The sequence below is a fragment of the Micrasema longulum genome, unplaced genomic scaffold (genome assembly GCF_059751315.1).
Source record: "Micrasema longulum isolate JH-2025_06_02 unplaced genomic scaffold, ASM5975131v1 h1tg002779l, whole genome shotgun sequence".
NCBI classification, from domain to species: domain Eukaryota; kingdom Metazoa; phylum Arthropoda; class Insecta; order Trichoptera; family Brachycentridae; genus Micrasema; species Micrasema longulum.
The window spans coordinates 17,771-79,863 of record NW_028279905.1 but is presented as its reverse complement, the minus strand read 5'-3'; the positions used below and the strand labels follow the sequence as shown (position 1 = coordinate 79,863).

At 40.3% G+C, this 62,093-nt stretch overlaps 6 protein-coding genes across 8 annotated transcripts; 2 read left to right on the top strand and 4 right to left on the bottom strand.

Moving 5' to 3' along the window:
• Window positions 1-1,490: 1,490 nt before the first annotated feature.
• On the bottom strand, window positions 1,491-12,447 carry LOC148271591 (dynein heavy chain, cytoplasmic-like; the record flags this gene model as incomplete). Its single annotated transcript, XM_088241196.1, has 5 exons — window positions 12,085-12,447; window positions 8,742-8,997; window positions 4,984-5,239; window positions 2,346-2,459; window positions 1,491-1,663 (listed from the first exon to the last, which is right to left on the bottom strand). Coding segments are annotated over exons 1-5 (1,040 nt in total), but the record flags the coding sequence as incomplete, so codon positions are not given.
• Window positions 12,448-14,853: 2,406 nt separating this feature from the next.
• On the top strand, window positions 14,854-21,780 carry BORCS6 (BLOC-1 related complex subunit 6). The gene is made up of 4 exons (XM_088241199.1): window positions 14,854-15,361; window positions 17,760-17,857; window positions 19,221-19,423; window positions 21,627-21,780. The coding sequence occupies exons 1-4, from the start codon at window positions 15,072-15,074 to the stop codon at window positions 21,714-21,716; spliced, it is 681 nt and encodes a 226-aa protein (XP_088097325.1). The 5' UTR covers window positions 14,854-15,071; the 3' UTR covers window positions 21,717-21,780.
• A 2,639-nt stretch (window positions 21,781-24,419) lies between these two features.
• LOC148271589 (cyclin-dependent kinase 9-like) lies at window positions 24,420-35,364 on the bottom strand. Of its 2 annotated transcripts, XR_015825062.1 has the most exons (5): window positions 34,287-35,364; window positions 31,518-31,755; window positions 30,194-30,371; window positions 25,815-26,006; window positions 24,420-25,625 (listed from the first exon to the last, which is right to left on the bottom strand). XR_015825062.1 is itself a non-coding variant. In XM_088241198.1 (4 exons), the coding sequence occupies exons 1-4, from the start codon at window positions 34,952-34,954 to the stop codon at window positions 25,876-25,878; spliced, it is 1,215 nt and encodes a 404-aa protein (XP_088097324.1). In that variant the 5' UTR covers window positions 34,955-35,099; the 3' UTR covers window positions 24,420-25,875. The 2 variants fall into 2 exon arrangements, 1 of the variants encoding a protein (XP_088097324.1); XM_088241198.1 differs by having other exon boundaries at window positions 24,420-26,006; window positions 34,287-35,099.
• On the top strand, window positions 35,273-40,877 carry LOC148271588 (zinc finger BED domain-containing protein 4-like). The gene is made up of 2 exons (XM_088241197.1): window positions 35,273-38,707; window positions 40,808-40,877. Exon 1 carries the CDS (start codon window positions 35,950-35,952, stop codon window positions 38,491-38,493), a length of 2,544 nt encoding a protein of 847 aa, XP_088097323.1. The 5' UTR covers window positions 35,273-35,949; the 3' UTR covers window positions 38,494-38,707; window positions 40,808-40,877.
• A 4,578-nt stretch (window positions 40,878-45,455) lies between these two features.
• RpL32 (Ribosomal protein L32) lies at window positions 45,456-51,944 on the bottom strand. 2 transcript variants are annotated; one of them, XM_088241203.1, is made up of 3 exons: window positions 51,763-51,944; window positions 47,203-47,312; window positions 45,456-45,671 (listed from the first exon to the last, which is right to left on the bottom strand). In XM_088241203.1, exons 1-3 carry the CDS (start codon window positions 51,875-51,877, stop codon window positions 45,492-45,494), a joined length of 405 nt encoding a protein of 134 aa, XP_088097329.1. In that variant the 5' UTR covers window positions 51,878-51,944; the 3' UTR covers window positions 45,456-45,491. The 2 variants fall into 2 exon arrangements, with proteins under 2 accessions (XP_088097329.1, XP_088097330.1); XM_088241204.1 differs by lacking the exon at window positions 51,763-51,944 and adding an exon at window positions 49,703-50,054 and having other exon boundaries at window positions 47,203-48,819.
• Window positions 51,945-55,799: 3,855 nt separating this feature from the next.
• Window positions 55,800-61,045, bottom strand: LOC148271586 (zinc finger BED domain-containing protein 4-like). The gene has a single exon (XM_088241201.1). It carries the CDS (start codon window positions 60,588-60,590, stop codon window positions 58,047-58,049), a length of 2,544 nt encoding a protein of 847 aa, XP_088097327.1. The 5' UTR covers window positions 60,591-61,045; the 3' UTR covers window positions 55,800-58,046.
• Between the last annotated feature and the right edge of the window lie 1,048 nt (window positions 61,046-62,093).

The window sequence follows — 62,093 nt, the reverse complement described above, 5'->3', positions numbered from 1 at the left end:
TAGAACATTTAAAAGAAGGTAATATAGAAGTCTAGGCATCTACAGGGCTTATGGCCTGTCAATGGCTGGTTTAAGTGGCCACATTACACACTGTGTAACATTCACCATTCTGCCTATATTTAAACATCTATATTCCTTCAATTCTTTCATCTGTTGATGTTTGTGAAGTTAAAGAGCTGAAACCTTTATTTATGCGGGTGAGATTCGTCTAATTGAATTATTTCACCTACATACTAGGCAACGCCTGAAAATGTTATTTTTTCAATATTGACAGGCCATAAGCCCTGTAGATGCCTAGACTTCTATATTACCTTCTCTTAAATGTTCTTCATCTCTGTTGTAATATGTTATAAGCATTACTTGTTATGCTCAAGTAAGCATCTTCAAGACTGGTGAAATATAAACAAAAAACATCAAGGTTTTTTAAGTCCAATCACCTTGGCATATTTTCACCATTGAAAATTATAATAAATGCTTACAGACATACCACTTTCTAAAATTCAATTGCCGTCAAATATACATTTGTATTTGTTCACAACGTTGACGCTGTGGCTAAGGATAGAAAAAACTGTATAATAAATTAATCCCCCATTTGGATTTTATTATTCAAATGGTGTTTTTAATCAATTTATTCATTTTTGCTCAACTGTTGACGATATTTTCGGTCGGTGCATACCGACTTCTGTGAAGTAAACGAGCTACGGGCGCGCGCGCAGTCACGCTGCATTTTTACCGCTCATAACACCGCGTAAGGCACACCGGAACTGCTCGACGTCGACGCGTTCGAAACCCGCCAGAATCTCCGTGTCCCTTGTCGGCTTCAGTTCAGTTAGCTTTTTGCTCTCTCTCTCTAAGACTTTCTGGTACCCACATGATATGAATTTGTGCCCGTCATAAAAGTGAATAAATGTATGCAGAAAAGCACAGACTTTTAACCAAGTACTTGAGTTCTTATTGTTTACACAAATATTTTAATTTTAAGACCATTTTTCAATGTTCGTAAAGAACTTGTGATGGAAAAATGGAAATCGAGTTGTGGTAGAAATAAATCCGACCGTCTAGTCCTGTTTAAAATTCTCAACTCAGTCTTTGATGCGCCTGAACTACCGAGCTCGACAAAATTATATATCCCAACTGGAAACCTCAGACAAAACTGACTCTTTCATACCGATAACCATAGAACTAACTATGGTTTCCATTCCCCTGTGCCCAGAATTCTCCGGTCTGCCGACAAACATACCAGTCTTAATTGCTTTGATAACAAGTTGTCTTCTTTCAAACGATCACTGAATGTCTAAACACAAAAATTAAAAATGTGATTGTTCTCGAGCATAGGTAATTAATTGGGTGGCCTTTTTCTCACCTACTCGGCAATCAATTAATATCTAAATAACTTCCTAAGGAGAAAAGTCCAGCCGGTCATCAAACATTAGGACATACTCAAAACATTTTTTTATATTCGCGGGAATCAATTCGGAGTGAATGCTCACCGAATTCTGTCTAGCTCCGTGGCGCTGAGGAGGTCGTTGATGGGGAAATCCTTCATGAGAGGGTTGTAGTCGGAGACCAGGGCCAGCGCCTGCTTCAGGCCCGTGTCGGTGTCGAAGGACACGGTGGCGTGGAACCTCTTGCCGTACTTCAGTATCTCGAGAGTCAGCGCCACCTGGAACAAACGTATCGTACATATCGTCGGAATGCTAGCTGGCCCACCACATACCGCGCACCGCGTCCGAGGACACGAGGCTCCTCGGCGGCGCCCACATACACAGAAAAATAGGATCGTTGCCGAATGAGACGAGCTGCCCGAAAGAGCTCCCTGTAATCTGGTAGCAAGAAGATAATCCAGAAGTACAAGATTAATTGATGGATGCATCAAGAAAATAGGAAACTGGATGGCTGAAAACAGACATTGAACCCATCAAAAACTGAACAACTGTGGGTGGCTTCAGCCAGACGACAGAATGTGATCCAGGATACGGCCCTACCCGATGTAGGGAGTACCGCTTTACCCACCGTTAAACTACTGGGAGTTTTACTCAATTCTGACCTTTCTCTTGACGCTCAAATTAGTAGGACGATAAGTTCATGCTTCTACCAGCTGAGACAAATTAAAGGTTGATGCCGCCCGTCAATTAATAAATGCGTTCGTAGTGTCTAGAGTCGATTGTTGTAATGGTATCTACGCAGGTCTACCAATGAACAAAATGACTCGCCTACAATCTGTATCGAACGCCGCAGCGAGACTTATTTTCGGAATCTCTAAGTTCAGTCATTTCACTCCACTACTTCGGGAACTACACTGGCTACGTTTTCCACAGAGGGTCGAATATTGTTAATTAATATACCTCTACACTTTCTCTCTTCTCCTGGATGCGATGGAGGGCTCGCTCCAAGTTCAGCCAGAAGGAAATTTCTTGAAGAGCCGTCCCGTTGGAAGGGTCTCTGTCCAACTTGGTCACCTGCAACAGAAGACATTCTATCAAATCATATCAAAAAAACGAGCAATCGAGATCCTTCTGTATTTATTTATACATACGCCCAATGGGCATTTTTAAGGACATATTTATGCATAGAAAATTGTTATAAAGGAGAAGCGGGAGAGAGGTGTTTATAATTGAATTTGTTCAGTGATTGTTTGAAAGAAGACAACTTGTTATTTATTTATTTATTATACAATATGGACGGGCATGACATACCGATATTTAGGGGGAGTATTTTTCTGGTATTTTTATCGACAAATCCACTCCCCTACAATGACCTACCTCACCCCCCTTTAAATGGCCGCCATTTTTATTTTTACGTTACGATTACGCTAGTGCATGTACAAACATATCAATAACTGAGTACGCAAATATCGCAGAACAATAAATTTGGTGTTGTTCGCGATAGAGCCTTCGAAACAACAGACCGAGAAATAATTATTAAAAAATTGAAAAAAATAGGAATAAAAGGAAAAACTACAAAATGGTTTGAAGAGTACCTTGGCGATAGATACCAAATAACGAAGGTGAATGATGAAATTTCCGAGCCCCTCAAAATTTCATCGGGAGTACCGCAAGGATCGGTTCTCGGACCGGCTTTGTTTATTGATATTGTCGAAACATTAAAATATTCAAAAATAAGACTCTTTGCAGACGATGCCTTAATATATATATCGGGAGAAAATTATAAAACAATTATGGACAGACTAAATCATGATCTTAATAGTGTATCACTGTGGCTAAAAATTAATAAATTAAAATTAAATGTTAACAAAACTAAATATATGAATATCGGAAACAAAAGAATAGAAATTACACCATCAATTGCTTTAATACTTAACCTCAATATCAAATACATAGATGGCGCTCCAAACGCGCTAGCGAAAGCTTTCCTTGTTTCATGACATATATACAAAAACCAAAAATGTCACCGATATGGATATTCGCTAATAAGCGGAATGGGGAATGTTGTAGTATCTACATAAAAGTGGCCACTTGAACCCAACCTATGACAGGTCATAAGCCCTGTAAACGCTCGAATATCCATAATCTTGAAACAAAAATTCTACCCATCTCTGTAGTGATATAAATAAAAAAAACCATCAGTTGTAATAGAAAATGACAAACTTAATGAAGTCACTGAAATTAAATATTTAGCTGTAATGTTGGATTCAAAATTTACATTTCACCAAAACGCTAAGATGGTAATAAATAAGATTGCAAAAAAATATCAATTTTGGGAAGGATCAGAAGATTTATTGATAAGGACTCCTGCAAAACTATTTACAAAGCAATTATTGAACCACACGTTAACTACTGTAGTAGCATTTTATTTTTATCAAACAAAGAAAACATAGATAAACTAACTGTATTACAAAATAAAGCCTTTAGAATCATTTTGAAATAAAACAGATACACGAGGGTAAAGTCGATGGTAAATGAAATGAAATTATTAACATATAAACAAAGAATATTTTACAATACAATGATATTTGTTCATGAAATTATAAACTCTAATAAAAAAACAGAATTTTGGAAAAAAATTGATCGGAACCAGCGTGAACACGATCGCAATACTAGAGAAAAGAGCAAAATTAGACTTATATTTAGGAAAAAGGCAAAAAAAGCAATTAAAAAGTATTACGAAATGGAAAAAAATATTTATGAAGAAAAAAACATATCAAAATTTAAAATAATGGTCAAGACATATGTGATAAACAATTTATAACTAACTAACTAACTAACCATCACGCCATTTCCCCGGAGGGGTAGGCAGAGAGGATAGAACGCCACACCACTCTGTCCTGGCACACTTCCTTTGCTTCCTTCACATTCATACATCTTCTCATGCACGCACATCGACTATTCCGACTTTTCACATGACCACTTTCAAGAATTTGTTGTACTTGATCGTGCCACGTCTTTCTCGGCCTTCCTCGACTTCTACAACCGGACACATTCGCATCATAAATCTTTTTAGCCGTTCTTTCATCATTCATTCGCTCCACATGACCGAACCATCGCAAAAGACCTTTCTTAATTTTGTCGATAATGCTTAACTCAGCCTTGCATTCTGCTCTAATTTCGACATTGGGGCACCTATCATACATTGTTTTTCCGCACATTCGCCTGAGGGATCGCATTTCAACAGCATTCAGTCTACTTTCGTCCCTTTTTTTCCAACTCCGTGCTTCGCTTCCATACATTATTAGGGTTGGTACCAGAACGCAGACATGGAATGATGATGTTGATGCAGCTATCAAATTGGAAACACTTGTCCAGGGTTCTGGATCTATTTCACACAACAGTTTTCTTCATCCGCCTGGACGCAGATAATTCATACAGTTTTATACAGCTGTGTGAAATAGAAACTGAACCCTGGACGAGCGTTTTCACTCAAAAACACCACCCTTTTGTTTTCCGCTACTCTGGTAAAAATCCCGAATAAGGTAATTGAGCGGAAATAGGTCGGTGATAGCGCGACCCTCGCGCGGCAGGTTACCTTCTGTATCTCCTTGATCCAGCGGTTGACCCCGTTCTGCAGCTGGTTGAGGAAGCTCGAGTCCTCGGCGCGCTCGCCGAAGTCGGCCACGCGCGGCTTGCGGCCCTCGTCGGCGCAGCGCCGGATGGTGGCCGCCACGGTGTGGTGCACGGCCAGCGAGATCTCCGGGATGTCGATGTTCTGCTGCAGGTGCAGCAGCCCCATCTCCAGCTCCGCCATCTTCTTCTCCACGCTCGGGGCCATCTTGTCGCCGTCCCTGTTGACAATAATATAATCGGCTGATTCACCTCAAGGGCCCTTTACAATGAGGAATTCCACTGTTTTCTAAATGATTTATTTTCTATTAGCGCACTATTTAACTAAGCAAAAATATATATATATTTTTGTGTGTTATTTACACAGATATGATTTTTTTAGGGTACATTTATCAAATACCACGCCAAATGACTGTAATCAGTGTGTCACTTTTCAGTAGTGACGTCATGAAACGGTTGGCGTTCTTACTTTCACTGACCGTGGTAAGTTGTATTTCTCCAGCCAATAACAAAACTGACAAGAATCTATGGAATATTGCTTTGATAACTTCATTTAGTTGATCGTAATTTGCTCATTTCTATGTTATGGTTGTTTTTACGAACGTTTCGATTTAGAAACACCTAGAAAGTTGACATAATCTCTGGTTGAAATGTCAAATTATACAAATTATACTATTTTTTATCTATGGTCAAAACGTTCCTTACAAGGTGCGGGGGCTTTAGAGCGTAAACCGGAAATGCTACACGTAGATATAAGGAGTGACGTCATTATTTACGATTTCAAAATGAATACTATTTTTAACATTTTTTATTTATTTTTGCGTGCGTTTTTGAGATATTTCATCCTACTTCGAAATCCAACTAGACTTGACTTAAGAGCTGAGGAAATGTGGATGTTCAAACATGGGCGGAATGGTGAATGTTACACAGTGTGTAAAGTGGCCACTTAAACCAGCCAACGACAGGTCACAAGCCCTGTAAGTGCCTAGACTTACATATTCCCTATTCAAAAATGTTTTCCCTCTCTGTTGAAATAAATTCAAATATGAACAACTCCCAGCCAGTCTGCAAGCATTTGGACATACTCAAACATGGTTGGATACTAAATTTATTAATTTCCTTAGAATTTCTTAATTTTTAAATAATAACTTATTTTTAATAGATTTTTAGAAATGCTTAAATAATTTTAACTGACATTTGACACTTTTTTGAAAAGCGGATTCTTACACAAAATGCACCACTGTTGGTAAAAAGCGCAGAAATTGACATTTGCAAAAAAAATACTATATTTGATATTTGACTAACTAACTAACTAACCATCACGCCATTTCCCCGGAGGGGTAGGCAGAGAGGATAGAACGCCACACCACTCTGTCCTGGCACACTTCCTTTGCTTCCTTCACATTCATACATCTTCTCATGCACGCACGTCGATTATTCCGACTTTTCACATGACCACTTTCAAGAATTTGTTGTACTTGATCACGCCGTGTCTTTCTCGGCCTTCCTCGACTTCTACAACCAGACGCATTCGCATCATAAATCTTTTTAGCCGTTCTTTCATCATTCATTCGCTCCACATGACCGAACCATCGCAAAAGACCTTTCTTAATTTTGTCGATAATGCTTAACTCAGCCTTGCATTCTGCTCTAATTTCGACATTAGGGCACCTATCACACATTGTTTTTCCGCACATTCGCCCGAGGGATCGCATTTCAACAGCATTCGGTCTACTTTCGTCCCTTTTTTTCCAACTCCGTGCTTCGCTTCCATACATTAGGGTCGGCACCAGAACTCCATTATGAACTGCTAATTTAGCCTCTTGCGATAGACACTTATCTGCTACGACAGACTTTAAGGCACCATTAACTCTGTTACCGGCACTAACCCTCCTTTCAATATCCTCGTCCATATTTCCATCTCTAGTAAACATACTACCCAGATATACAAATTCTTCGACCTGTTTCAAACTATCTCCATTTACTACAATCTTACATTAAAAACGATTATTTTATGTTTTGAAATTCAACCATAAACAAGTTCAATATTTGAATATTAATAATTTTTAGTTTTGGAATTCAATCATAAACAAGTACCTTGTACTTTTTTATATTTTTTATTTGAATTTTTTGGTTTTTATACAATATACGTAATAATAAAACAGAGTATTAAAAAAATAAAGCATAATTACATAGCAATGAAATACATATTAATAGAAAATAGTCAACAAAAAATCCCACAAAGGCACGGCCTGTTCGTGGGTATACAAGAAAATATTCTTGAATTTTTGCTCCTATAATAAATAATGGACAGTTATAATATTTTTGTGTAACATAAGGAAGAGAAAATAAAATATTCTGTAAAAGATAATATGGTATTTTTTTTTATAGTAATTAAAAAAGGAAATAAAAAATACTTTAAAAAACACAAAAATGGAGAGCAAATTGGCGATGAACGAAAGTAAGTCAAAAGTGATGGTATTTGAAAGGGACAGTGAGGTTACTGACTGCATAATAAATGTAAACAACGAATGTCTCGAGCAAGTAGAAGAATTTGTGTATCTGGGAAGCATGTTTTCAAGAGATGGAAGAGTAGAAAAAGATGTTGAAAGAAGAGTGAATGCGGGCAACAAAATGAACGGAGCACTAAGCGGCGTAATTTCTAATAAAAATATGTCAATCGAAGCTAAACTGGCAGTGCACAACGGAGTTTTAGTACCGACACTTATGTATGGAAGTGAAACATGATGAAAGCCGAGTGAACGCGGTTGAAATGCGATCTCTTAGACGAATGTGTGGGGAATCAATGTATGACAGGGTTACGAATGATGAAATCAGGCGAGAGTGTAAATCTGAGACAAGCATAATTGATAAGATCAAGAAAGGGTCTCCGAGATGGTTCGGTCACGTGGAACGAATGGACGACGAGAGAATGGTAAAACAAGTATATGTGGCAAAAATGAACGGCGACGTGAGACGAGGACACCGAGGAAGACGTGGCATGATCAGATAAACCAAAATCTTAAGTCTGGTCATGTCAAAAGCAGACAGAACCGAAGGGCATGTATGACAAGATGTATGAATGTGGAAGAGGCTAGGATTGTATGCCAGGATAGACGTGTGTGGCGGTCCATTCTCTCTGCCTACCCCGACGGAGAAATGGCGTGATGGTGGTAGTAGTAGTAGTAGCAAAAATATTCCTTATTATTAAAGGGCAACAAAATAAATCATAGAAAAAAAGAGTCAATATCTTTAGTTTGAATCCAGGAGAGTGCGTGTTTTTTAAAAGAAGGAAAATTTTGAAAGTTTGGAATCAATGAAATATTATCAGTAAAAAAAGATAAAAAATTTTTGGGCCTATAAAATATGCATGTCTCTGTGCGAACTTATAAATGAAAAGTCTTTTTCCTTTTTTAAAAAAAAAAAAATTAAATGTCAAGCTCACGTCAAAACACGGCTGGCGGTTAAAGAATGACTAAATTCACGTTGGGCGTGAATTGAGTGAAAACGCTGAGACTTTTCTTCATTAACACGTATGTGCGTGATTTCTCCGTGGATTTAAGGCACTGGAATAGTGATTTTTGCATGATTTAGCCTCTAAGATAAAACTAAAAACTAACTAAAAAAAAAGCACCCTGACTTCGGTGCCGAGCGAGCAAGACTCGATCCACCGAACCAAACTCTTTCGGGGAATATTGATGAGCCGGAAGAAGTCGAGATTACCTGTCCGCCCTGCCGCTCTCCTTGACGTAGCTCTTGAAGTAGGGCGCCATGGCCTTGCTGACGAGCGCGTGCAGCGTCTCGTAGGGCGAGCCCTCCCCGAAGGTCAGCAGGCGCAGCTGCGCGTGCACGGGCTTGTCCGCCTCCAGCGCCGGCCCGCGCTTGACGCACGCGAGCGCCGACATGCGCGCGCTCACGAACTGCACCTCGTTGGAGATGTGGTACACGGGCGCGCCCGACTCCTCGTCCGGCTCGTCCTCTGCCGAAAATGGGGGCATGCATATTATTAAAGAATAAGCGGCGTGATGACAATTTCTCACTATGGCTGTTCATCGTATTCGCGATCGCAATGCAACATCCTTGAACACCTAATATTAAATGTCCAAATATTTACGTTTCGCGACGTACAATCCTGCTGCGCAATCTTATATTTGAATTTCACCGGTGTAAATATGGAAAATATTCCAAAATTGCTGTATTTATTTATTTAATATTTATCACGTTATTTATTCAAATTCAAATTATTTATTCACAACGTAACATAACAAATAACAATGGATTAAGACAAAAAAAAAAAAGCAAAATAATGTCATTTCATAAAACAAAACAACCAATTTCCTTCGAGTACCTATTAGAAAACTCCAAAATTGATGTAGTCAAGTCCATTTTTTCCGAGATTTAGGAGTTGTTTTGGACTATAAACTGACATACAACGAGCATATAGATAATACAGTCAATAAATCACTGAAATTACTCGGCTTCATTAACAGAATATCCTCTGATTTTACTCATGTCCGTACAATCAAAACTCTTTATTGCTCAACTGTTCGCCCTCTTCTTGAATATGCCTCATAGAATAGTGGTCTGGTCTCCGTTTGATGTCAATCGTATTGCATCAGTCCAACATCGCTCGCTTCGAAAATAGCGTGGATGCTCGGACTAGAGAGAGATAATCATTCTTATGCTGAAATAGAGTCAATGTTAAATATTTCTAGTCTACAAAAACGTAGAACTAATATTGACTCCATATATATGTTCGGCATACTAAATGGTATAATCGATGTTCCATCATTACTGGCACAATTCAAATTCAATATTCCGACTCGTAGATTGAGAAACAATGAAATACTGTTCATCGATCAGCATAGAACAAACTATGGTCTAAATTCTCCAATGACCCGCCTTTGTCGTATTGTTAACTCGAGACAAGATCATCTGGACTTGTTTGGTTTAAGTTTACGAGGATTTAAACGAGCACTAAATAAATAGTCCAGATCTTGTCTCGATGTCCCTTATGTTTGTCAATGCTTCTTTTCTTTATTTTTTTAATGTTTTAAACTATTCTTTTATTGTAATATTTAAACCTTATAAATTGTATACATGGACAATGTCCGTTAATAAATAAATAAATAAATAAGACGTTAAATTGGATGTTTATATCAAACCAAGAACCCTTGAGCAATGGTTCGACATTTTTAAGGTATAATACTCTCTAATAGCAAGAGTATTTGCCTCTTGAACATAGTTTCACTAATGTGAAAGGTGTCGATCTCCAAAGTGATAATGTTCAGCTGCTTGACTGCTCTTCCCGAGGCAGGTTGGTTCTGGAAACCGGGGGTAAAACAGTCTGCGCTGACGCTGTCGGAGATAGCCATCAGGAACATCAAAATTGATACTCTCTAAAATGGCCGAGTTATCGATGAAACCCCTTAACAGTCTGAAAAAATGGGTCAGTGTAGACCCATCCCTTCAAAGTTGCAAACCATCGGTCCCAAGCATACCCGCGAGGAACCCAGTGGGATAGAGCCACGGATAACTACCATACTCCCTCATGTAGAGATACCCTCTCCAACATGAGGGAGTATCTCGCTTCGTGCGGACTCCATATCGCCGAAGCACTCTCAAGCCTCGAGCGAACCAACGAGTTGTACGAAATTCTGCAAGGTCACATGTTCTTTCGATGCGAGCATGAAAAGCCAATCCGCTTTCAGCCAGCGATCGGCGAGCCAAATGTCAAGAGAAGCAGTCGCCATAGCAAATGTAATTTAATTTTCACTTTTTTGTATTGGATACTCCTTACTATTTTGCAAATGCAATATATTGTATTATTGTTTATAGTAAACGCCGATTTTTCACCAGTGAACTGTGTTTATTTACGAGGAAAACGAAAAACACACCGACACGAGCGTTGACTTAGAGATCACACACGCGTTGACTTATGACTGCGATAACTTAAGCATGTTGTGATCGCTCAAATGCTTAGCATGTTTTTAAGAACGTTGATAGTTATTTGTGATTGAGCCACAGGCAGGAGAATTTGTGTATCTGGGAAGTATGTCAACATATACATCGATAACTGTATGAAAGAACTGAAAGATTTAAAAATGGTAGCAAAATTGAGTGGCATAATTTTAACTGTCTTCTGTATGCTGATGATGCCGTGCTTCTTGCTGGCAGCAAAGGAGACCAGCAATTCTTGGTAACAAAAGTCTACGATGTATGCCAATGAATGTTGATAAATCCAAATGGATGAAAATATAACTAAATGTGAGATCAGCGTGAACGGAGATATTCTGAATCAGGTAGGAGAATTTGTGTATCTGGGAAGTATGTTTACAAGGGATGGAAAGGAGGGTTAATGCCGGGAACAGGGTGAACGGTGCACTGAAATCTACCTTGGCAAACAAATGTTTGTCGCGGGAGGCAAAACTAGCCGTTCACAATGGAGTTCTGGTGGTATGGAAAATAATTATGAAAGTAGATTAAATGCTGTCGAGATGCGATCCCTCGGGCGAATGTGTGGTATAACGATGTGCGATGGTTGCACAAATGTCGAGATCCATGAACTGTGTGAGGCTGAGACACGCATCATCGACAGAATCAAGAAAGGGGCGCTGCGTCGGCGTTCGGACACGTGGAGCGAATGGACAGCGATGGATACGAATGATTTTTCGTGTGCCAATAAGAATAACTCCCTAGGGAGGAAATCCAGCCAGTCTGCAAGCATTTGGACATACTCGTAGGTTTATTTTAGTTTTAAATCTGATTTTATATAATTATGTTGATTTAAGTGTCATGCATTGTATTAAAAAAATAAATGAACACGCCAGATACAAATGATTTTTCGTGTGTCAATTTAAATCATTCCTTAGACGTTACTACAAAGTTATGTCATCACTTTTGCTGACACATGTCATTCTAATCAAGTTATATTTTAAGGACTATGTGGCTTTTGCCTGAACGCGAAGATTAAATATTAAACTGTGGCAATTATCATGTGACATTATCTCTCCAAACAGCGTCCGCGACGTGTAGGTAGGACGCGAGGTCGGCCGGGCGCGCTCACCTTTGGAGGACGACCGCTGGATGTACAGGCAGCTGACGGCGGGGTCCGCCAGGAACTTGCGCACGCACTCCTGGTTGGCCTTGTCCTCCAGCGCGGCGTCCAGCGCGGGCGGCACGCGGTCGTCCTCGGGCAGCAGCACCGTGGCGGCGCGCCGCAGGTAGGCGGCGAAGTCGCTGAACTCCACCACGGCGGGCGGCTCGCCCTCGGGCGCCGCCTCCGTGCCGTCCAGGGAGTCGCCCATGGTCGCGAAGTCAAAATAAACAAATAAATATACCGGATCTGGGATTTGCGCAAATTTTACAAAGTAGCGGAATCGCGCGGACGTCAATTTCGGGTTTGTCGAATCGAACTGATGAATGACGGATGACGTATGCGCGGTGTTGCAAGTTGTAAATTTGGGATTTTTTCATATAGTGTTTCCGCTAAAGCTGCGTTCACGAACCGCGATCGTTTCTTACATTCGACAATGTTTGAGTATGTCCAGATGCTTGCAGACTGGCTGGCTTTCCTCCCTAGGGAGTTATTCATATTTGAATTTATTTCAACAGAGGGAAAACATTGTTGAAAAATTTTAATATGAATAACCCCTCGAGAGGAAATTCAGCCAGTCTTCAAGCGTTTGGACATACTCAAACATTGTTGAAAAACTACCTGGTAAAAGAAGAAGTATTAAAATTGGAAAATTGTTTTCAGGCGTTGCCTAGTAGGTGATTTGGTTCAGCGCCGGATGAATCTCACCCGCATAATAAAGGTTTCAGTTCCTTTTTTTATTTTTTCAAAAATATATTTTTTAATTTTTTTGTTTTTTTACAATAAAAAACAGAGTATTAAAATAAATAAAGCATAGTTACATAGCAATGAAATACATATTAATTGAAAAATAGTAAACAAAAAAATCCACAAAGGCATGGCCTGTTCGTGGGTATACAAGAAAAAGTTAATGAATTTTTGCTCCTATAATAAATAATGGACAGTTATAATATTTTTGTGTAACATAAGAAAGAAAAAATATAATATTCTTTAAAAGATAATATGGTATTTTTTTTATAGTATTTAAAAAAGGAAATAAACAATATTTAAAAAAACACAAAAATATTCCTTATTATTAAAGGGCAACAAAATAAATCATAGAAAAAAAGAGTTCATATCTTTAGTTTGAGTCCAGGATAGTGCGTGTTTTTTAAAAGAGTTGAGGAAATGTGGATGTTTAAACATGGGCGGAATGGTGAATGTTACACAGTGTGTAAAGTGGCCACTTAAATCAGCCGATGACAGGTCGTACGCCCTGTAAATGCCTAGACTTCCATATTCCCTTTTCAACAATGTTTTTTTTCTGTTGAAATAAATATGTTTCGCAAAAAAAAATCATTCTCATTTTTAGGTAATAAATATAATCAAATATAAATAAAATATTCTCAACGAGTTTTGCAAGCAAAGTATTCCAACTGAAGCCAAGCGTAACAGAAAAATCTTGGTTTTCCAAAGTGATTCTGAACAAGTATTTTGTTATTTTTAAAACTTTTGATTTGTAGTGCACCGAAAAAACAAAAACATGTACCTTCTATGAAATTTGTTCAAATATTTTTTAAATCGGTCCATGGGGGATTTGAATCTCCCCTTCGGTCCGGCTAGGTTAATATTAACAAATTACAACAGGGATGAATTATACCTTAAAGAAGGGAATATGGAAGTCTAGGCATTTACAGGGCTTATGACCTGTCAATGGCTGTTTTTAGTGGCCGCTTTACACACTGTGTAACATTAACCATTTTTCCTGTGTTTGAACATCCATATTTCTTCAATTTTTCCATTTGAAGATTTTAGAGAAGTTGAAAAACTGAAATTTTTATTTTTGCGAACAGATTCCTCTGACAGGTCATAAGTTTTGCAAATACCGAGACTTCCATATTCCCTTCTTTAAGGTATTCTGCATCCTTGTGTAATTTTGTGTAAAAGATACGCATGCTTTTAGTTCATTGTATTGTTTTGTTTTTCTAATGTTTTTCTTTGTAAAGAAGCCGGTTTCGTGGTTTGGTTGGTTTCATTATTTTTCTTTTTATGAGTTTCTGTTCATGTTTACCTTCTTAAATAAAAATAAATACAAGAAAATGACTCCCGAGGGCGAGGGGGTGAAATCAAAACCACTTCTACAAAGGCCCGGGTACTAAAATCAAGATGGCGGCAAAATACCAATCTTCGCCGCCATCTCGGTTTTTAAATGTGCAATAAACAACTGTCAAAAATGACAAATTGATAAGCATAATTTGTGAAATTGATGCTCCGTACTGAAATAGGTTATGTATTGCAATATTGTCAATTCTTTATGGAATTCTATTGTAATTAACATATTACAATCTGAGTGTTCCATCTTTCGGAAAAGAAAAAACACTTACTTTTGACAAATTATCGTAATTTCCTCTGCATTTGGGGACACAACATTTAAACACCATTGTATCTTACGTTTTAAAAGGTTTTTGGGGAGTTTTGAGTACTGTAAATACTATAAAAAACTGTAAATTGTATTCGAGCGTCATCCGCTGTCTGATGAAAACTGATACAATGATGTACTGCGTTTACACCGTAAATGTACACAGATTTACGGTCATAGATCGCCTATGCATCGTCGCCATATTTGATTTTTCTATGCGAGTACCATGGCATTTGTAGAGGGGGTTTTGGTGAAATCCAGTCTGTTGTCTACTAACATTTGGACAAACTCAAATATTGTAAGAGATCAGAATGATCTCTTTTAACTTCGGAACGATGCTTAGTATTGATCGAAAATCGTTTGAATTCTGACATTTGACACTGACAGATAAATTAAAATATATTTTATTATTATTGTGGGCTAGGATAACGCAATTTCACAATTGTAACATTCACGCGTGCTTTAAAATAGTTGAAAAGGCGTAAAAAATTCAAAATTGTCGAAATGCGCCGGTAAATTGTGTTGATTCAATTATTTCGGCGCATCTTCGCGTTTCAAAATGTCGTCGGAGGACGAGGCTCCGACGCCGACGGCCCCCGCGGACAAGCCGATAGCCGACGAGAGGCCGGTTCCCGAGCTGGAGCGCGAGCCCGGCCGCGGGGCGGAGGCCCCCTGCGCCTCCTCGCAGATGACGGCCTCGTACAGCGAGATCTGCGGCCGCGGCGAGGGCGAAGTCGGGCTGGAGATCGAGGCGACGTACCCCCGCAGGCCGAAGCCCCTGGACCTGGGGGGCATGGTGGAAAGAGACGGAGACATGACGCACTTTGTCGCCGACGATCTTGAATACAGGTACTTATTATTACTAATATTACGTACTTTAAACTATTCTGAAAGGTGATAACTTCTGACGATTTTCGTCTTCTTTGGAGAAGTCTTCGTCTCCGCTTGGGCGGATATATCTAATATATCTACTTACGCACCCATACACACGCACCCTCTCCCTCATTCATTCCCACACGCACATGTATCCTCTCCCTCATTCATTCACGCATACACACATTCACATACACATGAATACAAACGTCACACAAATACAATTACTAAAGTTCTTTTCTTATATATTATGTGTCATTATATTTACAGTGGATTTTTTTAATTGGCTTTAGTATTGTTAAGATTTTTCTAATTATTTTTTTTATGTAATAGCTGTAAAAATCCCAAATAAAATAAAATAAAATAAAAATATATCTGAATGGGGAAGGCGAAATAAAACTTAGGTTTGATGTTTCCAAGTGTTCGGTCACGTCCTTCACTAGGGCCCAAAAACTATATTTTTTTGCTACAAAATGAATGACCAGCATCTGATACGACCATCGAATGTTAAGGATCTGGGCGTTAGATTTGTGAGCACCCAGACATTTCAAGAACACATAGAGACAATCAGTGCTAATGCATTGAAGATGTTAGGATTTGTTCTGCGTACTGCCAGAATTTTCGAAAATACCCGCGTACCGAGAACTCTTTACAACTCCTCGGTGTGAAGTAGACTCGAGGGTGGCTCGATGATTTGTGGGCCACATGAACTGAAGTACTCTCTTATGATAGAGAAAATCCAAAAGAAGTTTCTGAGATACCTCTACATGAGAGTGGGGGTATTATCCTCGTCTCTGCCCTACCGAGTTTCTCCAGGGTATGCTCGGCTACAGCAATTTAGAGGCTAGAAGGAATGTGTATTTAACTACACATTTTTATCCATTGCTGCGCGGTATGGTCGATAATCCTGAGATTATGACGAGCATTGGTTTGTATGTTACCTAAGACAGCGTCAGCGTAGATTGTTTCATATTCCGATAACCAGGAGCACCCTGCCGTTGGAAGGGCTACCGCTACGCTGAACAGCATCGCTCTGGATGTTGATCTGTCCCATGTATCCGAAGGGGTTTTCCGGAGCAGGATTCTCCTACTACTTTGACATGAGTCTTTCATGATTTTTTTATTTTTTATAATATGTACGGGTCATAGCGGCCTGAAATTTGGACACGTTATTTTAGATGCGATTTCAAGGTTAACGTTGCTATTTTCGAGCAAAATTTGAATCGACCTCTCCTCGATAAAGACTCAAACTTTATATGGATGCCTAGTGCGGCCCCGACATACATAGTGATTTTATTGTTAAATTAATTTAATTGAAGCTTTTAAATTTGTAATTTAATTAAAATAATTTATTTTGTTGTCACATGCTACGGATTTATTCAAATGATTTAGAGAACAAGTGGGTTTTTAGTTTTTTCCGAAACATCACTTCACTCTCACAGCCTCGCGCCTCTGCTGGGAGAGCATTCCACGCCGTAGGGCCTGCGACCGCAAATGCGCGTTCACTAAATTTAGTGCGCTGTTTGCGTAGAGGTATAATAACTTTTCCTCTCGCCGTAGACGTAGCTGATCTAAGCGTGAGACGCCTGTCAGCTAGTTCATCTGGAATGCAGAGTTCCCTTAGATATTCCGGAGCAGAGTTGCGCAGTGACTTATACATAAGCCGACAGAGTTTGTATTCCACCCTCTGTGGAAAACGCAGCCAGTGTAGTTCCCGAAGTAGTGGAGTGATATGACTGAACTTTGAGATTCCGAAAATAAGTCTCGCTGCGGCATTCAATACAGATTGTAGGCGAGTCACTTTGTTCATTGGTAGACCTGCGTAGATACCATTACAATAATCGACTCTAGACACTACAAACGCATTTATTAATTGACGGGCGGCATCAACTGGCAAATTTTTGCGTATGCATTTAATTTGTCTCAGCTGGTAGAAGCATGAACTTATCGTTCTACTAATTTGAGCGTCAAGAGATAGGTCAGAATTGAGTAAAACTCCCAGTAGTTTAACGGTGGTAAAGCGGTACTCCCTACATTGGGTAGGGCCGTATCCTGGATCAAATTCTGTCGTCTGGCTGAAGCCACCCACAGTTGTTCAGTTTTTGATGGGTTCAATGTTAGTCTGTTTTCAGCCATCCAGTTTCCTATTTTCTTGATGCATCCATCAATTAAATTGACAAGCACACTTCTCTCACCTGGTTTGCAATATAAATAAATGTGCGTATCATCTGCATAGCAGTGAGATGCCTAGTGCGGCCCGACATATTGCCGGGAGTCAACTGTCACTCCGCTTTCCATAATGTTCTACCCCAACTCGACTATTTTTGTAATATATATATATTTGTATGAATAAAAACATTTATTTTATCTCCAGAATCAAACTGTCGAGCCCTGTCGGAAGAAGAGACGCCCCGTCTTCCTCTCTCTACCGGCAGCTGCTGGCTCCGCAGCTGGGTCAAGTGGACATCACAGGTACAGATACACACGGGCGAACTAATTCAAACAAACAAACAAACAAACCATCTCGCCGTTAGGCAGAAAGGATAGAGCGCCACATCACTCTATCTTTAAAAAAAAATATATACATACTTAATAACAGGGAATCTATATAAAACCAATTAATGTAAAATGAAAACGGAGTGTTCTCTGTTTATGATAGTCTCCATCTAACATGGCACAGCCTGTTCTAAGATGGAGATTCTCTGTCTTTAGAGCGCAAGTAGTCCTATACTAATAAAACAATAACATAAAAAGAAAAACTAAAACTACTTAATTATAAATGCCTAGCTAATCAAATGTAAGAAATTAAAAATCATTATTACACAAATATAAAGTATATATATGGGCCAAGAAAACATGTTACTTAAACATAAATAATATAGTATAATATATAATAAAATAGATACTTTGCATACAGACCTCGCTTCCTCTACATTCGTACGTCTTCTCATGAACGCACGCCAATTATTCCGACCTTCGACATGTCCATCTTCAAGTTTTCAATGGACTTGATCGCGCCATGTCTTTCGCGGTCTTCCTCGTTTCCACGACTGATTTAAGCTGTGAGCAACTCGATAAACTTGAACGACTTCAGAATACGTGCATTTGGTACATTTTTGGTCTTAGGAAATATGACCACATTTCTGATTATCGTAGGCAACTGAAATGGCTCAAAATTAGACAGCGGAGAGACCATCACTCCCTCTCACTTCTCTTCAATGTTCTTCATAGTCCTAACGCTCCTATATACCTGCGTGAAAAAATTTAACGCTTATCAGTTCATGGTTTACCTCTTCGTTCTAATTATCGAGGCACTCTCTTAATACCCATCCACAATTCCTCTTTCTTCTCTAACTCATATAGTGTCCATGCGGCTCGGCTGTGGAATCATCTCCCATCCACCATCAAAGATGTTACTACATTATCTCTGTTTAAATCACGTCTGAAGAAACATCTCCTTTCTCTTCCTTAATCTCTCCTTTCCTTTTTCCTCTTTTTTTCTTTTTCCCATTGAGTAATAGTTTTGATTTAAGGTAATTTATAAACAAATACGTTTATTTCTATTTTTATATATTTTTAACTTTTTAATCTTTTTTTCTTCTATTGAATATGTTCTGTAACTTGAATTATAAAAATAAAACTTTTATTTCATCGGTTGGTTGGAAGAAATTGCCATTTGGCAATAAGCCCGCCAATGTACAAACAATATTATGTACAAAAAGTTAAATAAAATAGATGCCTAGACTTCTATATAACCCTTCTCTGAAATGTTCATCTCTGTTGAAATACTAGAAACTCAAATGTTATTCAACTTTCAATCTTGTCCCACGTCTAGTTCTGAACGACCTGGAGTACGAGGCGCGGCGCGTGGCGGCCGCCGTGGACAGCCTCACGGAGCAGCTGGCCGGCGTGCTGCACTCGGTGTCGGCGCTCACGGCGGCCGGCGTGGCGCAGTACGGCGCGGCCGTGACGCGCACGTGCGACGCGCTCGACCGCAACATCCGCGCCATGTACACGGTGCTGGCGCGCGGCGAGGAGGTATCCAGCTTAACTTCATTGTAGCCGTTCTTTCGCTGTCCATTCGCTCCGCATGTCCGAATTGCAGCGCCCCTCGATTCTGTCGATGATGCGTGTCTCGGCCTTGCGCAGTTCACGGATCTCGACATCTGTGCGCCTATCATACATCGTTTTACCACATATTCGCCAGAGGGATCGCATTTCGACCGCGTTTAACCTAGAGTCCTTAAAATAAAGCTTGATTAGAATGACAGCTGTCAAAGTAATGTCATTGGTGATGGGAAATTACTGATCACTGATCAAATCTATCTTATCAGTCATGCAATTCTGTTTCCGAAATTGATATAAAAACGCAAAAACAAGCCTATTATAGTGTGCTTAAGACTATTATTCACCAAAAAATAAGACATTTATACTTTTTTCATGAACAACATCAAATGAATTATTTTTTTATTCGATCAATTTGTCCCATCTCTAACGTTTTTGCAAAATGATGTAACCTTGTAAGAACGTCGTTAATAATTAGGTTTATTTAAGTTTTAAAGCTGATTTTATATATTTATGTGTCAAACATTGTATAAAAAAAAAATGAACATGAAAGATGATTTTTTGTGAGTCAATATAAATCACTCCTTAGACGTTACTACAAAGTTATGTCGTCACTTTTTCTGACAAATGTCATTCTAATCAAGCTATATTTTAAGGACTATACTTACATAATTATTTTTCCAATTACATACTTACTCCCATACTCTCCTTACCACCAGAACTCCATTGTGAACTGCTGGTTTTGCCTCACGCGACAAACATTTGTTTGCCAAGGTAGATTTCAGTGCACCGTTCACCCTGTTCACGGCACTCACCCTCCTCTCCACCCCCAGTACATACTTCCCAGATACACAAATTCTCCCACCTGATTCAGAAGATCTCCGTTCACGCTGATCTCACATTTAGTTATATTTTCATCACTTTGGATCTATCAACGTTCATTAGCAAATGGCTTCCCTCGCATACAGCGTAGAATTTTGTTACCAAGAGTTGCGGGTCTCCTTTGCTGCCAGCAAGAAGCACAGCATCATCAGCATACAGAAGACAGTTAAGCCACTCATTTTTGCTTCCATGCCCGATCGACTCCTTTAGGAATGTTAAACCACGATGCGAATGACCCATTCACCTTCACACATGCTGTGCTGTCCTTGTACAGAGACGCAATAGCCCTTGTCAGGTTACCATTCACTCCATACTCCGATAAAACCTTCCACGATTTCTCTCGGTCAACTCTATCAAATGCCTTTTGCAGATCGACAAATCATATTTCGCAGAGCAAATATTTGATCTATACATCCTCTTCCATTACAATAAACTACATGTCCTACTAGTACTATCACGCCCCTCTAGGGGTAGGCAGAGAGAATGGACCGCCAAACATGTCTATCTTGGCATAAATTCCTAGCCTTTTCCACATTCATACATGCCCTTCGGTTCTGTCCGCTTTTGACATGACCAGACTTAAGATTTTGGTTTATCTGATCGTGCCACGTCTTCCTCGGTCGTCCTCGTCTAACGTTGCTGTCCATTTTCGCCATATATACTTGTTTCACCATTCTTTCGTCGTCCATTCGTTCTACGTGACCGAACCCTTTTTTAATCTTATCAATTATACTTAACTCAGATTTACACTCACGCCTGATTTCATCATTCGTAACCCTGCCATACATTGATTTCCCACACATTCATCTAAGAGATTGCTTTTCAACCGCGTTCACTAGGCTTTCATCCTTCCTCTGCCAGTTCCATGTTTCACTTCCATACACAAGTGTCGGGACTAAAACTCCATTGCACACTGCCAATTTTACTTCGATTGACATATTTTCATTAGCTTAGTGCTCTGTTCATTTTGTTGCCCGCATTCACTCTCCTTTCAACATCTTTTTCTACTCTTCCATCTCTTGAAAACACGCTTCCCAGATACACAAATTCTTCTACTTGCTCGAGACATTAGTTCTTTAAATTTATGATGCAGTCAGTAACCTCACTGCCCCTTTCAAATACCATAACTTTTGACTTACTTTCGTTCATCGCCAGTTCGCTCTCCAGGCATACATCATACATTCTAGAGACTATTTGCTGCAAATCAGCCTTGCTGCTTGCTAACAGAGCTGCATCATCAGCATGTATGTAAATAAATAAACGACTAAATAATAATGTATAAATATATTTTCAGGTTTCCAGAGCGATGGCGCCCGCCACGGCTCACGCGGCCCGCCTCGCGAACATACGCCGGCTGCTCCTCATACTAGAGTCGGCTTTGTGAACGCGATGTTACCACATTTATGTAAATAATCGCCTGCTTTTTACTAATAAATATATTTATCCTATTTGCAAAGCTTCTTATTTAAATTTTATATTTGAAATAGCGAGACGTAGCGGCCTGAAATTCGGACACGTCATTTAAGACGTGATTTCAAGGTCAGCGTTGCTATGTTCGAGTAAAATTTTAATCGACCTCTGCTCGATAAAGACTCAAACTTTATACGGATGCCCAGTGCGGCCACGACACATTGCCCGTAATCAACTGTCGTTATCAACAGTAAACATACTTTAATTCGCAAATTCATTGTCTAAATTGAGAAAAAATAGTATCTGAAGTAAATATGTCGATATAAGGAAAGTTTTGAAGCAACAAAATACACGTGTCGGGACAATAAATGCCAAAAGTCAATGTAAATCATGGGAAAATATTGGGAATCAATTCCCTGTGAAAACTGACTCCTTTAACAGCTTTGACGCTCCTACTGCTGCAAGCAAACATCCTGCAATTCGCCATGGTGGATTTTTATTTATTACAACGTAAATATCCAAGTTATTTACAAACAAAGCCAAGCACAGCGACAAAAGCATCCGATCGAACGGTTATGTTTATGTTGTCAAATGAAACAAAATGGCCACCAATTGGTTGCTAACCAACGAACCAACATCGCTTGCGTTCTATGAAACATAGTGACAGGGCTTCTCTCTAGGTTGCGCATAAAACTTAAATTAATATAACCATGAAATAAAACACAGTAGGGAAATTAATCAACAATTTTTAATAAACAGATAATATCACAAATTTAAATAATTAAAAGTATACCAGTAGCTCAATCACAAATAACTGTCGACGTGCTTAAAAACATGCCAGCATTTGAGCGATCACAATGAACAACAATGAACATGCTTAAGTTTTTTTTTTACATTTTTTTTTTTGCACCACGACAGGCCAGGAGGCCTAATTACATCACAGAGCACCCAGGCTTGAGAAAAATCACATTTTTAATTTTCGTGTTCTCGCCGGGAATCGAACCCGGAACCTTCCGCGCGCGAGTCTAGCGTCTTGACCACTACACCACGGCGGCCGCCGATTGCAGTCATAAGTCAACGCGTGTGTAATCTCTAAGTCAACGCTCGTGTCGGTTTGTTTTTTGTTTTCCTCGTTGCAGCAGTACAATGTAATTGCTCCAAAAATAATTAATGAATATTTTTGGAGCAATTACATTGTACTGCTTTTTGCCAAAGGCGGTTGATACAAATGGGACAAACGAGTGTTTATATTTTGTTGGGTTCTTTTGACCTCACTTAATGTATCTGTGATTGAGCTACAGGGGGTACCCAAAAGAAACCGATCTGATATTTTTTTAAATTATTTAATTAATCATTTCGTAAAAAACCTTTTAAGTACTCTCCTTTGGAGCTAATGCAATCGAATTTAAATTAATTTTCAGTGTTGCTCGACAGTCCCTTTGTTGTTTTTTTTAACATCGGCAAAATGTTGTCATTTCAATTCTTTTTTCGTTCAGAGAAAATAAATAAAATTTGCAGGGGGCTGGTTCGGCTGAAAGAACTTTTTTGGTTAAAAATTGACGCACAGAGAGGGCGGGCTTCGCTGCACTTTTTTGATTATTATTACGGATAACTTATATAGTGCCATTTTCGTAATATAATACCTCAAGGACGCTTTACATAGTGATTCTATCGTTAAATAAATTTAATTGAAGCTTTTAAATTTGTAATTGAATTAAAACAATTAATTTTTTGTCACATGCTACGGATTTGTTCAAATGATTTAGAGAACAAGTGGGTTTTAAGTTTTTTTCGAAATATCACTTCACTCTCACAGCCTCGCGCCTCTGCTGGGAGAGCATTCCATGCCGTAGGGCCTGCGACCGCAACTGCGCGTTCGCTAAATTTAGTGCGCCGTTTGCGTAGAGGTATAATAACTTTTCCTCTCGCCGTGGACGTAGCTGATCTAAGCGCGAGACGCTCGTCAGCTAGTTCGTCTGGAATGCATAGTTCCTTTAGATATTCCGGAGCAGAGTTGCGCAGAGACTTATACATAAGCCAACCGACCAACAACTGACCTTCGAGTCTCCAGATGGCTCCACGACGTCTTGGATTGTCTGTCGACGGTTTTCCAGGACGATTTGGCGAATTTCGACGTCATTTTTGTCAGTTTGGGCCGCCGAAGGACGTCCTTGACATTTCACCTCTTTTGCAATGCGAAAATCACTCAGACACTGGAGTTTTCATCAAAGCATCGTGTGCGTAGGCCGATGTCGACTTTTCAAGAGTTTTTGTGCCAGTTTTCTCGAGCAGGAAGCGAAACTTCACGAGCCCACGAAACAACTGACGCCAAACGGAAGCCTCTCCGACGAAGACGCTCGGCGTGCTGGCCGAGAAAAGGCAGTTCTGCACGATCCTACCGGCAGAACCCGGTACTACGAACACTCCCCCAACCAGAACCCTCGGTTTCTTTCGGTACCCCTAAGTATTATTGAAAAAGAACACGCTAGACTTAAATATTACAGACCCAATATAGCAAAACCACATTTTTTTATATAAGCTAAATAAATCAGTACGCAATGTGATGATTTTTCGTGGCTCAGAGTAAAAAAGTAGTCTTTTTATGGCCCGAATTGATAAGAACGATGATTTTGGTAGTAATTTTATAAAATATTGATTTCAAATTCAAATTGATGTATTTTACCTAAATAACAATTACAAATGATTGGCAGTTCACAATGGAGGCCTGGCCCCGACCCTGATGCACGGGAGCGAAGTGTGGACTTGGAAAAACAGGGATGAAATGAGACTGAATGCCGTCGAAATGCGATCTCCCAGGCGAATGTGTGGTAAAACTACGTACGATAGATGCGCAAATGTCGAGATTTGTGCATTATGTAGGGCCGAGATGAATGTTATCGACAAAATCAAGAAAGCAGCTCTGCGTCGGTTTGGGCAGGTGGAGCGAATGGACGGCGAAATGACGGTTGAAAATATCAACAATGAGAATGAATGTTGATGGTAGCAGAAATTGAGGAGGATCGAGAAAGACACGGCATGACCGGATTCAACAAATACTCGAAGATGGACGTGTCAAAAGTCGGAATCGACGCGGTGCTTGAGAAGATGTATGAATGTAAAAGAAGCAAGGACATTATTTAGGCATAATACTCTCCAATAGCAAGAGTATCTGCCTCTTAAACACAGTTTCACTGATGTAAAAGGCGTCTATCTCTAAATTGATAATGTTCAGCTGCCCGACTGCTCTTCCGATCGGCAGAACCAGAGGCAGGCCGGTTCTGGAAGCCGGGAGGGGTGCCGCACGCTGGGCGCAGAGAGAGAAGGACGAGGATAAATAATCAACCATGTTCCGAGCGTGTCAAAATGTTTACAGACTGGCTGGATTTCCTCCATGGGGAGTAATTTAGATCTAAATTTGTTGCAACAGAGAGGGAAAACATTTTTGAGAATGGAATATGGAAGTCTAGGCATTTACAGGGCTTATGATCTGTTTCCATTCTGCCCATGTTCAATCATCCACGTTTTCTCAACTCTTCCATCTGTCGACTTTTGTGGAGCAAAAGAGCTGAAACCTTTATCATGCGGGTGAGATTCATCCGGCTGAACCATTTCACTCATTTTTATGCTTCTTTTACTGGTTAGTTAGTTCATCCAGCCATTCTGCAAACATTTGGATATACTCAAAACATTGTAGAATTAACTCACTGGTAAAAGAAGAAGTAAAAAAAAATTGTTTTCAGGCGTTGCCGAGTAGGTGCATCCATAAAGGTTTCAGGTTTTTTACGATTTGAGGAAATGTGGATGTTCAAACACAGGCAGAATGGTGAATGTTACACGTTGTAAAAAGTGGCCACTTACACCAGCCAATGACAGGTCACAATTCCTGTAAACAAATTTAGATGATAAATATTATTATGGTAACAGATTATTTTTTTTATGCTTACTTATAAAAAATAAAAATAAAAAAAATTCTTTGCCAGATCGTAAGTAACAGTTAAAAATGAGGTGCAAACATCAGATAGAAATTGGATGCCGGTTTCTCCAAGATATTAGAGTATTATAAAATTACTACCAAAACGCAGGAGGATTGGAAACCAAAATCACGACGCGAGGGGGCGGGCAGGGCACTCGGCCTAGAAGACCCGGTCCTGGTAGCCCGTGTCGGCCACCGGGCCGGCCTTGAGGGGCACGGAGGGCGCCCCGAGCGGGTGCACCTGGCGCAGGTGCGCCGGCCGCCTCGGGGGCGCCAGGAACTCGAACATGCCTGCGACAAACACAACAACAATATCAAAAAAATGCATTGGCGCGATTTCAGCATGACGATCGGTTTCAGGGCGCGGTTGATAGAGAGCGGAAGCATGCGTATTATTAAGGACACAACAAATAAAAATTATTACATGAGAATAAATGACGCTTAATAGCACTAGATATAAATCTGTGCAATATATATTCATTTCTTCATCTCTGTTGTAATATGTTATTGTAATCAGCTCCCCAGGGAGTTGAATCCAGTCCTTGTCTACAAAAATTTGGACAAACTCAAAACACTGTTGTTAATAATTAGGTTTATTTTAGCTGATTTTATATATTTATGTTGTTTTAAGTAGATTAAATGCTGTCGAGATGCGATCCCTCGGGCGAATGTGTGGTATAACGATGTGCGATGGTCGCACAAACGTCGACATCCATGAACTGTGTGAGGCTGAGACACGCATCATCGACAGAATCGAGAAAGGGGCGCTGCGTCGGTTCGGACACGTGGAGCGAATGGACAGCGATGGATACGAATGATTTTTCGTGTGCCAATAAGAATAACTCCCTAGGGAGTAAATCCAGCCAGTCTGCAAGCATTTGGACATACTCGTAGGTTTATTTTAGTTTTAAATCTGATTTTATATAATTATGTTGATTCAAGTGTCAAGCATTGTATTAAAAAAATTCATTAACTGCCAGATACAAATGATTTTTCGTGTGTCAATATAAATCACTCCTTAGACGTTACTACAAAGTTATGCCGTCACTTTTGCCGACAAATGTCATTCTAATCAAGCTATATTTTAAGGACTGTAGTTAGATAGGCAAAGCAACTTTGAATAAATGTATATAATATGATTATAAAGTAATTATTTTTTTAAGAAATGTATTTTGATGGTAAATATTTTATATCTATCGCAAGAGGCTAAATTAGCAGTTCATAATGGAGTTCTGGTACCAACCCTAATGTATGGAAGCGAAGCATGGAGTTGGAAAAAAAGGGACGAAAGTAGACTGAATGCTGTTGAAATGCGATCCCTCAGGCGAATGTGCGGAAAAACAATGTGTGATAGGTGCCCTAATGTCGAAATTAGAGCAGAATGCAAGGCTGAGTTAAGCATTATCGACAAAATTAAGAAAGGTCTTTTGCGATGGTTCGGTCATGTGGAGCGAATGAATGATGCTTTCATCACGGCTTTCAGAACGGCTAAAAAGATTTATGATGCGAATGTGTCCGGTTGTAGAAGTCGAGGAAGGCCGAGAAAGACATGGCATGATCGAGTACAACAAATTCTTGAAAGTGGTCATGTGAAAAGTCGGAATAATCGACGTGCGTGCATGAGAAGATGTATGAATGTGAAGGAAGCAAAGGAAGTGTGCCAGGACAGAGTGGTGTGGCGTTCTATCCTCTCTGCCTACCCCTCCGGGGAAATGGCGTGATGGTTAGTTAGTTAGTTAGTTATATTTTATATTGGCCATTGGACGTCGCTAAAATTTTGATATAATAAATTCCTTACCTCAGTACCAAAATATTGTTGATATATATATATATGTTTGGATGATTTATATACATACATTTATGCTTTTTACTTCTTTTTTTACACATTAGAATGAAGATTTTAATATCTACAAACACGCACAGTGCAAAGATCTACATTTCTCTGAAAACCGAACGTAAATCGGTTGAGTTGTTTAGAAGGAGTTCGGTGACATCACACGTACAGAGGAATTATATATTTAAAGATACGTTTAAATAATTATTGTAAAAAATTACCTCAAGGGCGCTGAGCAATGAATAAATATTCCTATTTATATCCCTACAGAGATGAGGTAGAATTTTTTCAAATTCAGGTATATGGATATTCGAGCGTTTACAGGGCTTATGACCTGTCATTGGCTGGGTTAAAATACTTAACTTCAATATCAATACATAGATGGCGCTCCAACTCGCTTGTGGATGGTTTCTCAAATTCGTAACATAAATAGAAAAATCAAAAATGTTACCTGGTGTGGATATTCGCTAATAAGCGGAATGGGGAATGTTGTAGTACTTAAAGTGGCCACTTAACCCAGCCAATGACAGGTCATAAGCCCTGTAAACGCTCGAATATCCATAATCCTGAATTTGAAAAAATTCTACCTCATTTCTGTAGGGATATAAATAAAAATATATACCTACTCCCCCTTGGGAGAAAATCCAGATTTGTACAAGTACACGTACCAAAAATAATGTTGAATAAATATTCCAGCACGTCTTGCAGCTACAGAGCGCATGGACGGTTAGGATTCTAGTTCCTCGTCTCCAATTATTACATTACATTACATTTTTTTTGCACCACAACAGGCCAGGAGGCCTAATTACAGTGGTGAATTACATCACAGAGCACCCAGGCTTGAGAGAAATCACATTTTTAATTTTTGTGTTCTCGCCGGGAATCGAACCCGGAACCTTCCGTGCGTGAATCAAGCGTCTTGACCACTACGCCACGGAGGCCGCCTCTTATTATGATATGTAGGAGCTAGATAACAGCACGTCTTGCAGCTACAGAGTGCACGGACAGTAAGAAATCTAGCCCCTATTTACATTTTTAAGTTTTTTTTTATTTAACAGTGAAGTTTAAAGTTTAAGTGATATTTAAAAAAAAAAATAAAAAGCAAATTTATAATAATAGAAGTAAGATAACAACCAGTCTGGCAGCTACTGAGCGCATGGACGGATGGAATTCTAGACTCCATTTACTAAATTTAGATATTTGATAGTAACATTTATAAAAATATGATAAATATAATATGATAGCTAACATCACAAAAAGTCAATGCAATGTCTTGCGGGAGACTCTTGCAATGGTCACTACCCTTTGACAAAGTTCGAACTTGAAAATGGTCTCGGAGAACAAAAGGTGGATGGAAGAGTTGAGGAAATTTGGATGTTCAAACGGGGCAGAATGGTGAATGTTACACAGTGTGGAAAGTGGACACATAAACCAGCCGATGACAGGTCATAAGCCCTGTAGATGGCTAGACTTCCATACTCCCTTCTCGAAAATGTTTTCCCTCTCTGTTGAAATAAATTTTAATATGAAGAACTCCCCAGGGAGGAAATCCAGCCAGTCTGCAAGCATTTGGACATAATCAAACATTGTTGAATTACTACATGGTAAAAGAAGAAGTATAAAAATTGGAAAATTGTTTTCAGGCGTTGCCTAGTAGGTGATTTGGTCCAGCCGGATGAATCTCACCCGCATGATAAAGGTTTCGGCTCCTTTACTTCACAAAAGTCGACAGATGGAAGAGTTGAGGAAATTCGGATGTTCAAACGTGGGCAGAATGGTGAATGTTACACAGTGTGGAAAGTGGACACATAAATAGCAATTATTGAACCACACGTTAACTACTGTAGTAGCATTTTATTTTTATCAAACAAAGAAAACATAGATAAACTAACTGTATTACAAAATAAAGCCTTTAGAATCATTTTGAAAAAAAACAGATATACGAGGGTAAAGTCGATGGTAAATGAAATGAAATTATTAACATATAAACAAAGAATATTTTACAATACAATGATATTTGTTCATGAAATTATAAACTCTAATAAAAAAACAGAATTTTGGAAAAAAATTGATCGGAACCAGCGTGAACACGATCGCAATACTAGAGAAAAGAACAAAATTAGACTTCCATTTAGGAAAAAGGCAAAGTCACAAAATTCCATTTTATTTAAAGCAATTAAAAAGTATTACGAAATGGAAAAAAATATTTATGAAGAAAAAAACATATCAAAATTTAAAATAATGGTCAAGACATATGTGATAAACAATTTATAAATTAAATATATTTGCAATGTTATTATTAGAACACACATAACAATATGTATGATATGTGTGCCCTACTTTAAGATTTAAAGAAAAATAAAAAATAAAATAAATATAAATAAACCAGCCGATGACAGGTCATAAGCCCTGTAGATGGCTAGACTTCCATATTTCCTTCTCAAAAATGTTTTCCCTCTCTGTTGAAATAAATTTAAATATGAACAACTCCCCAGGGAGGAAATCCAGCCAGTCTGCAAGCATTTAGACATATACTCAAACATTGTTGTATTTACAACTCGTTGAAAATGTTTGCAAAATCAAAAAAGTTGGGTAAATAAAAAAACGCAAATATTAAATCTTATTAAGTTGGAAGATGTCTCACTTTGGGTGTGTTGAGCGAGCATGGTGCCGAGATCGCAGGGCATCGGGTCGGTCCAGAAGAAGTCGTGGTTGAGGGCCGTGTCGGAGTCGAACCGGCGGGCGGGGTCGAGCTGCAGCAGCTTGTCAAGCAGGTCGCACCCGTACGGATCCTTGACGTACGGCTTCAGCCGCTCCTTGACCTGCGACGAAGACGCGCTTTTGTAGAAGCCGATCAAGGCGGGTTTCAAGCGGGGACACCGGAACGAGAACCTTGAACGCTCAATGTAATCTCTAAGTCAACGCTCTTTTGTTTTCCTCGTAAATAAATACAGTTCACTGGCGAAAAACCGGCGTTTACTATTAACAATAATACAATATATTGCGTTTGCAAAATAGTAAGGAGTATCTGATACAAAAAACTTCGCTAAAATCTACAAATGGAAGAATTGAAGAAATATGTATGTATCATGGTGAATGATACACAGTGTGTAAAGTGGCCACTTAAACCAGCCAATGACAGGTCATAAGCCCTGTAAATGCCTAGACTTATTTATTTATTAACGGACATTGTCCATGTATACAATTTTAAAGGTTTAAATATTACAATAAAAGAATAGTTTAAAACATTTTTAAAAAAGAAAAGAAGCTTTGACAAACATAAGGGACATCGAGACAAGATCTGGACTATTTATTTAGTGCTCGTTTAAATCCTTGTAAACTTAAACCAAAAAGTCCTGATGATCTTGTCTCGAGTTAACAATACGACAAGAGAATTAAGCCCACAGCTTGTTCTATGCTGATCGATGAACAGTACTTCATTGTTTCTCAATCTACGAGTCGGAATATTGAATTTGACTTGTCCCAGTAATGATGGAACATCGATTATACCATTTAGTATGCCGAACATATATATGGAGTCAATATTAGTTCTACGTTTTTGTAGACTAGAAATATTTAACATTGACTCTATTTCAGCGTAAGAATGATTATCTCTCTCTAGTCCGAGCATCCACGCTATTTTTCGAAGCGAGCGATGTTGGACTGATTCAATGTGATTTATGCGATTGACATAGAATGGAGACCAGACCATACTTCCATATTCCCTTCTCGAAAATAGTTTCCCTCTCAGTTGAAATAAATTTTGATATTTTTATCATTTTGGATTTGTCAACATTCATTAGCAAATGGCTTTTCTTGCATACATCGTAGACCTTTGTTACCGAGAATTGCGGGTATTCTTTGCTCAAGACTTGAAGAATAACGAGAATTCGGTTTCGACCGAGAATAGACGGCACGCGTCTAATTATCGAGCGATATTGTCGGCGGCCGGCGACGGCACCCCTCACCTTCCGCTTCTGGCCCTTGGGCAGCTCCATCTTGGTGTAGAGGTGCAGCAGCTCCACGCCGGGCCACACGTCGGGCGTGCACGAGCCGCACAGCTGCGAGATGAGCACCAGCTGCTGCTGCTCCGTGGAGCCCTGCATGATGGGCGAGCGCGTCCACAGCTCGGCCATGATGCAGCCCGCGCCCCACAGGTCCACGGGGGGGCCGTAGTTCCGCTCGCCCAGCAGCAGCTCGGGAGGCCTGAGAAGGTAGACGACACTCGAATGAATGAAGGCAAAATGAATATAATTCCGTATACTATTTTTGTTGGAGCAGTGGCCACTAAAACCAGCCAATGACAGGTCCTGTGAATGCCTATACTTTCATATTTGCTTCTCTAGAATGTTCTCCCTCTCTGTTGGAACAAATTTATATCTATCAAATCATCATAAATCATCTTCCCCTTCTTCTTCCCTCAATGTGATGTTTCATAATAAATATTGTCAGCTTGGCAATTGTAATGACTGCGAAAACATGAAGTCTAAAAGCTGCATAAAATACCTGGGAGTAATCATTGACTGTCAACTTAAACGGACTAATCATCTTGAAGTAATTGTCAATAAACTAAGATATTTAACCCATGTGTTCAAAAGACTAAGTATTAACGCCCAGCTAGATACGATTAAAATGGTATATTAAGCACTTGTACAGTCATCGCTTTCCTATGGAATAATTGGATGGGGGGGAGCTTGCAACAACCATATTAAACCATTAGAAACTGTTCAAAAATTTACATTAAAAATACGTTTCACAAAAATCGCACTTTTCCCTCTTTCCAATTGTTCCAAGAAGCTAAACTTTTAGACCTAAGACTAATATATTGTTTTCAATGTTTAAAATATATATTTAAGAACCAAAATTTATTTGCAAGCAATTCAAATAGATCGAGTCAAAGAAGGAATCGCGTGTTAGAAATAGCACATTGTAAAATGAGACGGGGCCAGCACAGAGACATGCGTATTTTATAGGATCAAAAACGGTGTGGAATTCCCCGGTTCGGCCGACATCAGACGACGATAGGCGCTGCGATTCTAATAGCAGACACACTTTTACACGTTGTTTTATTCTATTACCGTGTACGCCAGATATTGTTTCCGGGTTAGTTTTTGTTTTGTTTTTACGAAAAATAAAAAGGCATGATTATATTTTTTATTTTATATTATTAAAATTAAAAGAATATTAAAATATTTGTAGTTTACGCTACGATTCTGCAAGAAAGGAAGCAGAAGAATACGGATACTTTTTTCAAAAAAGTCGGAATTTAATTTAGTACCAACGAACTGGTGAGTTTGTACTCATTTACTTATCAACAATATTTTGAGTTTGTCCAAATTTTTGTAGACAAGGACTGGATTCAACTCCCCGGGGAGCTGTTTATATTAACATATTACAACAGAGATGAAGAACATTTAAGAGAAGGTAATATAGAAGTCCAGGCATCTACAGGGCCTATGACCTGTCAATGGCTGGTTTAAGTGGCCACTTTACACACTGTGTAACATTCACCATTCTGCCCATATTTGAACATCTATATTCCTTCAATTCTTTCATCTGTTGATGTTTGTGAAGTAAAAGAGCTGAAACCTTTATTAATGCGGGTGAGATTCGTCTAATTAAATTATTTCACCTACATGCATTTTTTCAATTTCTATACTTCTTCATGGACTTTTTTGGAATGGAATTTTTGTAGATAATGACTGGATTCAACTCAAAAATAACATTTTCAGGCGTTGCCTAGTCTAGTATGCAGGTGAAATAATTTTATTAGGTGAATCTCACCCGCATAAATAACGGTTTGACTTTTGTGAAGTCAAATATGGGCAGAATGGTGAATGTTACAGTGTGTAAAGTGGCCACTTAAACCAGCCATTGACAGGTCATAAGCCCTGTAGATGCCTAGACTTCTTTATCACCGTATCTTAAATTTTCTTCATCTCTGTTGTAATATGTTAAATATGTAGTGTTTAAAACTGTCAAGTCAGTCTTCTTTGTTTATTCTCAAATGTAAAAATATTTTAATAAATAGTATATAATTTATTATATAAATGTAAATAAAACACGAGTGATACTTTAATCCACAAATTTGGAATATCCAGTGACCGGTTTCATCGCTTTCGCGACATCTTCGAGACTGGTATCTTTATTAAAAAGTTAAATGTATTTATACAGAACAGAGGTAAGGATACATAATTCAAAGTTATATGTAAGTAAATTAAATAAAGTTATTTTTATCTTAAGGATAATTATCAACAAATTTTCTATGAGTTAACTAATGAATGGATATAATGCTATTTTAAAACTTAAAACTTTAAACTCATTAAAATAGCATTATATCCATTCATTAGTTAACCCATAGAAAATATGTTGATAATGATTGTTAAGATAAAAATAACTTTATTTAATTTACTTACATATAACTTTGAATTATGTATCCTTACCTTTGTTCTGTATAAATACATTTAACTTTTTAATAAAGATACCAGTCTCGAAGATGTCGCGAAAGCGATGAAACCGGTCACTGGATATTCCAAATTTGTGGATTAAAGTATCACTCGTGTTTTATTTATATAATAAATTACAATGAACTTCCATCAAGAATTTTCACTTACAAACTTAAATGTTTTAAATAGTATATAGTTAAGTGTCCTCGGCACGGGTAACCTCAGTGTCCCAGTGGCAGTGAGGACACATTATTTTTCTTATTAATCATAGTTTAAAATGGAGGAATTTACCTGTACCACAGAGTCACGACCCGGTTGGTGTACCGATTGGCCGCCTCCGGCTTGGGCACGCTGAAGGCGCGCGCCAGGCCGAAGTCGGCCAGCTTCAGCACGCCGTTCTTGGTGATCAGCACGTTGGCCGCCTTCATGTCGCGGTGCAGGATCTTGTTGCTGTGGATGTAGTACAGCCCGTTGAGCAGCTGCTGCATGACGCGCTTGATCTCGCCCAGGTTGAACTTGACGTTGACGTTGGACAGCAGCCCGGCCAGGTCGTGCTCGCAGAAGTCGAACACGAGGTAGAAGGTGGAGCGGTACTTGTTGTGCGCCGTGGCGCGCGTGCGGCAGATCTCCAGCAGGCTCACGACGTTCTCGTGCTTGAGCAGCTGCAGGATGCGGATCTCGCGCAGCGCCGTGATGGGGAAGCCCTCCTTCTCGTTGTCCATGAGCACCTTCTTCATGGCCACGAACTTCTTGGCGCACTTCTTCTCGCGCGCCTTGAACACCTCGCCGAACGTGCCCTGCCCGATCTTGGCCACCTTCTCGTACTTGCACGACTCGTCGCAGAACGGGAAGTCGAAGTCCTCGATGTAGCGCTCCTTCTCGCGCAGGCTCATGATGGTGGACGACGCGGCGGGCGGCGGCGGCGCGTCGTGGCCGGCCGGGTTGTTCGCGAGGGGCATGGCGCCCGCTTCTCGCTTCTCGCGCGACGGACGGCGGACGCTAAACGCTAAGCTGCGAGACGCAAACGCCGCAAACTGACTAACTGACCACTGACGCAGACGTCAAAATACGACAAAGAGACGAAAACGGGCCGTAGACAACGTCGGAAGGCCGTCGCGACAATTTATTTGTGGTTCTTGTTTATGGTAGGTAGTTAGTTATTCATCTGTCATCGAGGGCATAGAATTAAGAATAGTCCAGAAACCGCATGCATACGCACATCAAACAGAAGGCGACTCAACTACTCATTAATTAGTAGGCTTACGTTTTGCCCCATTAGTTTCTTTGTAGACGTCGCTCAGTACGGCGTACGGCGTACGCAACTTCTGATTTAAATTCAACTATGCCGTGTTGTGTCCTTTTAAACAGGACGCGATCACATTTCATGTGTAATTAGAGAATGAATGTGTATTTAACAAATGCATTACTTAAAAATTGAATTATCTTTCCATCTGTCAGATTTTCGAAGAAACACAATGAACATTTCGTTAGTGTTGCCAGGGTAGTAATTTTGTTTACCCTACTTTGCTCATCTAACGAGAGAACTAATGAAAGTTGGATATCGGATTAAACATTAAACGTGGACATTTGACCGACATTATCTATAAAACATCAAATATTATTTAACACAAGCGGACCCGACAGGCGTTGTCATGCCCGAACGTTAGCTTGCCTGCTATTAGCTGGTTGAAAAAACATTGTTTTCGTAATAAGGGTTTGTTTTTCACCGTCCTACTCTGTGGATTATTGTCGTTGTCGAGCGGGAAATCGGTGTTTTGTTGTCGTGACTTGTGATTGTTTAGACTTTTGTCGGGCCCACGGGGCCCGAAATTATGACTTGACTCGCGTATTTGTGGCCGTTTGTGGCGTCGTGGGTCGATTTGCGGCTCGGGCCGACCCGGTTCAATTATTTGTCTCGGACTTTTTACCGAGTTTAAGTGAAAAAGGCCTTAAAATGGTGACTAAACGCAAGATTACCAGCATCGTCTGGAACTATTTCACGCTGACCGTCGCCGAGGACGATAAGGTGGCCGTGTGTAACATTTGCTGCCACAGCCTGAAGTACGCGTACTCCACCACCAACATGAGGGACCATCTGAAGAGCAAGCACCGGGAGGTGTCCCTCGAGGGCTCGTACAAGAAGGACGTCTCGTACAAGGAGGCGCCCCCGCAGGAGATCGACAGCCAGGACGTGAACCCCTTCGGCGAGTACCAGGTGGAGATGGTGGTCGGCGGCGACGAGGAGGAGGACGCCGCGGAGGCGGAGGCGGGCGGCTCGCGCAAGCGCGCGTACGAGGAGGCCGCGGACGCGGACCTGCTGGCGTCCGAGACCAAAAAGGGCACGCCGCGCCAGTCGCGCAAGCGCAGCTACCTGTGGAAGTACTTCACGGACTCCCCGGGCCAGTTCCAGGCGCGGTGCAACTTCTGCGAGCGCATGATCGTGTACAAGAGCACCATCTCCAACCTGAAGAAGCACCTCGAGGTGCGCCACCCGCACCGCGTGGACCCGGACGAGGATTCGGACGAGGAGTCGGACGGCGAGGCGGACGCGGACGCGGGCGGCTCGGACGAGGAGTGGACGCCGGGCGGCGGCCCGCGGGCCGGCGGCGCCGGCGCCGCCAGCGCGCCCTCCACGCGCCGCAGCAGCGTGGTGTGGGCGCACTTCCGGCGCGTGGGCGGGCAGATGGCGGCGTGCGTGCACTGCCAGCGGCAGCTCTCGCACCGCACCACGACCTCCAACATGGCCAAGCACCTGCAGCGCATGCACCCCGGCCTGGGCGTCGGGCTGGACAGCAAGCTGGAGGCGGAGGAGGACGACCGCAAGGACATGACGCCCGAGGAGCTGGCGGCCATCCAGGAGCAGCTGGACATCCAGAGCGAGAAGATCTCGCAGTCGCTCGGGCAGCCGCCGGCGCCGCACAAGAACAAGGTCAAGCTGACGCTCGACACCCCCAAGAAGTACGTGGCCAACGAGAAGAAGGTGTTCATCGAGAACGCCATCCTGCAGCTGTTCATCTCTGACTTCCAGCCCTTCAGCATCGTGACGGACAAGGGCTTCCGGGGTCTCCTCAACGCCTGCTTTCCGGCCTTCGTGATCCCGAACCAGAGCTACTTCTCCGACTCGCTGCTGCCGTCTCTGTACAAGAGCAACCGGGTCAACGCCCAAAACAAAATGCAATCCGCCAAAACCATGTGCCTCACCACGGACGTCTGGAAGTCTGTGGCCGACGACACGTTCATGGCAGTCACCGCGCACTTCATATCAGCGGACTACGCTTTTAAGACCATGCTGCTGGAGTGCGTGCCCCTGCTGGGCGGGCCCGACAGCGCGACGGTGGCGAGAGAGCTGCAGAGGGTCGCCGGAGAGTGGGACCTGAAGGAGAAGGTCCTGATGGTCGTGACGGACGGAGAGCCCAACATGAAGAAGGCCATTCTAGACTCGCTCGGCTGGAGGCACTTTGAGTGCTACGCGCACACCCTCAACGACATCATAGAGGAGTCCCTCGAACACGTGCGGCAGCTCTTGGAAAGGGTGAGGACGATCGTCGCCTACTTCGTGACGAGTCCGACGGCCACCCACACCCTCGTCATCATTCAGCAGGAACTGGAAGTCGCTAACCCTCTAAATCTCGTTCAAGATATCCCGACGCGATGGATCACCACCTATGCCATGCTCAAGCGATTCTTGGAAATTCAGGAAGCTATCAGTCACGCTCTGAAAGACACCGACGTATCGCCGCTGAGCGAAGTCGACCTCGAGTCGTGCGTCACCATTTGCGATATTCTGAAACCCTTCGAGGAGGTCTGCAGGGCCATGAGCCTGAACCAGATCGTCACCGCCAGTCAAGTGATCCCCATGTCCCGAGGGCTGAAGATAGCCGTGAAGAGACTCCTGCACAAGGAAGTGTACAACAACCCGGTCAGTGAAGTTCTGAGAAAACTGCAAGCCGGCCTGAACGAGAAAATTCCTGATCTGGAGCAGGACGACATATTCGCCATGTGCATGTTCCTGGACCCGCGGTTCAAGCACTACTACGAGAGCGAGGAGGCGGCGTCCAACACGAAGCAGATCGTCATCGCGCTGGTGACCTCCATCATCGTGGAGCGGGAGGAGCAGAGCGCCGTCGCGGACACGAGCGAGAGGAGGAACACGTCCAGCGGACAGGACAGCTCCATCTGGGAAGAGTTCGACAAGCTGACCAACAACATAGTTAAGCCCGCGGACGCCCTGAACACGCTGGCGAGCCTCGAGGTGGAGCAGTACATGCGCGAGGACGTCCTCCCCCGAGAGAAGAGCCCGCTCGACTGGTGGAGGATCCACGATCACCTGTATCCGAACTTGTCGCAGTTGGTCAAGCTGAAGTTCTGCGTCCTGGGAACGAGCGTCCCGAGCAACACCCTGTTTTCCGAGGAGGGCTACATCCTGCTGGAGCGACGCAAGAAACTCAACTCCAGAAAAATGAGTCAGCTGATGTTTTTAAATGTCAACACTTTCTAAGCTATTTAAAAATGTACACATTTAGCCATAGATTTTACGCATTCGTTGAAGCCATATTTGTCAAAATTGCTGGATTCAAAATCCAGATGTGTCTTAATTTAGAATTATGTTCTAGATTATATTATTTCCTGATAACATTGCTAATAGCGACCGATCGAAACAAGATTTTCAGCTTCTGTTCTAGTTGGAACCGATACTTGAATGAATAAGTTGAGTTATTTATTTATTTATTTATTTATTTATTTACGGACAAAGTCCATTATAAACATTACAATTAAAAGAAATTTTTACAAAGGAATAAAAAAATATAAGGAACAGAAATAAGCAGCAAAGACAGATGATAGATTTTTTAGATTAAGTAAAAAGCATAGGCTAACTATACAGATTCTTTAGCTGATTTGTAAAGAAAGACATCCTTACACCATAATAATCAAGATCTTGATGATCGTTCACCCGCCTGATCATTCTGGGCAAAGGCGACTGTGCACCATAATTGGTCCTGTAGTGACCGAGGAAAAGCATTTCATTATTTCTTAGTCTACGGGTGGGAACGTTAAAAAGAATCTTTTGCAAAATTTCAGGGGCATCAATGAGACAGTTCATAATTTTATACATGCAGATTATATCTGCAATGCATCTGCGTTTTTCAAGACTTGATATGCTTAAAAACCTCTCCATATCAGAATATGAATAGTCTCCTCTTTCCAATCCCATCTTCCATGCAATTTTTCTTATAAAACGATGTTGAACTGATTCAAGGCGCTTGATATGAACAGCATAATGAGGGGACCAGATTACAGATGCATATTCAAGAATAGGGCGAACTAAAGAGCAATAAAGTGTTTTAAGTGTAAGCATACTTTGGAAATCAGACGTAGTTCTATTAATAAAGCCTAAAATTTTTAAGGATCTGTTTACTATATTATCAAAGTGTTCCAGAAAAGTTAGTTTATTATCTAGGATCACTCCAAGATCTCTTATAGAGGTGACAATCGAAAGAACTTGGCCATTAAGTTTATAATCAAAAATAAAAGGATGTTTACATTTATGGTATGAAATAATTTTGCATTTATCGATGTTAAGTTCCATGTTATTAGTTTTGCACCAAGTATGAAATGCATTTATGTCTTCTTGGAGTCTGACACAGTCATCAATATTTTTAATTAGCTTAAGTATCTTGTTATCGTCAGCAAAAAGCCAGAATTTTGTAAAAGAAAAAACATTAGCAGCATCATTAACAAACAGATTAAATAGAAGAGGGGCCAAGTGGGCACCCTGTGGTACACCAGAAGTTACTAGGAAGCTATTTGATATGAAGTTATTGATTTTTACACTTTGTTTTCTATGTGAGAGGTAGGATTTTAAAAACGATAAAAAGGGATCTCTAATGCCTACAGCACGAAGTTTAGCACATAAAATGTTGTGATCAACTTTGTCAAAGGCCTTGGAGAAGTCTGTATACAGTACATCAGCTTGAAGATTATTCTCGAACGCTGTAAAAATAGTATCAGTAAAAGAAAGCAAATTGGTCGTCGTTGATTTGGCTGTCCTAAATCCACGCTGCTCCTCAATCAGCACATTTTTAAATATAGGTGTTATTTTTTTTGTAATAATTGATTCGAATAGTTTAGGTACAGGAGATATCATTGAAATGGGTCTATAGTTAGTTACGTTAGATTTATCACCAGATTTGAATATCGGTCTTATTATAGAAATTTTCCAAATATCAGGAAATACACTCGTTGTTAAAGACATATTAAACAGTAAAGACAGAGGCTTGGCAAGACTAGATTTACAATTTGATAGTAGTATTTCAGGAATACCATCTGGACCAATACATTTACCATTACCAAGTTTACTTAGAGCGATTCTGACATCCTCAGCTGACACTTCACAATTATTCAGGTCTACAGTATTAGTATAGCTAAATAAGGAATTAACATTGGAAGAATTATTAACATATACTGAAGAAAAATGCGTTGCAAAAAGATTAGCTATGTCGGTACCATTAGATGCGTGTTTATCTTTAAGAAACATACTTATTGGCAGATCGTTATTGAAACGCTTATTAGAAACAAAACTCCAAAACTTTTTGGGATTTATGGACAACATTGTTTCAGTTTCATTGATGTATGATCTATAACAATTGGATGATTCAGACTTCGCAAGTTCTCTTAGTTGAGAAAATTGTTGATAAAATTTGAGATTCCCAGTTTGTTTATAAAGTTTGTGGATCCTTTTCTTTTTCAAAATCAGAGTCTTTAAATCAGAGCTAAACCATTTTGGAAACTTAGGTTGAATAAAATTTCCTTAGTTACTTCAAAACTCCCAAAATTAGGCATTTTAATTGTTATTAAAACTTAGTTCATTAAAATAAGTGTTATTACATGTCTGGTTATATTTCAAATATACATTGCATACAGTACAAGCACCAGGAAGTTAAATAAATGCAATGTCGTCGTTTAAACGGGTTGACAAGCGCTGGCTTTACAGATCGAGAAGCAGTGGAGTTATTGTTTCTCGATCGGGGTTGATTTATGGTTCCGACGCCCGAACTATCTCTTCCTTGTAACAAATGCCTCGCACCGTATTCAGAAGTTAGCAAAGCCGCCTTCGAACTTAGCTAAATAGGTACTCGGGATCAATTACTATAACAACAACAAAACGTAAGGGTAGGCAGAGAGGATAGAACGCCACAAAACTATCTTTGCATACAGATCTCGCTTCCTCTACATTCATACATCTTCTCATGCACGCGCGCCGATTATTCCGACTTTTGACACGTCCATCTTCAAGTATTTGTTGGATTTGGTCATGCCATGTCTTTCTCGGTCTTCCTCTATTTCTGCATCCATGTACATTCGCATTGTAAATATTTTAGCTGTTCTTTCGCTGTCCATTCGCTCCACATGTCCAAACCGGCGCAGAGCTCCTTTCTTGATTTTGTCCATAATGCCTTACATAACGTACGGATCTCAACATTTGCGCATCTATCGCACATAGTTTAACCACACATTCGCCTGAGAGGCTTAATAAATTGAAAATTTTATCAGCTTTAAACCTTCTCGTGGCAAAGATGCACATTTATCTGAAAACCGCACGTAAATCGGTCCGGTAGTTATCGAGTCCATCGAGGAGAACCGTTTGAACATTGCCTTTTATATATAGATTATAGTCCTTAAAATACAGTATGATTAGAATGACAGTTGTCAGAAAAAGTGACGACATAACTCTGTAGTAACATCTAAGGATTGATCCATAATTAACACACGAAAAATCATTCGTATTTGGTATGTTAATTTATTTTTTTAATACAATGTTTGACATATAAATCAACAGAAATATATAAAATCAGCTTTAAAACTAATACAACCATTTTGCAAAAACGTTAGAGATGGGACAAATTGATCTAATAAAAAATAATTCATTTGATAATGTTCGCAAAAAAAGCATAAATGTCTTATTTTTTGGTGAATAATTGTCTTAAGCACACTATAATAGGCTTGTTTTTGCGTTTTTATATCAATTTTCGGAAACAGAGTTTCATGTTTGCATGAAAAACTGATAAAATGGATTTGATCGGTACATGGTCAGTGCGCAGTGCTCAGTACTTCCCCACCACTAGTCATATTACTTTGGCAGTTGTCATTTTAATCTAGCTAAATTTGAAGGACTATAATTCATCACACTTAGGTTGTCCTTTTTATATGAACGAATTATCCGAAAATATGAATCCGAGTACGGCCGAGCGTAATTCGACACATCCCAGCCGAAAATTGTTTCAATGGCCGAAAGGAGATCTTCGGTCGGTCGCCATTTGCTAATGTCTGTATAAGATAGTGCTTTATTTATTTAGTTTTTTATTGCTTACTTCTTGGCATGAACACTTGACAAACTTACTACTATGCTCTATTTTTTATAAATTTATTGATATCATTCTAACTTTGCTAGAATTCCACTCGTCCATGCGCTTTGTAGCTGCACGATGATTGGTTATCTAGCTTTCATATACCAACTTTAAAATACCTAAATTTTATAAATGGGGTCTAGAATTCCAATCGTCTACGCGCTTAGTAGCTGCAAGACGTGTTGTAATCTTACTCCTTTTTACTATTCATATTATTTTTATTTTTTTTTTAGTATCATCAATACACTAAATTTATTTGTCAATTTTTAAAATGTGTAAATGGGGGCTAAATTTCTAACTGTCTATGCGCTCTGTAGCTGCAAGACGTCCTGTAATCTAGCTCCTATCTGTTATAATTTTTATTGATCTTCATTGAAAACGAGGAACTAGAATCCCAACCGTCCATGCGCTCTGTAGCTGCAAGACGTACTGGGATATTTATTAATTGTACAGCGCCCTTGAGGTGATTTTCACAAAAATGGCGCTATATAAATTATCCAACTATATATATATATACTAGACGAGAATGATTACGGTTGTTTGATATCCCAAAACCTAGTTATGATACATTTTGAAGCAAATGTAGCGTTGCTTCCCCATCCCATAATTTTATAGCCCAAAAACCATGTTGTAAATAGTGTCGAAGTTTAGATATTTACAAAATAATTCTAAGTATTTTTAAGTGTTTAAATGCGTGTTAACATTGTAAAAGAGCAATCATATATATATTTTTTTAATATACGTAAATAAGTTATTGATGTTTTCGGGAGAAAGAAAAAAGGTGAAAAATATTACAATATAATTTGTATTTTTCTCGTTTCGATTTTTACAATAAATCAAATTTTGAAACACATGTGCTTTAATTTTTTAACGTACAAGAAAGATTGACTGATTGAGAGGTAAAGAAAAGCATTTTGAGAAGGCTATGTAAGAGTCTAGGACTTTACAGGGCTTGTGACCTGTCTGTCAATAGCTGGTTTAAGTGACCACATTACACACTAACATTAACCATTCCACAGGCGAATGTGTGGCAAAACGATGTATGACTACTACAGCCATCACGCTATTTCGCCTTAGGAGTTGGCAGAGAGAATGGACCGCCACACGCGTCTATCCCGGTGTATATTCCTAGCTTCTTCCGTACTCATACATCTTGCCATCTATGCCCCTCGGTTCTGTCCGCTTTTGGCATGACCGGACTTAAGATTTTGGTTAATCTGATCATGCCGTGTCTTTCTCGGTCGCCCTCATCTATATACTTGTTTTACCATTCTTTCGTCGTCCATTCGTTCTACGTGACCGAACCATCTCAGAGACCCTTTCTTAATCTTATCAATTATAACAGGGATGGAGAACACCTTGAATAAGGGATTATGGAAGTCTAGGCATTTACAGGGCTTGTGACCTGTCATTGGCTGGTTTAAGTGGCCACTTTGTGTAAATGCCTAGACTTCCATAATCCCTTATTTAAGGTATTCTCCATCCCTGTTGTAATTTGTTAATCTTAATGACTCCCGAGGGTGTGAAACCCAGTCTTTTGTCTACAAACATTTGGACAAACTCAAATATTGTTGTCAATTATACTTGACTCAGATGTAACCCTGTCATACATTGATTTCCCACATTCGTCGAAGAGATCGCATTTCAACCATGTTCACTCGGAAGGGTTGAGGAAATGTGGGTGTTCAAACATGGGCAGAATGGTGAATGTTACAGTGTGTAGTGGCCACTTAAACCAGCTAATGACAGGTCATAAGTTTCAATAAGTTTAAACTATAATTTAATTCAAAGATGATAATATTTCAAATCTAACTGCTGAAAACATGAAAAAACCATTGGGTATCGCTAACGACTCGGGCGGAACCTGCAACGCGCCAACTTCCCGAGAGCTACTGAGTAGCTATATAGTACTGGACTACGTGACTGACTGAGAGTATACTTTAGATGATATTTGTAATTTATCCCCGATTTCCGATTAAATTATTTTTTGTGCCTAATAAGTACTTATTATTAAATAACAAATTATTTCAGTCGACACGTAAATGTGTAATGGAGGAATACTGAAAATCTAAACCCAATGTTTATTATAATTTTAAACAGGATTTAGTTTAGTGTACTGGCTACACATCACCGGGGAGGGAGGGTTAATTACATTACAAATTTGAACACGTTTTAAAACTACCGAAATGCAAAAAGTTTACACTCTGCGGAACTGATTCTGTTGAGCGCCTGGCTAATCTTGACGAAAACAATGGCTCATTAAAACAATGCTACCCATTTATTACAAAACAAAAAAAAAGTATATTGTTAAGTGTCCTCGGCACGGGTAACCCCAGTGAGGTCACATTATTTTATTTTTAATCTTTGTTTATAATGGAAAAAAAATCATACAAAATAATAAAATATTCAACAGAATTGATGCAGATCTGTTAGCAAGCAGCAAGGAGGATTTGCAACAAATAGTCTCTAGAATGTATGATGTATGGCTGGAGAGCGAATTGGCGATGAACGAAAGTAAGTCAAAAGTGATGGTATTTGAAAGGGGAAGTGAGGTTACTGACTGCAAAAATTAGTCCACGTTCCTGACTTCATTAACATTTCAAATAGTTCTCATTTATATCAAATGTAACATAAATATGTTGTGAATAAAATGAATAAATAATGAATAAGTATTTTCAGTTTTATAAAATTAATATTGGCGAATTATAGACAAATAAATTGGAATAACCCTTCAATAATAAATACACACAGGTACATATTTAAAAGTATTTAAAATGCAAATTAATATCCATTTGGCAATTCTCGACGGTACGGCCCATTGTTTTGCTGGGAACTGTGGCTAACTTAACACCCAATAGTCAGAATGGTTTTCCTACATTTTGGCTCCTCTATAGCTCGGCGCATTATTACTCTGAGCATAATACCTTTTTTGACTCGCGTCTTTAATTATTTACAAACACAGTCATGTTGGACTGCAATATTAATGCTTTGGATATTAATTCCGAAATTCCAGACAGCGGGAAGACGGGGTGAGGGGTCGGTAAGAAAAGAATGCTGTAGTTTGAGGTGTTTATTGTATCGATTAAGCGGTTTATTCGTTCTCTTGCGTGCGCAGGCGGGCGGCGCCGTTGGTCACGCGGATGGAGAGCTGCTGCGCCCGCGTGACGATCAGCTTCCTCTTCTTGGAGGACACGCCGTGCGCGATCTCCGCGCAGTAGCGCCGGTTCTGCATCATCAGGATCTCCAGCTCCTTGACGTTGTGGACCAGGACCTGCGGCAGACAGATCTCGTGTTATTTTACTGGACTGGTGTCAGCGCCGCCTTCAGAGGATATAATTATAATTAATATGTTTATTTTAGTTTTAAAGCTTATTTTATATATTAATATTGATTTATATGTCAAGCATTGTATTTAAAAAATTCATTAACATCCCAGATATGACTGATTTCTCATGTGTCAATATAAATCACTCCTTAGACGTTACTACAAAGTTATGTCATCACTTTTGCCAACTGTAATTCTAATCAAGCTAAATTTCAAGGACTATAAGGCAGCGATTTGTCGAAGTAAAAAAACATTCAGACTGTCGTGTAGAATTGATTATTCACTCTTTTCACAAAAGTGGTATTATCTCAGTTTAACGTTTCTATGGCGGACTGCTTTCTGCATGACTAAGCTAAATTCTAGGTGATAATTAATTATTTAAATACATATTATTATTAGGCAGATAATCTGCTCGCTTCCTCATACCAAAGTTCTCCTCAGTTCAAATTACACTAGGAAGGATCCATTGGAAAAGATTTAAGTATAATCATTGGAAGCCAAGTTGTTTGCACCGTTTTCCGACAGTGATCATCGTCAGGTGTAATCATATCGTACATTCGACAAAATAGTCGCAACAAAAAAAAACCCTGATTTCGAGTCAAGTGGCGGGCAATGCAATATTGTCTTGTCCCAGCATCCGATTTATTGTCCACAAGGAAGGGACAATGTTCCGAGAGATTGTAAATGAGTAAAGAGCCGTTTACACGTGGACAATACAATAGATCAACAATATTTTGATTTTGTCAAAATTTTTGTTGACAAGGACTCGGTGGGGAGCTGTTAATATTAACATATTACAACAGAGATGAAGAACATTTTAGAGAAGGTAATATACAAGTCTAGGCATCTACAGGGCTTATGACCTGCCGTTGGCTGGTTTAAGTGGCCACTTAACACTGTGTAACATTCACTCTTCTGCTCATATTTGAACATACGTATTCCTTCAATTCTTTCGTCTGTTGATGTTTGTGAAGTTACAGAGCTGAAACCTTTATTTATGCGGGTGAGATTCATCCAATTGAATTATTTCACCTACATACTAGACTAGGCAACGCCTGAAAATATTATTTTTTCAATTTCTACACTTCTTCATGGACCATAAAAAAAGGTTTCAGCTCTTTAACTTCACAAACATCAACAGATGAAAGAATTGAAGGAATACAGATGTTCAAATATGGGCAGAATGGTGAATGTTACACAGCGTGTAAAGTGGCCACTTAAACCAGCCATTGACAGGTCATAAGCCCTGTAGATGCCTAGACTTCTATATTACCTTCTCTCAAATGTTCTTCATCGCTGTTGTAATATGTTAATATAAACAGCTCCCCGGGGAGTTGAATCCAGTCCTTGTCTACGAAAATTTGGACAAACTCAAAATATCGTTGATAAATGCCATCATTTCTGAAATGATATTGACAGCCAGTGACTGGTCATAAGCTCAATTAGACACAATCGGAATGTTGGCAAATTGATTCACCTTTCGGAAGCCGTTGGGGAGCATATGTTTTGTCTTCTTGTTGGAGCCATAACCGATATTGGGCATCAGGAATTGTCCTTGAAACGCCATCCTCACTCTGTTATCAATACCTGGAAACATACAATTATTACTTTTGCATCCGAGTGAAGAATAAACATTAAATGTGACAAAAAATAAATAAGAATTTCAAGTGAGAAAAGAATAATTGTTGACATTTGCGTTTTCCATGGAGGTAATAAATAAAAATAAATAAAAATATCGAATGTACACTCCGAGCCATCCACGCACATACGCAAACGTATACGTACATTACATGCGGCGCATATACATGGCACATTCGGAAACTATCCCAAATAATGGACCCCATGAAGAAATTTTCTGTACAAATGCAACGTGCAGTTGGAAATGCCTACATCGATACTGAGTCCGTTATAATTTCTACAGGCACGTCTGATAAATGAATTCGAGGTATAATTGTTTTTACAAGTTGGTACAATGTAATTCGAGGTATAATGTAACTATGACTGAATGTAAGATTGTAGTAAATGGAGATAGTTTGAAACAGGTCGAAGAATTTGTATATCTGGGTAGTATGTTACTATACTAGAGATGGAAATATGGACGAGGATATTGAAAGGAGGGTTAGTGCCGGTAACAGAGTTAATGGTGCCTTAAAGTCTGTCGTAGCAAATAAGTGTCTATCGCAAGAGGCTAAATTAGCCGTTCATAATGGAGTTATGTATGGAAGCGAAGTATGGAGTTGGAAAAAAAGGGACGAAAGTAGACTGAATGCTGTTGAAATGCGATCCCTCGGGCGAATGTGCGGAAAAACAATGTATGATAGGTGCCCTAATGTCGAAATTAGAGCAGAGTGCAAGGCTGAGTTAAGCATTATCGACAAAATTAAGAAAGGTCTTTTGCGATGGTTCGGTCATGTGGAGCGAATGAATGATGAAAGAACGGCTAAAAAGATTCATGATGCGAATGTGTCCGGTTGTAGAAGTCGAGGAAGGCCGAGAAAGACACGGCATGATCGAGTACAACAAATTCTTGAAAGTGGTCATGTGAAAAGTCGGAATAATCGACGTGCGTGCACGAGAAGATGTATGAATGTGAAGGAAGCAAAGGAAGTGTGCCAGGACAGAGTGGTGTGGCGTTCTATCCTCTCTGCCTACCCCTCTGGGAAATGGCGTGACGGTTAGTTAGTAGTTAGTTACAAGTTGGTACATAATCTAATATGGCGAAGAGGACAACGGGAACCAATATTTTGTAAAAGATACGGCGAATCGACTATATTATTGAGAATTTCGAAAAGAAAAATTAATTCACATGTAAGGCGCCTTTGAGGTATTATAGTACGAAAATGGCGCTGTATAAGTTATCCATAATTATTATTATAAATTATATCTACTTCAAATGTTAATGAAGGAACGCGGACTACATTTTCAGGGCCATAATAGTGTGTTTAAGACAATTATTTACCAAGAAACAAGATATTATCTACTTTTTTTTCATGAACAACAAATTGATTATTTTGTATTAGATCGATTTACATTGATCAATTTGTCCATCTCTAACATTTTTGCAAATTAAAAAACACAACCTTGTAAAAACATCCTTAATAACTAACTAACTAACCATCACGCCATTTCCCCAGAGGGGTAGGCAGAGAGGATAGAACGCCACACCACTCTGTCCTGGCACACTTCCCTTGCTTCCTTCACATTCATACATCTTCTCATGCACGCACGTCGATTATTCCTACTTTTCACATGACCACTTTCAAGAATTTGTTGTACTCGATCATGCCATGTCGTTCTCGGCCTTCCTCGACTTCTACAACCGGACACATTCGCATCATAAATCTTTTTAGCCGTTCTTTCATCATTCATTCGCTCCACATGACCGAACCATTGCAAAAGACCTTTCTTAATTTTGTCGATAATGCTTAACTCAGCCTTGCATTCTGCTCTAATTTCGACATTAGGGCACCTATCGTACATTGTTTTTCCGCACATTCGCCCGAGGGATCGCATTTCAACAGCATTCAGTCTACTTTCGTCCCTTTTTTTCCAACTCCATACTTCGCTTCCATACATAACTCCATTATGAACGGCTAATTTAGCCTCTTGCGATAGACACTTATTTGCTACGACAGACTTTAAGGCACCATTAACTCTGTTACCGGCACTAACCCTCCTTTCAATATCCTCGTCCATATTTCCATCTCTAGTATAGTAACATACTACCCAGATATACAAATTCCTCGACCTGTTTCAAACTATCTCCATTTACTACAATCTTACATTCAGTCATAGTTACATTTCTTTCAAAGACCACGACGTTCGACTTTTGCACATTCATTAGCAAATCACTCTCCTTGCACACTTCGTAAACCTTTGTAACCGAGGATTGCAGTTCCTCTTCGCTGTCAGCTAGGAGGACTGCGTCATCGGCGTACAGAAGGCAATGCGGCGTGCCTTCTGTATGCCTTCTGAACATCCTTAATAATTGAGTTTATTTCATTTTTTTTAGTTTTAAAGCTGATTTTATATAATTATGTCGATTTAGATGTCAAGCATTGTATTAAAAAAATGAATTAACATGCCAGATACGAATGATTTTTTGTGTGTCAATATAAATTAATCCTTAGACGTTACTACAAAGTTATGCCGTCACTTTTGCTGACAACTGTCATTCTAATCAAGCTATATTTTAAGGACTATAGTTAATTTACTATAGAGTTATACAATATTTAAATATACCATTTATTATTTTGGAACGTTTCTATGGAGAAAATACGTGAATGCGTGTTGAAGAAAAGTCAGATGGCGTTTTACCCCGAGCCTTCTAAAATTACGACACTTAAGTCATGCCTAATGCGAATTTAGTCATTTTTTAATCGCCAGCCGTGTTTTGATGTGAGCTTGACATTTAATTGGAAACCAAAATAAATTACAAAGATTACAAAATACATTGTTTAAAAAAAATAAATTAACATGCCGAATACGACTGATTTTTCTTGTTATTATTAGTATTATGGATAACTTATACAGCGCCATTTTTGTTATATAATACCTCTAGGGCGCTTTACATAGTGATTCTTTTGATAAGTAAATTTAATTGAAGCTGTTATATTTGTGCTTTAATAAAAACAATTTATTTTGTTGTCACGTGCTACGGATGTATTCAAATGATTTAAAGAACAAGTGGGTTTTAAGTTTTTTCCGAAACATCACTTCACTCTCACAGTTTCGCACCTCTGCTGGGAGAGCATTCCATTGCAAACGCGCGTTGACTAAATTTAGTGCGCTGTTTGCGTAGAGGTATAATAACTTTTCCTCTCGCAGTAGACGTAGCTGATCTAAGAGTGAGACGCCTGTCAGCTAGTTCATCTGGAATGCAGAGTTCCCTTAGATATTCCGGAGCAGAGTTGCGCAGTGACTTATACATAAGCCGACAGAGTTTGTATTCCACCCTCTGTGGAAAACGTGGCCAGTGCAATTCCCGAAGTGGAGTGATGACTAAACTTAGAGATTCCGAAAATAAGTTTCGCTGCGGCATTTAATACAGACTAGGCGAGTCATTTTGTTCATTGGTAGACATTGGTCAGTATAAATCACTCCTTAGACGTTACTACAAAGTTATGTCGTCACTTTTGCTGACAACTGTCATTCTAATCAAGCTATATTTTAAGGACTATAGTTAATTTATTATGGAGTTATACAGTATTTAAAAATACCATTTATTCAAAAATATATTAAAAGCCTATTAAAAACATAATGGAGAAATAAGTGCATTTTAAAGTCGAATTTAATAATCGTCAGTTTTAAAAACGAACGCTTAGATGCACAAATAGTGTGGCTAGATTCTGACCTATTAAATTTAAATTTAGTTTTTTTTTTTTTAATAGTAATAAATATTTGCGTTTTTTATGATTTACCCAAATATTTAATTTTGAGGGCCATTTTCAACGAGTTGAAAATAACTCGCTATTAGAAAATGGGAATCGAGTTGGGGTAGAGTGGGATTCGAACCACAGACCTTTGGTTCGTGAGTCCGAGACACTAGCCACAGGACCACAACCCGATCTAAACCTTTTAGGACTAAAAATTCGACTGTAGTGTTGTAAGATAGATATAAACATGTTATTAAATGGCCGGCCCTATTTTTATGTATGCATTTAATTATATCATTTAACATAAATCTGTTTTTTTTAAAGGATATTTTGATTTTAACGTTCGCTACCTCATACCAAAGTTATCCTCAGTTCAAATTACACTAGGAAGGATCCATTGGAATATATTAATGTATAATCATCGGGAGCGAACAGAAAAATTCAAAGGCTAACCTCAAATTACCGGATTGACGTAGTGTCAAAAACGCGTGTTTATCAACGGAAAAAACGAAAACCATCACTTTAAATCATGGGTTGACGACAGAAGAAAAGAATCTCGTTAATGTAATTGTTGAATTGTGAATTTGAGTCGCGATTAAACGTCAGTCGCGCGTAGAAAAATCGTCAACAACGTGTTAGGTCCGAAAATGTCAAATTCCTACCTTTCGGTTTACGCCAGTTCCTCTTGAGTTTGTCATACCGATCCGACTGGTGGCGAATGAACTTTTTCGTCCTCTTCTTGACGATCTTCGGCCTGTACACGGGGCGGATGGCCATGGTCGGGCCGCGCTCTTGATTTGTTTGTGGAGAAACGGACCACGCGGCGAGGGGACCGCTGGAAAAGGAAGGCGGAGGTTTGACACAACATGGCGCCGGAAACGGCGGCGGCCGCGTGAGCTTGTTCGCGGCCTGTGAATGTGTGTTCGATAATGATACATATTTAGAGCGTAGCCCTACCCAGAAAACGTCAAAAGAGGGTTCATTGATTTTGAGTAACAACAACAACAGCAAACCATCACGCAGTTTTCCCGTTAGGGTAGCCAGAGAGGATAGAACGCCACATCACTCTATCTTTCCATACAGATCTCGCTTTCTCTACATTAATTAATTTATTAATTTATAATTGAACATTATCCATGTATACAATTTATAACTAACTAACTAACTAACTAACTAACCATCACGCCATTTCCCCGGAGGGGTAGGCAGAGAGGATAGAACGCCACAACACTCTGTCCTGGCACACTTTCTTTGCTTCCTTCACACTCATACATCTTCTCATGCACGCACGTCGATTATTCCGACTTATACAATTTATAGGGTTTAAATATTACACCAAAAGAATACTTTAAAACATTGAAAAAAAAAGGAGCATTGACAAACATAAGGGACATTGAGATAAGATCTGGACTATTTATTTAGTGCTCGTTTAAATCGTTGGAAACTTAAACCAAAAAAGTCCAGATCTTGTTTTTGGTTAACAATATGACAAAGATGGGTCTTTATTTTATTTATTTATTATGGATAACTTATACAGCGCCATTTTCGTAATAAAATACCTCAAGGGCGCTCTAGATGGTGATTCTATTGTTAAGTTAATTTAATTGAAGCTTTTAAATTTGTAATTTAATTAAAATTTTTTATATTGTTGTCACGTGCTACGGATTTATTGATTTAGAGAACAAGTGGGTTTTAAGTTTTTTCCGAAACATCACTTCACTTTCACAGCCTCGCGCCTCTGCTGGGAGAGCATTCCATGCCATAGGGCCTGCGACCGCAAATGCGCGTTCACTAAATTTAGTGCGCTGTTTGCGTAGAGGTATAATAACTTTTCCTCTCGCCGTAGACGTAGCTGATCTAAGCGTGAGACGCCTGTCAGCTAGTTCATCTGGTATGCACAGTTCCCTTAGATATTCCGGAGCAGAGTTGCGGAGTGACTTATACATAAGCCAACAGAGTTTGTATTCGACCCTCTGTGGAAAACGTAGCCAGTGCAGTTCCCGAAGTAGTGGAGTGATATGACTGAACTTAGAGATTCCGAAAATAAGTCTCGCTGCCGCATTCAATACAGATTGTAGGCGAGTCATTTTGTTCATTGGTAGACCTGCGTAGATACCATTACAATAATCGACTCTAGACACTACAAACGCATTTATTAATTGACGGGCGGCATCAACCTTTAATTTGTCTCAGCTGGTAGAAGCATGAACTTATCGTTCTACTAATTTGAGCGTCAAGATATAGGTCAGAATTGAGTAAAACTCCCAGTAGTTTAACGGTGGGTAAAGCGGTACTCCCTACATTAGGTAGAGCCATATCCTGGATTAAATTATGTCGTCTGTTTGTAGACTAGAAATATTTAATATTGACTCTATTTCAGCATAAAAATAAGAATACTAAATTCATACGTCTTCTCATGCATGAGCGCCGATTATTCCGACTTTCAACATGTCCATCTTTGAGTATTTGTTGGATTTGGTCATGCCAAGTCTTTCTCGGTCTTCCTTTATTTCTGCCTCCGTCAACGTTCGCATGGTAAATATTTTAACATATTACAACAGAGATGAAAAACAGTTAAGAGAAGGTAATAAAGAAGTCTAGGCATCTACAGGGCTTATGACCTGTCAATGGCTGGTTTAAGTGGCCACTTTACACACTGTGTAACATTCACCATTCTGCCCATATCTGAACATCAATATTCCTTCAATTCTTTCATCTGTTGATGTTTGTGAAGTTAAAGAGCTGAAACCTTTATTTATGCGGGTGAGATTCATCTTATTGAATTATTTCACCTACATACTAGGCAACGCCTAAAAATGTTATTTCTTCATCTCTGTTGTAATATATTAATATTAACAGCTCCCCAGGGAGTTGAATCCAGTCCTTGTCTACAATAATTTGGACAAACTCAAAATATTGTTGATAAATCCACCTGGTCCATGAAGAAGTATAGAAATTGAAAAAATAATATTGTCAGGCGTTACCTAGTCTAGTACGCAGGCGAAATAATTCAATTGGACGAATCTCACCCGCATAAATAAAGGTTTCAGCTCTTTAACTTCGCAAACATCAACAGATGAAAGAATTAAAGGAATATAGATGTTCGAATATGGGCAGAATGGTGAATGTTACACAGTGTGTAAAATGGCCACTTAAACCAGCCATTGACAGGGCATAAGCCCTGTAGATGCCTAGACTTCTATATTACCTTCTCTTAAATGTTCTTCATCTCTGTTGTAATATGTTAATATAAACAGCTCCCCAGGGAGTTGAATCTAGTCCCTGTCTACAAAAATTTGGACAAACTCAAAATATTGTTAGTAAATATTTTTAGCCGTTCTTTCGCTGTCCATTCGCTCTACACGTCCAACCAGCGCAGAGCTCCTTTCTTGATTTTGTTGATAATGCTGGTCTCAGCCTCAAATAACGTACGGATCAAAACATTTGTGCATCTATCGTACATAGTTTTACCACACATTCGCCTGAGAGATCGCATTTTGACAGCATTCAGCCTACTTTCATCCCTGTTTTTCCGAGTCCATACTTCGCTCCCATACATCAGGGTCGGAACCAGGACTCCATTGAGAACTGCTAATTTTGCCGCTTGCGACAAACATTTATTTAACAATATTTTGAGTTGGCCAAATTTTTGTAGACAAGGACTGAATTCAACTGCCTGGGGAGCTGTTTATATTAACATATTACAACAGAGATGACGAACATTTAAGAGAAGGTAATATAGAAGTCTAGGCATCTACAGGGCTTATGACCTGTCATTGGCTGGTTTAAGTGGCCACTGTACGCACTGTGTAACATTCACCATTCTGCCCATGTTTGAACATCCACATTTCCTCAACTCTTCCGAGTGAACATGGTTGAAATGGGATCTCTTCGACAAATGTGGGAAATCAATGTATGACAGGGTTACGAATGATGAAATCAGGCGAGAGCATAAATCTGAGTCAAGTATAATTGATAACAATATTTGAGTTTGTCTAAATGTTTGTAGACAAAAGACTAAGTTTCACACCCTCGGGAGTCATTAAGATTAACAAATTACAACAGGGATGGAGAATACCTTAAATAAGGGATTATGGAAGTCTAGGCATTTACACAAAGTGGCCACTTAAACCAGCCAATGACAGGTCATAAGCCCTGTAAATGCCTAGACTTCCATAATCCCTCATTCAAGGTGTTCTCCATCCCTGTTATAATTGATAAGATTAAGAAAGGGTCTCTGAGATGGTTCGGTCAGGTAGAACGAATGGACGACGAAAGAATGGTAAAACAAGTATATAGATGAGGGCGACCGAGAAAGACGCGGCATGATCAGATTAACCAAAATCTTAAGTCTGGTCATGTCAAAAGCGGACAGAACCGATGGGCATGTATGGCAAGATGTATGAGTGCGGAAGAAGCTAGGAATATATGTTGGGATAGACGTGCATGGCGGTCCATTATCTCTGCCTAACGGGGAAATAGCGTGATGGCTGTAGTAGTAGTAGTCATACATCGTTTTGCCACACATTCGCCTGTGGAATGGTCAATGTTAGTGTGTAATGTGGTCACTTAAACCAGCTATTGACAGACAGGTCAGAAGCCCTGTAAAGTCCTAGACTCTTACATAGCCTTCTCAAAATGCTTTTCTTTACCTCTCAATCAGTCGACCTTTCTTGTCCGTTAAAAAATAAAGCACATGTGTTTCAAAATTTGATTTATTGTAAAAATCGAAACGAGAAAAATACAAATTATATTGTAATATTTTTCACCTTTTTTCTTTCTCCCGAAAACATCAATAACTTATTTACGTATATTAAAAAAATATATATATAATTGCTCTTTTACAATGTTAACACGCATTTAAACATTTAAAAAATACTTAGAATTATTTTGTAAATATCTAAACTTCGACACTATTTACAACATGGTTTTTGGGCTATAAAATTATAGGATGGGGAAGCAACGCTACATTTGCTTCAAAATGTATTATAACTAGGTTTTGGGATATCAAACAACCGTAATCGTTCTCGTCTAGTATCTTGTACAAACATTAGCAAATAGCGACCGACCGAAGATCTCCTTTCGGCCATTGAAACAATTTTCGGCTGGGATGTGTCGAATTACGCTCGGCTGTACTCGAGTTCATATATTCAAACAACTAAAAATACAACCTAAGTGTGATGAATTATAGTCCGTAAAATTTAGCCTGATTAAAATGACAGCTGCCAAACTAATGTGACTAGTGGTGGGGAAGTACTTAGCACTGACCATGTACCGATCAAATCCATTTTATCAGTTTTTTCATGAAAAACATGAAACTCTGTTTCCGAAAATTGAAAAAGTGTGTTTTACAATTATTACTACTAAAATGATATTAACTGACATTTAATACATTTTTGAAAACCACATTCACGAATAAAGTGCACCCCTGTTCGTGAGATGAGTAGAGTTTGACATTTGCAAAAAAATTCTGTATTTAAAAATGCATAATTTTCGTTTTGGAATTCAACCATCAACAAGTACCTAGGTACCCGCTTAAATTCAATATTTGAATATTGACCGTTTTTAATTTTGGAATTTAATCACGAACAAGTACCTTGTACCTACTTACCAATGAAAAGTCTTTTTCCAAGCTGATAGCAGGCAAGCCAACGTCTGTCAGGTCCGCTAGTTAACTATAAAGTAATTACAAAAGATCTTAGAACTGCTAACTATCGTCGACAAATCACAAAATCAGTCTAGTTTTTATGTTAGGCAATGTTTGAACATATTATTTTATTTATTTATTTCACATAAAACATAATATTTTTTCTTTTCTATAAAAACATCTCACTGGGCATAACCCGTGTCAAGGCATTCGTTTACATTATTTTTATTTCGTGTTCTAATACATGTTAAATATAATATAACGAGCTGAACCTGACAATGCTTTGCTATTGCTAGATTTTAGTTCATACTCGTGTATATATATTAAATGAACAAAATCGAATGCTGTCGAAATGCAATCTCTCCGGCGAAGGTGTGGTTAAACTATGTACGATAGATGCGCAAATGTCGAGATCCGTACATTATATAAGGCTGAGATAAGCATTATCAACAAAATCAAGAAAGCAGCTCTGCGTTGTTTTGGACATATAGAATGAATGGACAGCGAAAGAACGGCTAAGAATATTTACAATGCGAATGTTGACGGATGCAGAAATAGAGGAAGACCGAGAAAGACGTGGCGTGACCAAATCCAACAAATACTTGAAGATGGACGTGTCAAAAGTCGGAATAATCGCCGCGCGTGCATGAGAAGATGTATTAATGTAGAGGAAGCGAGATCTGTATGCAAAGATAGTGTTGTGGCGTTCTATCCTCTCTGCCTACCCTTACGTTTTGATGTTGTTATAGTAATTGATCCCGAGTACCTATTTAACTCAGTTCGAAGGTGGCTTTGCTAACTTCTGAATACGGTGCCAGGCATTTGTTACAAGGAAGAGATAGTTCGGGCGTCGGAACCATAAATCAACCCCGATCGAGAAACAATAACTCTACTGCTTCTCGATCTGTAAAGCCAGCGCTTGTCAACCCGTTTAAACGACGACATTGCATTTATTTAACTTCCTGGTGCTTGTACTGTATGCAATGTATACTTAAAATATAACCAGACATGTAATAACACTTATTTTAATGAACTAAGTTTTAACAAACAATAAAAATGCCTAATTTTGGGAGTTTTCAAGTGACTGAACTTATTCATTCAAGTATCGGTTCCAACTAGAACAGACGCTGAAAATCTTCGATCGATCGGTCGCTATTAGCAATGTTATCAGGAAATAATATAATCTAGAACATAATTCTAAATTAAGACACATGTGGATTTTGAATCCAGCAATTTTGACAAATATGGCTTCAACGAATGCGTAAAATCTATGGCTAAATGTGTACATTTTTAAATAGCTTAGAAAGTGTTGACATTTAAAAACATCAGCTGACTCATTTTTCTGGAGTTGAGTTTCTTGCGTCGCTCCAGCAGGATGTAGCCCTCCTCGGAAAACAGGGTGTTGCTCGGGACGCTCGTTCCCAGGACGCAGAACTTCAGTTTGACCAACTGCGACAAGTTCGGATACAGGTGATCGTGGATCCTCCACCAGTCGAGCGGGCTCTTCTCTCGGGGGAGGACGTCCTCGCGCATGTACTGCTCCACCTCGAGGCTCGCCAGCGTGTTCAGGGCGTCCGCGGGCTTCACTATGTTGTTGGTCAGCTTGTCGAACTCTTCCCAGATGGAGCTGTCTTGTCCGCTGGACGTGTTCCTCCTCTCGCTCGTGTCCGCGACGGCGCTCTGCTCCTCCCGCTCCACGATGATGGAGGTCACCAGCGCGATGACGATCTGCTTCGTGTTGGACGCCGCCTCCTCGCTCTCGTAGTAGTGCTTGAACCGCGGGTCCAGGAACATGCACATGGCGAATATGTCGTCCTGCTCCAGATTGGGAATTTTCTCGTTCAGGCCGGCTTGCAGTTTTCTCAGAACTTCGCTGACCGGGTTGTTGTACACTTCCTTGTGCAGGAGTCTCTTCACGGCTATCTTCAGCCCTCGGGACATGGGGATCACTTGACTGGCGGTGACGATCTGGTTCAGGCTCATGGCCTTGCAGACCTCCTCGAAGGGTTTCAGAATATCGCAAATGGCGACGCACGACTCGAGGTCGACTGCGCTCAGCGGGGATAGGTCGGTGTCTTTCAGAGCGTGACTGATGGCTTCCTGCATTTCCAAGAATCGCTTGAGCATGGCATAAGTGGTGATCCATCGCGTCGGGATATCTTGAATGAGATTTAGCGGGTTAGCGACTTCCAGTTCCTGCTGAATGATGAGGAGGGTGTGGGTGGCCGTCGGACTCGTCACGAAGTAGGCGACGATCGTCCTCACCCTTTCCAAGAACTGCCGCACGTGTTCGAGGGACTCCTCTATGATTTCGTTGAGGGTGTGCGCGTAGCACTCAAAGTGCCTCCAGCCGAGCGAGTCGAGAATGGCCTTCTTAACGTTGGGCTCTCCGTCCGTCACGACCATCAGGACCTTCTCCTTCAGGTCCCACTCTCCGGCGACCCTCTGCAGCTCTCTCGCCACCGTCGCGCTGTCGAGGCCGCCCAGCAGGGGCACGCACTCCAGCAGCATCGTCTTGAAGGCGTAGTCCGCGGATATGAAGTGCGCGGTGACCGCCATGAACGTGTCGTCGGCCACGGAGTTCCAGACGTCCGTGGTGAGGCACATGGTTTTGGCGGATTGCATTTTGTTTTGGGCGTTGACCCGGTTGCTCTTGTACAGAGATGGCAGCAGCGAGTCGGAGAAGTAGCTCTGGTTCGGGATCACAAAGGCCGGGAAGCAGGCGTTGAGGAGCCCCCGGAAGCCCTTGTCCGTCACGATGCTGAAGGGCTGGAAGTCGGAGATGAACAGCTGCAGAATGGCGTTCTCGATGAACACCTTCTTCTCGTTGGCCACGTACTTCTTGGGGGTGTAGAGCGTCAGCTTGACCTTGTTCTTGTGCGGCGCCGGCGGCTGGCCGAGCGACTGCGAGATCTTCTCGCTCTGGATGTCCAGCTGCTCCTGGATGGCCGCCAGCTCCTCGGGCGTCATGTCCTTGCGGTCGTCCTCCTCCGCCTCCAGCTTGATGTCCAGCCCGATGCCCAGGCCGGGGTGCATGCGCTGCAGGTGCTTGGCCAGGTTGGAGGTCGTGGTGCGGTGCGAGAGCTGCCGCTGGCAGTGCACGCACGCCGCCATCTGCCCGCCCACGCGCCGGAAGTGCGCCCACACCACGCTGCTGCGGCGCGTGGAGGGCGCGCCGGCGGCGCCGGCGCCGCCGGCGCGCGGGCCGCCGCCCGGCGTCCACTCCTCGTCCGAGCCGCCCGCGTCCGCGTCCGCCTCGCCGTCCGACTCCTCGTCCGAGTCCTCGTCCGGGTCCACGCGGTGCGGGTGCCGCACCTCGAGGTGCTTCTTCAGGTTGGAGATGGTGCTCTTGTACACGATCATGCGCTCGCAGAAGTTGCACCGCGCCTGGAACTGGCCCGGGGAGTCCGTGAAGTACTTCCACAGGTAGCTGCGCTTGCGCGACTGGCGCGGCGCGCCCTTCTTGGTCCTGGGCACCAGCAGGTCCGCGTCCACGGCCTCCTCGTACGCGCGCTTGCGCGAGCCGCCCGCCTCCGCCGCCGCGGCGTCCTCCTCCTCGTCGCCGCCGACCACCATCTCCACCTGGTACTCGCCGAAGGGGTTCACGTCCTGGCTGTCGATCTCCGGCGGGGGCGCCTCCTTGTACAGGACGTCCTTCTTGTACGAGCCCTCGAGGGACACCTCCGGGTGCTTCCTCTTCAGGTGCTCCCGCATGTTGGTGGTGGAGTGCGCGTACTTCAGGCTGTGGCAGCAGATGTTGCACAAGGCCAGCTTATCGTCCTCGGCGACGGTCAGCGTGAAATAGTTCCAGACGATGCTGGTATTCTTGCGTATCGTCACCATTTTAGGGCCTTTTTCACTTAAACTCGGTAAAAAGTCCTCGACAAATAATCGAATCGGGTCGGCCCGAGCCGCTAATGACCCACGACGCCTCAAACGGCCACAAATACGCGAGTCAAATCATAATTTCGGGCCCCGTGGGTCCGACAAAAGTCAAAACAATCACAAGTCACGACAATAATACACCGATTCCCCGCTCGATTATTTACAACACTTTCGGAATAAAAAGCGCATATTATTAATAACGTATTAGCTCTTTCGATCTTTAGAACTGTCGAAGGTTGGTATTCCAATGACGCGAACTGCTCCCGCTACGCCGCACGAACTCGCTACCGCCATACAGACTCGCTACGGTTCTCGCTACCGCCATACATACTCGCTACTTCTCGGAGACTCGCTTCGACTACCGATTTATTCACGTTATTACTAATTTGTATTTCCGCGCAATAAAATCGCGGGACGGAATTGATAACATATCAGAACATTTTCAAAACGGATTAATATGGAATAAGTGACAAAAATGTTAAAAGAATCGAAAAGATTACTTCGACATTTGGGTGTTGCCAATGTAAAAAAAACACATTTTTACTCGAAAGAGAAAAAAATAAGTACCTTTTCATGACATATATACAAAAACCAAAAATGTCACCGATATGGATATTCGCTAATAAGCGGAATGGGGAATGTTGTAGTATCTACATAAAAGTGGCCACTTGAACCCAACCAATGACAGATCATAAGCCCTGTAAACGCTCGAATATCCATAATCTTGAAACAAAAATTCTACCCATCTCTGTAGTGATATAAATAATAAAATAAGTACCTGTCTACTACCACTACAATTACCATCACGCAATTTCTCCGTTGTGGAAGGCAGAGAAGATGAACGTACACACGTCTATCCTGTGCTTTATCCGATTAGTTTTTTTTTTTTTAGAAAAAAAATATTTGGGTTCTTATGATTTACACAAATCTTTAATTTTGAGGGCCATTTTCAACGAGTTGTAAATAACTGACTAATAGAAAATGGGAATCAAGTTGGGGTAGAGCAGGATTCGAACCACGGATCTTTGATCCGTGAGTCCGAGACACTAGCCACAAGACCACAACCCGATTATTAATTTTTATTGTTTACTTTTTAGCATGAAAACTTTACAAATTTACCATTATGCTCAATGTTTATTTTTGTAAATTTATTGATAATTTTAAGTTACTAGAATTTCACTCGTCCACGCACTTTGTAGCTGCAAGACGATTAGTAATCTAGCTTCAATAGGTAATTGTTATCAACCATCAAATATCCAAATTTAGTAAATATATAAGGTCTAGAATTCCAACCGTCCATGCGCTCAGTAGCTGCAAGACTTGTTGTAATTGTAATCTAACTTCTATTTTGATAAATGAGATTTCATTTCATTTTTTAAAATATCACTAAAACTTTAAACTTCATTGTCAAATAAAAATGTAAAAGGGGCAAGATTTCTTATTGTCCACGCGCTCTGTAGC

What these genes read in the sequence shown, in the direction of transcription:
- LOC148271589 (XM_088241198.1), bottom strand. Translation starts at nt 34,954, where the DNA reads ATGCCCCTCGCGAACAACCCGGCCGGCCACGACGCGCCGCCGCCGCCC. An exon ending in CCAAGGGCCAGAAGCGGAAG is followed by an intron (nt 30,372 to 31,517) that starts GTGAGGGGTGCC and finishes TCTTCGTCGCAG; the next exon opens with GTCAAGGAGCGGCTGAAGCC. An exon ending in GCTCGCTCAACACACCCAAA is followed by an intron (nt 26,007 to 30,193) that starts GTGAGACATCTT and finishes TGTTTGTCGCAG; the next exon opens with GCATGTTCGAGTTCCTGGCG.
- RpL32 (XM_088241203.1), bottom strand. Translation starts at nt 51,877, where the DNA reads ATGGCCATCCGCCCCGTGTACAGGCCGAAGATCGTCAAGAAGAGGACG. An exon ending in GAACTGGCGTAAACCGAAAG is followed by an intron (nt 47,313 to 51,762) that starts GTAGGAATTTGA and finishes GTATGTTTCCAG; the next exon opens with GTATTGATAACAGAGTGAGG. An exon ending in TCCCCAACGGCTTCCGAAAG is followed by an intron (nt 45,672 to 47,202) that starts GTGAATCAATTT and finishes TGTCTGCCGCAG; the next exon opens with GTCCTGGTCCACAACGTCAA.
- BORCS6 (XM_088241199.1), top strand. Translation starts at nt 15,072, where the DNA reads ATGTCGTCGGAGGACGAGGCTCCGACGCCGACGGCCCCCGCGGACAAG. An exon ending in GCCGACGATCTTGAATACAG is followed by an intron (nt 15,362 to 17,759) that starts GTACTTATTATT and finishes TTTTATCTCCAG; the next exon opens with AATCAAACTGTCGAGCCCTG. An exon ending in TGCTGGCGCGCGGCGAGGAG is followed by an intron (nt 19,424 to 21,626) that starts GTATCCAGCTTA and finishes ATATATTTTCAG; the next exon opens with GTTTCCAGAGCGATGGCGCC.
- LOC148271588 (XM_088241197.1), top strand. Translation starts at nt 35,950, where the DNA reads ATGGTGACTAAACGCAAGATTACCAGCATCGTCTGGAACTATTTCACG.
- LOC148271586 (XM_088241201.1), bottom strand. Translation starts at nt 60,590, where the DNA reads ATGGTGACGATACGCAAGAATACCAGCATCGTCTGGAACTATTTCACG.